Source organism: Pituophis catenifer, unplaced genomic scaffold (assembly GCF_029215685.1).
Source record: "Pituophis catenifer annectens isolate HBS135680 unplaced genomic scaffold, rPitCat1.0.hap2 SCAF_6, whole genome shotgun sequence".
NCBI lineage: Eukaryota > Metazoa > Chordata > Lepidosauria > Squamata > Colubridae > Pituophis > Pituophis catenifer.
In genome coordinates, this window is record NW_027256886.1 from 40,891,916 (window position 1) to 40,964,004 (window position 72,089).

The following is a 72,089-nucleotide window of genomic DNA, read 5'->3' on the forward strand; positions in this document are numbered from 1 at the left end:
GTAATGTACCCACATTGTGCTTGTGTCTCTGTTGTTATTGAAATAAAAATCAGCACCGATGTTTAAAATCTTTTTACTTAAAGAAAAGTAGGCATAACTTTCAAAAGTCAGGAGGGGTAAAAAGAAAAAAAGGAAGATTTTATTTATTTATTTATTTATTTATTTATTTATTTATTTATTTATTTATTTATCATATTTCTATGCCACCCACTCTCCGAGGACTCTGGGCGGCTTACAACAATCGACAGTATACTAAATAGCTTATTGCCCCCAACAATCTGGGTCCTCAATTTGTAATATAATTGTGCACAATATGAGTACTTATGAAAAATTGTCACTCAATCAATATGCAATAGGGTCTCACACACATCACAACTGTATTTCTTAAAGGCTAAAGCATTAAGCATATTTACCATAATGAAACAATTGTTGGAAAAATGAACCTTGAAAGCTTTTTATTTGAATACTTATAAGCTTTCTGCATTTGAAAAGATAACCGTCTCTTCTGTTGGAACAGCATTAACTACCTGTTAATGTTTATGTTCTTGGAATAAGCAGGTCTTTATGACCTGGCTCCAGGAAGCAGATGGAACAGGTCACTCAGAATCATTGTTACAAATAAACTGCCTTTATGAAAGTGTGGACAAAAATGAATAAAATATATTAGTAAGACGAAACCTCACACATTTTTATCACAACTCCTTGATTGCCTTTTATTTTTCCTTGTTAAAGTTTTACGTTAACTTTAATATGATATGTTACTCATATATACTGATAAAACAATGTTTCTTTTAGTTGTCTAACCATGTTTAAGGTGGACAATACTATGATTTCTTTATATCTTGCCACGTTGATGAAGATATATCTGAGTGGCATCAGCTTAGAGAAGATTTCAATAGGCACCACATGTATCCATTATATTTTCATATAGAATTGTGAACAGTCAGAGGTTAGAGCTGAAAAGAGAAGCAATCATCCAATCTTAGCAATAGAAAGATTAGATTTCAAACCGTATCACACATTCCTTACTGCCTTTGAAGGCTGTCCAGGAGTCTGTTACATATTTCCATAAAATATGATAGTGTGGTTAATAAATAAGGCCAGACTTAAAAAGCATATATCCTGACATGGGCCACAAAGGGTGCTGAATCCAAGCCTCTGCACAAAGCCGGAATCCAATCAAAAGGACCCCCTCCCCCCCCCCCCCGGTATTTAGCTTCTGCTTGAATGCAGTCAGTAAAGTGCCCATCACTTTCCTAAATAATGGATTCCACTGTTAAACTATTCTTAGGAATGTTTTTTTTAAATATTTAACAAGCCAATTAACATTTATTATCATAATTTTTTTTTTTTTGCTTTAATTTATATGCCGCCCTTCTCCGGAGACTCAGGGCGGCTTACAATGCGTTAAGCAATAGCCTTCATACTTTTGTATATTTATACAAAGTCAGCTTATTGCCCCCACAATCTGGGTTAGGCAATTCTTACATGTTCTCTACTTTGAGATAATAGAAATATCCTGCTTGGTAGTCGTATAGACTGGTCTGCAGTTAATTGTATTGTTGGAAGAAACATCCTTCTAGGTTCTGCTCCAAGTGGGGAAAAAGACACTGGAAACACGGAGACTGCTTGGAAAGATGGTTTAATGGTGGACAGGATCACATGGCTTGAGTTCCTGAACAGAAAAGGGGCAGATACCGTAAATCCTTGGGTTTTTATGCTCTCTCCGGCTCTGCATTTCTTGGGGCCCCGAAAGAGTATCCTGATTGGTTGTCAGACTCCCAGGGGGTGGGGGCCTTGCTGGCTGATGGTCACATGTGCTTCCCAGGTCACATGTGGTGAGTTTCTGCTGCTATTGTGTAGAGGGCTAATCCTATCTTTGGCAATTCCTACTATGGCTCTGCTTGAAGGAGGCAGATCTTTGTTATGTAGAATAGACTGGCCCAGGCCTTAATGGCCCATTGACAAAGGGTGGGGGGCAGGAAGGTGGGAGCTGCTTTGTCTGTAAAATATGCTTCTCATATTTCTCATCCAGGGAAATATAATATTCTGCCTTTTTCATATTTCCTAAAATATTTCACTCTTCCAGGAAAGGGGTGGGTGCTAACTTCCTACAGTATCTTGTTTTTCTTCCTTTTTTGAAAATAGTTACTTTACCCATTTCCCAATACTAGTATTTCCCAATACTACGTTTATTTATTATTTATAAAACCTTTTATTCCATTTCAAAACAAATCCAACTGAAAATTAGTCTAAACTAATGGATTATTTCAGATAATCTATGTATTGCAAGACTATTTAAAATAATCAATTTAAACAAGATCAGCAAATTTCTTCTCCCCTCTTGAATATAATGAATTCTGGGTCGATACAGATAGTCCTCAACTTATGATCACAATTGAGCCCAAAACTTCTGTTGCTAAGCAAGACATTTGTTAAGTGAATTTTGCCCCACTTTACAACCTTTCTTGCCATAGATCACTGCAGTTGTTAAGTTAGTCACAAGGTTGTGTAGGAAGTTAGCACCCACCCCTTTCCTGGAAGAATGAAATATTTTAGGAAATATGAAAAAGGCAGAATATTATATTTCCCTGGGATAAGGATGTTTTGAAGCAGCTCCCATCTTCCTGCCCCCACCCTTTGTCAATGGGCCATTAAGGCTTGGGCCAGTCTATTCTACATAACAAAGATCTACCTCCTTCAGGCAGAGCCATAGTAGGAATTGCCAAAGATCCAATGAAGATAGGATTAGCCTTCTACACAATAGCAGCAGAAACTCACCACATGTGACCTGGGAAACACATGTGAACATCAGACAGCAAGGCTAGCTAAGACCCCTGGGAGTCTGACAACCAATCAGGATACTCTTTTGGGGCCTCAAGAAATGCAGAGCCAGAGAGAGCCATGTGATCCTGTCCACCATTAAACCATCTTTCCAAGCAGTCTCCATGTTTCCAGTGTCTGTTTTCCCCACTTGGAGCAGAACCTAGAAGGATGTTTCTTCCAACAGTTGTTAAGTGAATCTGGCTTTCCCATTGACTTTGTTCGTCAGAAAGTCACAAATGGTGAACACTTGATCCTGGGACACTGCAACCGTCATAAATGAGTCAGTTGCCAAGCATTTAAATTTTGATCGTGTGTCCATGGGGATGCTGCAATGGTTGTAAGTGTGAAAAACATTTTTCAGTACTGTTGTAATTTTCAGTCATTTTTTTCTGTGTTGCTGTAACTTCAAACAGTCACTAGACAAACTGTTGTAAATTGAGGACTACCTGTAGATTTCTCCTGACTATGTCTTTATTAAGCTTAAACTACAATAAATCTTCTTCAGCCTACTATTCACAGTTGTCTACGAGACCATATGCCTTCTTTGGAAAGCAAGCTAAAACTAAATTAGTTTTGTCTTCCCTTTACCCCATCCCAGATACGCATTTGCTATCCAATTTATTTGGCCTTTTAATATAAATGAATATGAATAAGTAATTGTCATTGTCTTTAATGTCCTTCACTAAATTCATGTCATTCTAAATTTTATCTTGCCTGGCATCAACTCTATAATTCTGGCCTACCTCTGTATATTGGGATTTTTTTGGGGTGGGGGGTGGGGAGTGATCTAGCCCTTTTGCTTCCTCCAAAATACACGAATATAATGTCTTTGCTAAGTTTTTCATGCAGCCTCTTTCATTTGTCTTTCTGTCTTCTTCCCCATGTCTCTTGTTGATATTATACATAACTGGACTTTTTACATGAACCATTACTGTCTTGAGTGAATTTTCACATTAATTTCTGGTCACCAATCCTACGCAATAACATTCTGGATTTGCCAAAACTTTCTTTCTTGAGTTCTAAAATACACATATGAGTATTTTCAGCTTTGGTTTGCATAAAATCAAGAATGTCAACATTAAATGCACATTTTCCTCCCAAAGTTCATACTTATTTTATTTGTGTATGAAATCTTCCCTATTGGTAAGGACAAGGAGAACAAATCCCTTTCTGTCTACCTTTTTTTTTTTTTTAATGAAAGCTAGCTTTAAGGCATCAAAAAAAATTGGACAACCTATGCTTAATATGTGGATGACATTTCACAAATACTGTAAGCATAACCTGTCAAAGAGGTATGATGAAATATTGTAATGATATCTGAAGAGTGGATGATATGAATTAGTAATTGCCAGTACTAAACAGTGATGTTGGTATATAATGTTTACCATTGTTAATATTAATTGCTAATTGTTAATTGATCATTAATCAACCATTAATGGTTAGTTGTATTGGGAAAGCCAAAGATTTCATGCAAAATGTGCCTTCAAATTTGTTGGAAATAGATATGGATATAGATAACCATACAATATATTTGAGACAAGTTCAAAATAGTTAGGCAAACAATGGAATGACATAGCATTGCCAACCCTCATGAAGATTTGGGAATTCCTTTACATCTTAACATCTTACACTGCTGTGATTTAAAACCTATAAGTATCTGACTTATTACATATAATTATTCTTTGAGATGCTAGAGGGATTATCATTGAAAAGAGACTATAGTTCATCTTTAATAATGCAATAAATCTCAAGTTTTTATAGGGAGATGTTTAATGAAATAAGATCAATAAACAAATAAGGGAACTGAATACTTATCAAATTCGGCTTCTTACATACATTCAGTGGAGAACAATTAAGAAGAAATAAATTTATTATTTACCAACTTTTAGCAACAAAGTCAATCACTGCACACCAATGGAAATATCTGAATAATCCAGATCATTCCTTTCTTTATAAGATAACTTATGTGTGCTTCTTCCTATTTGATTTCATTCACTGGGTTTGTTAATGTTTCCAACAATTCCTCCTTGCATTCTGTGTAGTATTGAGCCACCTTGGAACTGGTCCCTTCCCAAGTTTGATTTGATTTAGTACCTCTTTTGTTTCTTTGTTTACTTAATATTTGTCTATGTTGGTCATTAAATTCTTTAAGGACACAATTTTGGCTGTATGACCACTTCCTTGAGATTAGCCATGGAATATAGTTCCTTGAAAAATGCTGCCAGTTCTTCTATTTCTTATCTTGTATGTTACAGTTCAGTCACTTCCTATGTAGCTGATATGTCTGTGTTTCTTCTCTTTTTTTAGTCTGATATCCTAGGAATGTATCTGTTATTTGCATGTCCAATATTCTTTTCTTTAGCAAATTTTATTTTCTTTTATAATTTTTCCATTTCCAATAAAAAAGAATGTTGAACATGCAAATAAGCAAATACATATGTAGGATATCATTCTAGATAACAAGCAATTGTTGCTTCACTTTTCATCTGTCATCTTATTTTCTCAGTTGTCTTTTGGGATTAGTTCTGTTCATTTGTTCTAATTTTCTTATTTTGGCATGTCACTGTCTTTCCATTTATTATATTCTACCTTTTGTTTTGCTTCTAAATTAATAAAAATATTCTTTATACTTTCTGTATGTGTTTCTCAAATGATGGCATCAGAGATTTATTTACAAGTATTTTATTTATTTACTTATTTATTTATTTACAAGTATCTGTATCAGAAGAGTAGTTTTTCTCTGGAATGCCATACTGTATTATTAGAATTGGACTGTGATCTGCATGGAGAGAATTTGTATTTCTTTAATAAATGGCATTAGAGCCTAGGAGACCCAACATCTGTCTAGTTTTGAGTATGGCTGATGTCTGCTGAGAAAAAAGTATAATCTCCTTAAATGTATCATATGACAATTCACTCATCTAATTGGAAAAATCTTTATGTGGAAGCTTTCCAACTTTTCTTCCTTGAAACAAATTGTCCAAATTCAAAGTCTAACACACCATTCATGCCTCCACAAACAAATATTTCATCTTCTTCCATGTCTATTAACTTTTGAAAAACATATTTTGTAAAATTATTCTTTATTTTTATTTGGAGCATGAATGCAAGCCAAGATTGTTACTTTACCTTTAGATTTTTCCAATACCTTAAAAGCTGATGACTTGATATAAATTGTTATTCCATTTTTCTTCCATTTTCTCGATGGATCTATATTTTGTCCTTTGCTTTAACAAATGAAAATGTCCCATTTTATGTCTTTTTCCCCCTTTTTTTGTAGACAGACAATATCATTTTGATTTTTTCAATTTGTTAAACATTTTGACACATTTTTGTTGTGATCAGACATTCAGCCTAATTAATATTGTCTCCATTTTAAAGTCAGTTCAGTGCTGCTGCTGTATCCAGTTTCCAGCAGGATTGGCAGGATTTGGTTTTGTAAATGATAAAATGAATTCCATATGTTTGGAAAAAATAATTTTAAGTTGACTTATATAAGAATGTAGAAGTTGTTGTATATATTGCAATGGAACATAAATATAATTTACAATAATTTACATTCAAATTAATTGTAAAATATTAATAAGCAAAAGATTAGTATGTCATATTCTTATTGGTGCAGTAGCTATGACATTTCTAGTATATATGTGAACAATTATTTCTCTACATCCTTCTTTCACTTTAGTTGGCTTTGTTGGTACAAGGTTTGATGGATTATAGGAGACTATTTTGTAGTAGTGAAGCACAAATAGAGAAATAGTCTTTTCATGGTGTATGAATATTTATAAGGCTACTTGAATATCTCTAGTCTGCAGTACAGCAACCATTTGCAGACCAATCAACATCATGCTTCATCATGTAATTAAATAAAGACTTTGTTCAATTTCATATTTGCATGTTGCTCCATTTCTCATTATTAGGGTCTTTACAACATCATATGTCAAAGGAGTAACCAGAGTGGTTTTTTTGTAGCACAGATAATTCAGAACCTGGTGATATTTGTTTTTGCTATCGAAATAAAGGCTTTTAGTCCAGCCTAGCGTTAGTACAATGAGACCAAAAAGAACCTTGGATTTGTTGCTGGAGCAGAACCTGAAGCAACCTGTCCTGGGTCAGCTTTTGCTTCCATCCAACATGAAAACAAAAAGGGAAAGGCATGGCCTTTGGATTCATTGCGTACTATGATATTCTTTTATTTTGATCATAGTGGTTTCATAAGTGATTTTAACATATAGTTGGATTAATAATATTGATTATGTTAATATAAATGTTGCAAGCAGCTATAAAATAAAGTACAGGTAGTCCTCAACAATAATTCATTTGGTGACTATTCTTACTTACAGCAGTACTGAAAAAGTTATTTATGACAGTTTTTCACACTTTATGACCATTGTAGCAACCCCACAGTTACATGATCAAAATTCAGATGCTTGGCAGCTTTAATTAAGTTATTAACTTAACTTCAGTGAGTCAAATGGAGCAAAACTCACTTAATAAATGTCTCAATTTTCTAACTCAATTTTGTCTCTCGGGTTTCTTAGGATTTTGCACAAACCGAAAAATATCCACCATCCTAAGAAACCCCAAAGACAAAATTGAGTTAGAAAATCAAGGAGTATATGAAATCCCATGCCCCACCTGCTTCACCTCATACATCGGACAAACCAACAGAAGAATAAATGCATGCATTGAAGAACACAAAAACTCAGTCAGAAAAGAGGAACCAACTTCTTCCCTAGTCCAACACTTTAAAGCCACAGGACATGAAATTGATTTTAAAAAAAACAGAACTATCGCCAAAACTGAACACTTTAACAACAGAATAATCAGAGAAGCAATCGAGATAGAAAAACGTCCCCACAGCATGAATAAAAGAGACGATACCTCCCGCCTATCAGCCATTTGGAAACCCACCCTTATTGACAAATGAATCCCAAACACAAAGAATAACACCAGACCCACACTCATGAAAACCACACAGAACGTCACCTCCACACAGCCACACAAAAAGCAAGCCCAAACCCACACCGATGATGAGGCACGACCACAAACCAGAAGCCAGACCAAAACTGCATCATTAACCACTTTAAAACCCTCCAATCCATACATGAAGCAAACTGACACACTCCATGAAGTTGTGGCACGACCACGAACGTGGAGCCAAACAACAGCAATGCAGTTCACGAGTTCAAATCCCCCTGCAACTCAGACCAACCTGAGCAAAGCCAAACCCCCACCCTATCAGAACACACCCCCAGGCAATCAGAACACAGCCATGCTCCCACCCAATCAATTCATACCTCCACTGGCAGTTAAAAAGAAGAAAAAAACCATGATCACACATTGCTCCTAGAAGCACAAGGCCGAAGACACCAGCCTGAAGATGACGAATGAGAACATCGCCAAGGTACTTCCAATTTTACGCGAGAGAAAACCCGAATAACCAAAGACCTACACACACACACACACACACACACACACACACACACACACACACACACAAATTTCAAAGCAAGAGGCAGCTGCTATAGAAATTTAGGACTCTACCTGAATGTTGATATGATGAAGTTATTTTTAAATGTATCAGAAAGTTATCCTTAAGCCCTTTGCTTACCCAGTTAATACTTTGATGGCATGAAAACATTGCCATCTGTTTCCACCTGTGAGAGCATGCAGACTTATTTTAATCAAATGACATGCTGTGATAGTATTTGGCTTGTCCAATCATCCCGATATGCAACAGCTTAGTGGAAACTGTGCACTGATCATCATAATCCCACACTGGAATTTATGGCAATGAATATATAAAAAGCCTTATAATGTTTGCCATTGGAGCAGCAATGGAAAATCTTTGACAAGGCACCATTGGGGCTTTCATTTGACAGCAGGAAAAAAGATTTGTTCCTTTTTTCCAGACAATGTGAACCACCGTAGAAACTCAGAAAGCACATATGTTTTCTATGCTAAATCAGTGGGCTACATGTCAGGAAGAATTGCTTTTATTCATAAAGAGCATTATTCCAAGAATCCAGAAAGCTGGCATATCTTGCTCACCTGAATCACAAATTCAAATTTTAGGAGGCTTGATACAAATGTTCAGTACAAAATTAATTGTGTAGTAGAAAATTTAATCTCAGGTTTAAGACTATATATTATAGCAAGAAAGCAAGAGTGTGTTCATAAGTCATTATAATTCCTTTGTTATGTTTTGTAGCAAAGATATACTTGCTCTCCGCCCAAGCAGGGAGGAATTTTTTGAGATTTTCATTTCCTTCCTTCCTTCCTTCCTTCCTTCCTTCCTTCCTTCCTTCCTTCCTTCCTTCCTTCCTTCCTTCCTCCCTCCCTCCCTCCCTCCCTCCCTCCCTCCCCATAATTAATATTATTAGTACCAGGATAGAAAGAAACAATCCAAGTTCCTATTTATCTTCAAAGTTAGTTTTAAGTGTATACAACATAGATTAGGAGGCTTACTTTAAAACATTTTTGAAAGAAACCACATTTGTGTTAAAAGGGGAGCTGGACTCTATTTTGTACAGGATGTTTGCCTAATCCAAAGAAGATAATTGGCTTGAAATGTACTGTATATGTAAGAGATTAAGACATCTATATTTTTTAAAGAGAGCTATCCATCTTTCCTCATATTCTTTTTAATTAGCAAATATTTCCCAGAGCAAGCAATATCTTGTAGACAAATTCAAGGAAGGTAGCAGAGAATGAGGATGAAATAAATTCTTCCATAGAAGTTCTCAGAAGTGTAATAATATATTTCTACTGCCAATTTTTCTGCAACCTGGCATGCTGGTAGCAATCAACCTGAACTTGTGGTTAATTTATTGTGGGATGAAAAAAAGGTAGACACATTTTTTTTACAGTTTTTGTGTGTATCTGGAACAGTTAAACAATATTTTGTTTTAACAAATTACAGGACACTTAAACCAATGAAAGCATATTGTTTCATCAAAATATGGACAGTTCAAAACATTTCATTGGATGGAATGCTTTATTTTGAAATAGAAGCTAAACACATTTTCCATTTTCTATATACCCCTATTGGCCACTGTGCTAAATTTAGTCATAACCTTTACATAAATAATGATATTTAATAGTATTAATAATCTGCTTCTCCATAATAGGGTAATAAAACTCTTAAAGTAAGTATAGGCAAAGCAAGTCTGTTACAATTCTAGGAGCTGTGCTATATTAAATGAATTTTGGAACTATGTTCACATTTCTGTGCATGTTTGTCACCCAAACAAACCTTGTACATAAAATGTGTTTGTATCTGACAGCTCTATAAGGCAAGACCAAGAAAAGCCTCAAGTACTTTTATTCAAATAGCTGTCAGTCCTGGAGGCAATCTTTCTCTTTGGATCTTCAGGCTGCCATATTTAGTCCATAGGCCTACTGTGGGAAATTGGGAGGGGGGTTGCATGGACTGGGTAGAGATAGATAGCCATAACAATATTCTTTTCTCTGGGAGTCAAGGGTGTTCAGCCTGCACCTGGAGTGGCGTGACTAGGAAACATCTCCAGTTGGGACGATGGCTTGATTGGACCATGTGATGGATATGTGGGTGTAGGAGAAGGAACTTTGACTTTCCTTTGGGGAAAACCCGGAGGCCTTCAGGTTCGGGTTTTCCCAGATGTGCCAATATGACATCTCTAATAAAATGGAACTTTGAGGAATAGCCTGCCTCGGAGTCTTGCTTGGTTGGGGGTGTTACTTGGAACCCAACAATAGCTATATTAAAAGAATCTTGCAAGTCCATATGTGCTTTACCTCCTCCCTCTTTTATCTTGTTAACAGACAGATGAACAGAGTGGAAGGGACTTTGTAGGTCATTAGTCCATCCCCCCGCCCAAGCAGGAGACCCTATACTATTTTTGATATATGGAAGTCAATCTCTTCTTGAAAGCCTCCAGTGATGAAGCTCCCACAACTTCTGAAGGCAAGCTGTTCCATTGGTTGATTGTTCTCACTGTCAGAAAATTTCTCTTTATTTCTAGGTTGAATCTCTCCTTGATCAGTTTCCATCCATTATTCCTTCTCTGTTCTTCAGGTGACTTGGAAAATAGCTTGACCCCTTCCTCTCTGTGGCAGTGGATATTGGAATACTGCTATCATGTCTTCACAATACAAATATTGGAATACTGCTATCATGTCTTCACTGGTCCTTGTCTTCACTAGACTAGCCATGCCCAGTTCCTGTAACCAGTCTTCATATATTTTAGTCTCCAGTCCCCTAATCATCCTGGTTGCTCTTCTCCACATTTTTTCTAGACTCTCATGCTGATTCTTATCTCTTAAAAATAAATAACCACCATAAACAAGGTTGCTAGGGCATTGTCAACTAATAGAGTTTGAAGTGATTATTGACTTCAACGTAAACCAGTGCCATGAATTTGTATCTTGCATCTTTCTATCCACACATCCTGGTAACTTTTATACCCCACTCAAGCCATGCTCAATTTCCATTATGAAAATAGAAGATAGGAAGGCTGATTGTATACATAAGTGACCTGATAACTTTATAATGAAGGGCAATTACTTGTTTTCTATTTTAAATGGAGATAATTATCCTTTATTATTAGCATTCATTTGAAAAGTTCTAGTTATACAAACAATTGAGCTAGTGAGTAAACATTATGGAAAGAGAGGAGGTAGGTGGGATAAGATGGGGTGGGTGAAGTGAATGGAATGAAATGGAATGGAATGAACAGTTAATTAGGATTGATTAGTTTTGTAAATTGATTATATATCTGTCTGGGGTTAGCAACAGATTCCAGTAGAAACGAATAGCAGTACTTTGGTTGAACATAATAACCATGTTCAGAATGACTTGCCCTATTACCTTTTTGGGATCTTTTTGGTTTCTTTAGTATATTCTTGGATTTATCTCAACTAGTGCAGGAAGCTGATTCACAGTATTCTAATACAAGCAGAGTTATACATTTTTTTTTTTAAAAAAAAGATTTTTAGAAACATTAAGTCCATTTTCATTTATTCACTCATTCATTACACTTATCCAATTCTACCTCCCCAGGAAGTCTACCATTCAGGTCAAGCCTTGCTTAGCTTCAGCTCCGTAATAGCATCAGTCTGTGGTTATATATTTTTGGGAATATGAGTACTACGAATACAATCACAAATTACTGCATTGTGAATTTCAAAGAAAAAAAATGCTGATGTATATGGATTTTTTTCCTATGATATTAAGTCATTCATGGACTATGAACATGCTTGTGAAGAATGCACAGAAGAGGCTGTACTTCCTGAGAATGCTGAGGAAGATAAATCTATCTCAGCATATGATATGATTATGCTGATTTATTACTTCTGTCCTACTATCGCTGAGGGTGTCCTGACATATGGCATTCTTGTATGGTATGGGAGCAGCTCTGTAGTGGACAAAAATGCTCTACAGAGAAGCATTAAAACTGCCCAGAATATCATCGGGCTCCAGCTACCAGCCCTGGATGACATCTTCGAATCACGCTGTTTGAGGAAGTTGCATAACATTCTCAAAGACTCTTCCCATCCTGCTTACAATCTTTTTGGACTGTTGCCTTCTGGCAGAAGATACAGAACAATTAAAACTCGGACCACACATTTTCTGAATAGTTTTTATCCCAGAGCTATAATTGCACTCAACAATGAACTAAAGGGCCACCATCAGTGAGCTGTTGGACAGCATTACTTGGTCTGTTGTGTGGATGTTTTGGTGGTTTAGGGGTGGGGAATTTGTGGCGGGTGGGAGTGTGTTCGGGGATTGTTATGTGTGTTGGACCTGGTCTTTGGGTGTTAAATGAATTTCGTTGTATGGGTATACTGTGTATTATTATTATTATTTATTGGTTAATCTTTAGTGAGATTCACAGCCTTTGAGGCTGGTTAATAGCTCAGCAGCTCGAGTCCTAACCAAGGACCTAGGAACTGTTAAGGTATTGTCGGAGGATGTAAGCTGTTCCGAGTAAGGTGGTTTTTTGTAGAGTCAAAATGTTCAAGTCCGGCAAATTTAGAATTTCTAAATAGCGGGGTAGCCCTTTGGGTATTGCTCCGAGGGCTCCAATTACAATCGGGACAACACATGATTTCTTTTTCCACAGTCGCTCAACTTCAATTTGTAAGTCCCGGTACTTTGTGATTTTTTCTTGCTGCTTATCTTTAATTCGTGAATCACCAGGTATTGCAATGTCAATGAACCATACTTTTTTCTTTTCAACTATTGTTATGTCAGGTGTGTTGTGGACCAAGTGCCTGTCAGTCTGAATCCTAAAGTCCCACAAGATTTTGAGTTTCTCATTCTCTAAAACTTTCTCAACCTGATGTTCCCAGTGGTTTTTGCTGTACTCAAATCCAAACTTCTGGCACAATTTCCAGTGAATGATTTTAGCAACACGGTCATGGCGTTGTAGGTAGTCAGTTTGTGAAATTTTGCTGCACCCACTGATCAGGTGGTCAACTGTCTTTTTCATTGCAGAGGCGGCATTTGCTGTTGGTGGTAACATGTTGAATTTTTGCCTTCATACAGTTTGTGGCTAGGGCTTGTTCTTGAGCTGCCAAAATAAAGCTTTCTGTTTCTTTTTTCAGTATTCCTGATCTTAACCAGTTCCAAGTTAGTTTCTGGTCAGCTTTGCCTTCAATACTTTTCAAGTATTGGCCATGCAGAGCTTTGTGTTTCCAATTTTCAGCTCGCTGCTCAATTACTTCTTTCTTATATTCTGCTTTTGTTTTAGTTGTCTTTAAAAGGCCTCCTTTATTTACTTCCTTAATCATTGGTTCTTCACTTTTCTGGATGTAACCATTCAAGCTGCATTTTTCTTCTTCCACAGTCTGCTTTACTTGTAGGAGTCCTCGACCACCCTCTGCTCTTGGTAAATATAATCGGTCAACATCACTTTTAGGGTGCAAGGCAAGATTCATTGTCATAAGCTTCCTTGTTTTTCTGTCCAAATTGTCTAACTCCATCTGGGTCCAGTCAATTATTCCTGCAGAGTATCTAATCACAGGTATAGCCCAGGTATTTATGGCTTTTATGATGTTTCCTCCACTCAATTTGGACATTAATATCTTACGAATTCATCGAATGTACTTGGTTGAAGTTAATTCCTTGACTTTATTATGCATTAAGTCAGAGGCTTCTAAAATTCCCAAATACTTGTAGCCTTCTTCTGATTTTACTGCCTTTATCATTTCTTCATTCTCTAGTTCTATTCCATCCTCTTCTATGATCTTGCCTGCTTTGGTTGCTATTGTTGCACATTTGTCAATTCCAAACTGCATACCAATGTCTTGGCTGAATTCTTTTGTGTTTTCAATTAATAAATTCAGTTCAGCTTTTGTTTTACCAAACAGCTTCAAATCATCCATGTACATCAAGTGCGAAATTTTCAGTCCTTTCTTTGCAAGTTCGTATCCACAGTTCATCTTCTTCAAAATGATTGTCAGTGGTAGCATTGAGAGTATAAAAAGTAGGGGTGAAAGGGAATCGCCCTGGAAAATGCCTCGTTTAATTTCAACTTCACCCAGTTCTTCTTCATTAGCCATAAGTTTTGTTTTCCAGAGGTTCATTGAAGATTCCATGAATTTTTGTATGTTGCTGCTGATGCCTAATATTTCCAGGCATTTCTTGATCCAGCTATGGGGAACTGAATCAAATGCTTTCTTATAGTCTATCCAAGCCATGAACAGGTTGGTTTGTCTTTTCTTTGAGTTCTTTAGGATTAGCTTGTCGATCAGCAATTGATCTTTTGTTCCTCTTGAGTTTTTGCAGCATCCTTTCTGTTCTACAGGAAGCAAGTTATTTCTTTCCAGGTATCCATAGATTTGGTTTGCAATGATACCAGTAAGAAGCTTGTATGTTGTTGGCAAGCAGGTGATTGGCCTATAGTTTCCAGGGTCCTTTCCTTTTTCTTTATCTTTTTGGATCAAAAATGTCCTTCCAGTTGTCATCCATCCATCATTTTCAGGTGTTTTTAGGATCTGGTTCATCTGGGTTGCCAATCTTTTGTGCAGACTTGTAAGTGCCTTTAACCAGAAGCCATGCAGCTCATCCGGTCCAGGTGCACTCCAGTTCTTCACTTTTCTTGACTGTCTTTGCACCATTGCTTTTGTTATTTTCACGTCTTCCATTTTATGCATTTTAATAGAGTCCTCAACCTGTTTGATCCATTTTGCATTTCTGTTGTGCTTCTTGTTGTTTTCCCACAAATTCTTCCAGAATTTCAGAGCTTTCTCTTTATCAGGCTTTTCATTTGTTGTTACTCCATTTCCATTTTCTAAATTCTTATAAAACTGGTGCTGATTTGCTCTGAACTGTGAGTTTTCCTTGAACTGAGTTACTCGGTTTTCATACCTTTTAATCTTTTCAGCGATGGCAACAACCCTCTGCTTCAGCTCTTCAATTACTATTGCAATCTCCTTATTCCTTAGATCGTATCTTGCTTCCAGGCTGCTTTTGACCTGCTTGTTCTTTAGCTGACCTTGCCTTAGGTTCTTCAAGTTGCTCAAATCTCCACGTACTTTTTTGATCTTCAATTCTAACCAAATTTTCCACTTAGGCTTCCCCTTCTTGCCTCTTTGGTTCTTTTGTATTTTCAACCCCAGTTCTTTGGTGGTTATGACAGCTGCTGCATACATCAGTTGGTTAGTTTCGGCTAATGTAGTGGTTCGAATAGTTTGCACAGCCTCATTGACCTTTTTTAGTACATTTCTCAATTCTTTCCGGTTCACTTGGTTCAGCTTTGGCAAACGTGTTCTTTCATCATCTTCCATTTGGAGCTTTATTTTTCCAGCTAATTGAGCACTATCTGTTGGTGTTTGTTCTTTAGTGCTTCCTTGTTCTTTATCTTCATCCATTTTAGTATCCTCTTCTTCCCTTTCTTCCTCAATTTGCTTTTGAGTCTGGAAATCATTCTTGATGTTACTCCTCTTTGTTGTTGTACTCAGATCATTAATTGCTTTCTCTTCTATTGCTATTAATTCTTCTGTAGTGAAAAATTTGTGGTTTAGGATTACACGTCGTTGGTCCATTAACCTTTGTTCACTGGTGTCACAGTCCGTATGGTTCATCTTCCAAATCTGATACATTCTTTTTTGAAATCCATGTTTTGCTGGTTCAGACTGATAGTAAGCTTTCATAATAGAGGTGTTTTCTTCCCTGGTCCAGATTTTTCGCTTTTTGGGTTTTTCTTCCAGTAGCTTGTCAGCTCCATGCCCTGGTTGCCTAGCAGAGGGAGTTGAGTCCTGTAACTCATTTTGCGTAGAATGCCCAGGAGCCATAGCATCCAACGGAACCCTTGTTAATCCGGGCGACGGTTCAGCCGGCATAAATTTCATTTTTTCTGTATTCACCATATTTGAATGGGTTGTGGAGCAGATTTTGTCTGGCCCTTCACCTAAGGTCTGTCTGATATGGTTGCACCTGTTCAGCATAGCCCTTAGGATCACTAGAGCACGCAAGTCTCTCCACCACGACAAGGTAGAGCTCCTCGGATGGGTTATTATTATTATTATTATTATTATTATTATTATTATTATTATTATTGTCTCATAAATGTCCAATGTAAAGAAATAACAGGGATGCTCAAAATCCCTTAATGAGATATGACAGTGAGCAAAATGCTGGGCTCAGAAGGTTCCAATAAGATTTGATGATGAATGAACATACTTTTCATAATATACTAACCTCAACATAGAATAGCATGATGGTCATATATGTATGTACATATATATACTACTCCATCCAACAGTTTTCCCTATATATTCATAGCACTCTAGACAAAATAGTGACCTCATAACAGCACTTAATGTGAAACCTGTTCAATCTCTGCTTAGAGGATTAAAGTGGAAAAAGGGAATGAGGGGAAATATGGAAAGGTTTTACCTGATTTTTTGGGTCTCGGATGGTATTATTTTCCTGAGTATTTACATTTTGATTTTCTTAAATTTATTGTAAAGGTAATTACTAAAGACTCTCAGGAGTTGATATAAAATTTTAAGTTGCTTTTAGGTAAGATGAATGTTTTTATTCTTGTCTGTGTAAGCTGCCCTTTCTCAGAGCTAAAATAGAATAAAACAAAAGAAAAGAAATGGATGATATTTATTAAATGAATTTCCAGAGTGGTTGTATAGATACCAGCACATACATAATTTGAAAATCATTTCCCAGGAATAGTATCTATGTATGAAATGGTTTTATGCAATTCTTTTTATTTTGAGCTATGATATGGACAAAGAAAACATTATGAACTGCTTGTGAGACAAGTGAATTTATATTGCTTGAGCAAACTCATGGGTAAAATGTATTTTGATTATACAATGTATAACATGCTTTCTTTTTTTCAGAAATGTTTGGGTACAAACTGGATAGTTGGAAAAACACAGAATAACCTCACCTATTATAAAGGCATTGAAGATTTCCAATTCTTCTTATTTATTGGCATTAAAAGCCAAATCTTTATCCAATTGAGCTAGGGACCATATGGACATATCCAAGATGATTTCCTGATAACTATACATAAGTGTTTTGCCACTGTCTTCATTACAGATGTTGTTGTTGCTGTTGTTATTTTTAAATTTTTGTCTTCTACAAATGGAAATTTTGATCTATAGCCAGTACCCTACTATCCAAGTCAGGCTCTGCTTAGTTTTTGCATGATCAGCCAAGATCAATTATCATTGAGCAGCATGTGCCAGCATTGTATTTCAAACTCTGCAGGATATTGGGCATGGCATCACAACCAAAGCCTCAAACCTTTCATATATGTATCATAAGTGTGTGTCTGTGTGTGGGGGGTTATAATGATTCTGTATCTACCATCTTGAAGATTTGGAACTTTCCTTGTGGACATTAATGCTTCCATTTGCTATGATTTATTAGCATTAATCTTTGTTATATTGCAAAATAGTTCGTTTCTTTGGTCACAAGATTCTGCTTTAAACAGACAAGTTTCTACTTGTTTCTATCATTTTAAAGTTAAAAGACAAGTTGCTGAAGGCAGTCCTGGGTGAATATAATATCCATGGCATATTCTTAAAACTTATTTGTTAGGTTCAGGATTCAATTCACTTACAGTATTTCCCAGATTTTAAAACACTTAGTAACAATGGGTCCAATTACTTGCAAATTTAGGATTATTCCAATACTTGGTAATAAATTCCTTTTCTCTGGCAGGATGTCAGGTTGGAGAATTGCCAAGATGTGCTGCTTCCTTCACTGTCTTTTGAATCTCAGTTTTATACTTTTTGACCTATGTAAGGTGTTGATTGAATTTAGTATGCCAGATGGTTATTGCAGCTCATGTACTATCATACTGATAGCTTCTGCAGTAAAGGTTTCTCTAAGTTACAGAGTTCACTGATAGTGAACTTATATTGGGCAACCATTTCTCATGCTGGCTTCCTTTCTCCTGTAAAAATGAACAGTAGGACCAAGAACACCAAGCAAGATTAAATTTCTCAGTTAAGATTTCAATTAATTGGTTGCTTACGGTTTTGATTCAGAACTATTTGAGGACAAAGGTGTTAAGTCAGTCAGAATTCAGAAAGCTTCAACATTTCATATGCCCTAGTCAGTCCCTTGCTCTGTGTTTGAAAGAGATCTGTACTAAGTCATATTTATATGTATGAGCTTTTTGTGAATGTATGAGTACCATGGCAATCTATACTATTTCACTATGAGCAGCTCGTATGTGAATGGAAGAATGAATGAAAACTTGGAAATAGATTGAAACAGGAACAGCTGAGGTTGGGGACATGATGCAATGGACATTGTTTCACCAGGATTGGTAAATGCTTTCTTAAATTACTTTAAGCCCATGCTTATGTAAGTTTGTGTTTAGTGATAATATCAAGCCGCGTTGTCTTTCTTGACTTCTTTTTCTTTTTTCTTTTAAATAATTTTTATTAAACAGTTTGCCTTTAAAAACAACACAAAAAACAATCACACACATATAAAAACAAAACATGTCAAGACATAACGTATTGAACATTATATAACATTAATGGTAATTTTACAGCATTTCGTATCAGTTTACGTACTTTGCTTTTGTAGTTCTCTATTCTATCATTTCTATTTACTACTCAATAGTAGAATAATCGCATTACTCCAACATATTCATTGTTCTTATCTACACATTTATATTCATTTATATTTACCTTTCTTTATTTAATGTTGTTCAGTTACTTTAATTTAATGAAGTTAAGATGAAGTTCATTAAGTTAAACATTTTTTGTTCTGATTTCTATTTTTGAGCCACATTTTAATCCATATTTCATTATAGTCCAAATCTTCTCTCTCTTTCAACTCCATAGTCATTTTATTCATCTCTGCGCATTCTAGAATTTTCTTAATTACAGTTTCATCTGACGGTACATTTTTTTGTTTCTAATTTTTTGCGAATGTGATTCTTGCTGTGGTAAGTATGTACAATATAATGTATTGAAGGTTTTTGTTCATTTTCGGGTCCAGTATTCCTAATAAAAACAATTCAGGTTTCAAATCTATTTTTTGCTTTGTAATTTCTTCCAACCATTTTTGAATTTGACACCAATACTTCCTTGTGACTTTCTTGACCTCTTTTTCAATTGCCTTTCATTTTTCCATGCTTTAAGAAATTTCCAAGCAATCCAATGATTCATACTTTCAGATTGTGGAAAGGCTATGAAAAAGTAATGAACTGGAATATCAACAGCATTGTCGGGATATTGAGTCAAATGCAATGTTCCTGGAAAACCTGCAGACAAAGCAAAGTAAGTAAATGAGAGGAAAGATGTCCTGCCTGAATACATAATTTGCTTGTGACAAATGTCTGACCAAGAATGACCAAGATATCACAACTGTATAGAGGAATTTAAACAAAGAACTACTTCAGAATGCTGTGAGAAAAGCAATAATAAAACAAAGTGACAATCTCTTCATAATAATGGTTATTTCTCATGGACAGTCCAAACCAGTAACATCACTGATTACATTAGATACATTAATGATAAAGGTTACATTAATATAAACTTGTAAGCTACTGACATGAAAAAATTGGAATCATATTTTCTGAGAAAGTATTGTTAGCATTTTGTGTGTTGCAACATTACTGCAACAGTCTGATATAATGACACCCCCCCCAATTAAGTATCTTCAATTCTAAGAAACAAAATAAGGATGAACATTGCAGATTCAGGACAAGTATACTGTTGCAACTTCTGAAATAATTGAATAGCCAAGAGACTTTATAATATAATATGTCCTTCAAACCTCTATCTCATAAAACAATTTGAGTTAGGCTATTGTGTTCCACATTACTGAAACTGACCTCTGACTGACCTGCTGTGGAGCACACTGGAGCCAATTATGGGCTGTAGAGTTTTGTGACATGAACTTTGCAACCTAGTCACTGTACCATTGCCCTGACAATGTCATAAAACATTTTCTTCATTATTCACACTCAGTACATATATCTCTCCTTCTAACTTAATTATGAAATATTTTGTACAGTCAATGAAAACTATATGATTGTGTTGGAAATACAATGATAAAACTGTGGACCAAAATGGTTACATTAATATAAACTGGTACAGCTATCAATATGAAAAAAATGGAATCATATTTTCTGAGAAAGTATTGTTAGCATTTTGTGTGTTAATTTTTGTCTGTGTGCTATAAGCCCTCTATCTTGTATTCCGTAAAATAAATTTCCTACTTGTTTCAGCTGCAACACAGTTTTTCTTGTAATCACCTAAGTTACCTTAGCCCTTTGATCCTGTTTTGAGGTCAGGATTGCCTTGGGAGAAAAAAATCCGGTATACTTGAAACTATTAAATACTATCTTTCTCTTGCATAGAGGCTTGTCAAATCTGCTGTAATAATATTGCTTTCTCAATGTATTTCGCTAGACAGGCCAACTGTTACCTGCGTTGTATTCTTGCATCTTAACTTTATATTATGTAATGACTAAGCTTTGAATATATTTGATGAAAACATAACAAATTTGTAAAAAAAAATTAATTGGGTATTCACTTTCCACTCACAGTTAGTACTATTGAAAACCTAGTAAATCATAATCAGATGCTAGCAAACAGATTGTGTAGACCTGTTCGAAGTTTAGCTATTTTTTTCTCACAATTTTGCAGTACTGGTTAATACTTCTACTGCAGTAGAAAAGTGTCAAAACGCGACATATTTTGTCACATTGACTTTGATAAAATACATTAAGTAATTTTTTCTTCTCATCACACGTTTAAGTCCTTAGTTCAGACGTTGTTCGGTATTAGGACAGAGTGTTGGACATGGATTGGGAAATATGAATTGGTGAAACTAGAAACTTCAAATGTTCACTTCTGCTATTCACTTCATTCACTGTAGCTATACTTCACATTTATTTCAGGAAACTTCAAGATACATTTACTTTGGCTTGTAAATTCAACAGAGAATGTGTTTATTGCCAAAATTCATTCAATGGGTTACGTGCTTGAGTTATGATTTGATGCATGGTTCATGGCTCAGATGCATTTTTATGTTTAATTCTAGTTGCCAACTAGATTCCAGGTGTAATTCAAGGTGTTTATTGTCACCTATATCAATACCTCATGACCTGGATACATCTCCTATTGTTTTACCTCTTCCAGAAGATTGACGAGTTGACTTACTCATGCAATTGTAAGGAGCCTTGATAGTACAGTGGTTTAGTGCACCCTGTCATTAATACAGCTGCCTGCAATTTCTGCTGGTTCGAATCTCTCCAAGGCTCAAGGTTGACTCAGCCTTCCATCCTTTCTAAGGTAGGTGAAATGAGGACCCAGTTTGTGGGGGCAATAAGCTGACTTTGTATAAAATATACAAAAGAATGAAGGCTATTGCTTAATGCATTGTAAGCCGCCCTGAGTCTCCGGAGAAGGGCGGCATATAAATCAAATTAAAAAAAAAAATTGGTTGAGGATAGCAAATTTTATGTTTATATAGTTTTTTGCCAAATCAACAATAGCAATAGCACTTGAGTGCAACAGTGGGAAATTATATTAAAAATTGTATGCATATTTATATGACAGAAAATATGTCTGTTTATTTTATTATTTTATTTTATTTTATTATTTTATTTTATTTTATTTTATTTTATTTTATTTTATTTTATTTTATTTTATTTTATTTTATTTTATTTTATTTTATTTTATTTTATTTTATTTTATTTTATTTTATTTTATTTTAATTTTATTTTATTTTATTTTATTTTATTTTATTTTATTTTATTTTATTTTATTTTTTTGAGTAAATATGAATAGCCCAGCTAATGGGCTAAATCTAACCAATGCTGGATAATTTGACAAACTAAACAGCACCAGATCTGATTAGTATTTGCACCATACAAAAACCACCAGGTCTGAAAGCTAAATTAGGCAGTTGACAAACTTCTTGAAAGAAGGCAGTAACAAACCAGTTCTTATATCTCATCTAAGAAAAATGCATAGAGGTCTTAGTGGAGTCACTAAACAAATTAATAAGACTATGCAGTCAAGTATGTTGCTTCTTTTGGTCTAAATATGGTATTGCAATAGTTAAAGTGCAGTATTGTAGACAAACTGCCCACTGCCAGGAGTTCGATCCTGATGGGAATCAAGATTGATTCAGCCTTCCATCCATCCTTCAGAGGTTGGTAAAGAAAAAGTTTTCTTCAATAGATTTCAAATAGTTCATATACTATCATTATTGATTCCATAAAATTATTCATGCTTTCGTATAGTTTGGAGCACATAATATATTCTAACATTTATATATAGCTATTAGTGGGGTTTTTTTCCCCATAAAGCGTATGTATTGCAAAAGCAGTTCAGAAATATCAAGGCTGTTCAGTTTTAGCTGAACACGTTTTTGACTCTTTTCGCATACAATGCAACTCCTTAAAATATGAATCCTATTTTGTATTGTCTTGTTTTAGGATTAGTGGTTTTATTACTGAGTTATTTATTTTTTATTGCATATTGCTCTTGACTCCCTCAAAAATAAAAAGTAGAATTATCACAATCATACTAATTATGAAATAACCTTCCCTGACATTCTCATACAAACCACAATTCTATAATTAGTTTTAGGGCTTTGGCTTTGCTAAAGGAAGCCAAAGATCAAAGAACAACAGCAGCTGATCTGGGGCTAATGTATCAAGACCGCAGCACTGGAAATTTTCTGTGGACAAGTCTCATGATCTTCATGTGGGGCCAAATGGATGAATTAAAACTAGAAGGTAAGTTAATCAGGATGAACCATGATGAATAGGCATTTTGGTATGGGGCTATAAATTCAGAATAGAGACAAAGAATACTCAGTTTGATATCTTATTATATGAAATGTCAAAGTATTCTTAAAAAAATAATAATTCCAGGATGAAGAATTTGTAACACAGTTTCCTAGGTTTGGTGACTTCCAACACATCCTAGGCATGTTTACCCAATAGTACCTCTAAAATCTGATTTGATTTATTCATTGTGATAGTTTATTCAAAGTCCTAATAAGCTACTGATGACTGTGTCATGAAGAGAAAGTCTGTTTTGTAAGGAAATGGATTTACATTGTTTGAATTTTCTACCTGGAGACAAATTGGAATCAGAAAAAATTAACTTGAAAAAAAACGAGGGGGAAATAAATTGCAATTTAATGTGTTTCTGAACTTTATGTTGCGCAAAAAAAAAAAAGATGACTGGAACATAAACGGTGTTGACAGAAAAGTCAATGAAAAGGACACTAGACAGCAGATAGCACAATGGGCAATGTAACAAATGCTGACAGTGGTAGGCAGCCTGTCACCCGACCAGACCAAAAAAAGAGAAAGAGATTGGGAATCAATGTGAGAAAATTTATCCAAAGGTCTCAGAGAAATTCAACAAAAAAGATGTTGGGGAAAAGCTCTGGAGTTGGTGGTTTGATGCCAGCTGCAATCTTTCAATGATACTTTCTCATTTTCTGCATTCAGCATGCAGCATTGTTTCAGATCAGAGAATGTCAATCATAAATGAATGGAGGACTGTCACCTGTGAGAAACAAGTGGGCCACACCAGCAATTAGCAAAGGCAGGGCTGAGAGATGCTGTTTTACCATATTTCAATATGTAGGGAGGCACAGGTTTCCTGTTCCTGATCCTACAGCTGGATAATAGCCAGTAGAAGACTATTTACTCTTGTTTAGAAGCCAGCCTTCTATTCATAGAATGGCCCTAATCAATGTAGAGTCTACATGTGCTTCCAAGTATAGAGGTAATTGCTCTTTATTTTAGCAAAGGATGGTTTAGGTCAGCCTTGGTTTAAGGACAGAAGGATTAGCATTTACAAGGAAATTGAGGAGATAATGTATTTCATAGAAATAATTAAGTGTGACTCCATTATCTAACTATTTTAATCTTTATTTACCTCCCCCATCGCAAAAGACTATACCTTCATAAGATATAAATATTTATATTAGGAGTGAACTGTAGAATCCTTCAATTATACCTGTCAAGAACTTTTGTATTCTAATCTTTCAACACATGTCAGTTGTGAAAAAAACCCCAAGTATTATGGTTTGTTCATTTGCTTTTATTAATGATTTGCATGTCTTACTTCTATTTTTTTTTATTAACCACTATTTTTATCTCTTGATTGAAAAGGAATTTGAACAAATGTTATAGTGCCTAAGGCATTTGTATAGAAAGAAAATCACAGGTGCATATAATGGATCACTTTTCTCAATCTGATTTAATGAGTAACCTGGACAATTGTAGATATAGGTTTGCTGTGGTGGTGCAGTGGTTAGAATGCAGGCTAATTCTGCTGACTGCCAGCAGTTTGATCCTGACTGGCTCAAGGTTGACTGGCTCCAGTCTTCCAAGGCTAGTAAAATGAGGACCCAGATCATTGAGGACAATATGCTGATTCTGTAAACAGCTTAGAGATGGCTGTAAAGCATTGTGAAGCAGTAAATAAGTGTAAGTGCTATAGCTATTTGCAGCTGTTAGCTCTAGTTAAGGTAGCAGATTTCCTGCCAACATCATAGGATTTTTCTTTGGATATATTCACAGACATTTAATTAATATAGTATATAAATCCAAATGCAGATACAAAAAAAATTAATCAGGATAACTAAAAAATAAACAAAGACATTTGATGAATAGCCTGTAGTCTGTCATGCAAATTTTGCTTACCAAGGAAACCAAAACTGAAGACGGTTCAAATAATCATACTATTAACCCAAAGATAGCAGATTGCAGCAAGTCAGTGAGAGCTTATATCTAGGTATATGGATATCTAGATACAGTATATTTGCAAGACACAAAAGGTTACATAAATATTATATATGCTTATTATTCTTGCTTATTATGTATAGTAGAAACCCTGTATTTTACTTCAGAGTCTACATATGCTGTGGAAAATTTCCATGATTTATCTTTTGAAAAAATAAGTTATTACTTATTATATATATCAGAGAAATAGCTATGCTACATTGTGGCAGGGTGAAAAAAGGTACAGTACATGACTTAATTATCCATTTGACATGCAATACCAAATTATAATTTGTCATTGATCTGCAATTCTACCCAAATAAATCATAGTTTGCTGACTCAGATATATTGGCAAAATTTGATTTGTGTTAAAAGGAAGTAATTATCTGAATCATAAAGTTTTCATCATGATCTTTTCTCTTGATTTACCATCCTTTATTTACCTGATTATCCTAAAATATCACTAGATGATATTTCCAGTGGTGGTTTCTATTCCACTTTTTGATTTACAGTGAATTTCTTCTGCTGAAATGTAGTATTCATCCAATTCTTTCCTAGAATTGTAGTGGTAAGTGTAAAAATACAACCAATAACACTATTATGCAATTTAGTAGACAATTATTTATTTACTTTTATTCCTCTTTCATTATTTTTTATAAACAACACAAGGTGGCAACCATATCCAATACATCTCCCTCCTCCTATTTTCCTCACAACAACTGTGTGAGGTGTCTACTAATAATCGCTATTCTGGTTTTTCAGGGGGTTGGATTATAGATTAAATCTTGGCAGTTTCTTTGGAATATTAGCATACATTGATCCTGGTGTAAGAACAGTGAATAATTTTCCCCTAAATTATTTGTTTTCAAGAAGGTGTTTTTGTTATTAACCAAAAAAAGAAAAGGTTCTAATCAATAATGAAATCCTTCAAAATCTGTAATTCCCTGGGTTAAAAATTAACCGGGAATTAACAGGGATAGCTCACCAGCAAATTATTCTAAAATATATGTAACCAGAAGCAATCTGTGGTATATTCCCACTCTTCAAATTTCTGAGTTTGGGACTGGAATGATCAGCTGTAAACCAACCCAGAATTTCAATATTAAATATTCATAGCATGAAAATGTAGCAGCTGATAAATATTGGACTAAATAGACAGTTTCAGTGTGCAAAAGGCAGCCTAGTCTGGCCAATGAGTTTTAAAAAGCTATCAGCTGTATAGCCAATATCTGTCTCATTTCTTAGTGCATAATATTGGTTTTAACAGTAGCATATATGTGATTTTCTCTGCCCTTAGTACAAGTAATTGGATGCTTTTCAAAATTAAATTTTTATTCCCTACAGAAATGTTGAACAAAATCTCTAGTCTGGTGGCTCTGATTCAAATTATAATTAAGTTCCCAGCTATTAAAATGCTGGTTACTTACTTGGGGATGATGGAGTCTACAGAGAATAAAAAGACAGGGGGATCATTATGGTATAAGATAAGGCAATGAGATTGGAAAGCTATACAAAATGGATTAAAAGTGAATAATGCAACAGTATGAGATTATCTTGAGATGCTGTCTTTGTCTAGACAGATATTACAGCTGTAAAAACCGCAAAAGGGTATGGATAAATTACAAAGGTAAGTTTGTAGAAAACTATATTTTTCTGTTTTTCAGATATTATATTAGGTGATACCATATGCAATTTTCTTCATTGCATCACCCCATCAGTCAAAGAATTCTCCCTGGTGGTCCAGGAACACAAACTTCTCCATGATTCATCCACCTGTGTGACAGAGCCCCCACTCTCTTGGCATTCCATAAAAGTGTAACATCCCTTGCATCTTTTAAATTTTCCATACTTTTTTTATGCTGTTAATATTTTATTGTATACCTTCCAGAGTCCCCTTGGGAGGGAGATGGCAATTCTTAAATATTATATAAAGATAGATGATAGATAGATAGATAGATAGATAGATAGATAGATAGATAGATAGATAGATAGATATCAGCATATTTCAACTAGGTATGGATAGAAAATTCATCTATGATTCTTCTTCTTCATCATCATATTTATCCTAGCCATTGTCTAGCCACTGCAAGATGTTTACAACCAATATGGTCCTGAACTTTCTTTGAGATGATTATCATACATGAAAAATATAGATAGGTGAATTAGATGATGATATCAGTCAGAAGAACAGAGACTAAAATGGCACAGGAGCATTTCTTGATTGTGGAGTCTGAAGTTTCTCCACTTTACGTTAAAAGACTATCTCTGTTCAAATGTACTCCTCCATTGTATTTGATTGCAAGAGAGATTCAATGAGGACAGGAATGCATGGGAGAGACTTCTGCATTGTGTAGAATCATCTCTAGATGAGGTTTACTATATCTTTTCAATACTTATTTTCCATTATCATAAAAAATAATATTTATTTAATTTGTCAAGAAGTACAAGGAAACAATATCATTATAGTCATATGAATGTATAAATGTATGAATGGTAATCTATTGTACAGATATTTTCATTGCTGTCTTGCTGCATATGAAAAGGAGGAAGTAGGGAATTAAAGCAAAATTTGAGATATATTTATAACAATCCTTAAAATACTATGTAGCCTATTTGATAAACACACTGAAATTTTTCCACAGCTCCCAAATTAATCTATTTGTTTTGTTTTTACTCCTGGCTAGGGAAATGTGGGAATTGTAATATAATACATTTGTAAGAAACCATGCTGGAGACAGAATTATACCCCCAAATGTTTTTTTTTTAATAGTTAAAGAAATGTGGCTCTCTGGTTAATTGAATAAGAGGGTAGAGCTTTATGCACTGCCACTGATAGTAAGTTCCATATATAGAATTACTTTATATCTGCCTTTATGTCTAGATTTATCTCTATAACCAAGTACACAACCGAGAACAGCTCTGGGCTCTGACATAATCAAATTATCTGAGAACCTTTTGATATGGAATATTCATCTTGATTTCTCATTGTTTAAAATATGAGGCTGTTTCTGCATTATACTAAAAAAGGAGACAGAACCATGTTTCCAAGAGATAAATAGTGAGTTGAAATAATCTTTTCATGCTTTCTGTGCTGTAACAATCTTGAGGTATGAATATGTATAAACGGAAATAAATTGTAGCCAAGAAGAGACTGCTGTGTTATCTTAAAATGTGATTCAGCAGAGGGTTCTGTATCCTTTAATCCATGCCTGTCTGTCTTTCTTTTGTTATTTTTTTTAAATCTAGGAATGCACCCATGCAAGTTTATTTTCAGATGTACATTTACAAACATCATTTTGCTGTATGTACTGGGGGGGAAATTGCATAGGGGCCCTGGCTGGAAGCCCTGTTTTAAGTAGAACAGCCATATTCAAATTAAGATTCTGATTTAGTTATAAGTGGCAACATCATCAACATTAGCATAACTTATCATTTATAGAAATACCTCTATGATTTTCCAGGTGCTGAGCATGACCTTGTGCACAGGTGTACCCTCTGAAGAAGGAGGGAGAGAGAGGAGGGAGGGAGAGACAGTGAGAGAGAGAGAGAGAGACAGACAGACAGAAAGAGAGAGAGAAAGAGAGAAAGAGAGAGAGAAACAAAATTGGAGGTAGGAATTTGCATAAGGAATAAAGATATGGATATAGTATATACTGGAAGAAACATATGAAAGTTATTTAACAGCTAATGTCAAGAAAATAATTCTAGAAGTCAAAAGTATTTTCTAACCAAGAAGATGTGGTAGTCCTCAACCAGTGACTGGTGCCTTTGGTGAATCTTGCAATCAGCTCCCCCATTTAATGTGGCAGCCTAGGCAATTGCTTTGGTTGTTTATATGGAAAGACCATGTAAGTGTTGAGAAAAGGTTTTAATAATCAGTAAAGTTCAAAGAGTATGCCTAGCAAAGAGAAAATACCAGTAGCCTTCTTTTTTTAGTTGTGTGGTATATAGATACCTTTTATATATTCAGGATGATGGGGCTTTGAACATCCCAATGAAGCTAAGAACCTTGCCTTCATGAATGTGCAACTCGGAAGTGTCTGTTCCAAGCCAGACACATGCAAATTCAAAGGACTTTACTTACAAGTCTTCAGTTTGTGCATTTATAAATCAAGACAGACAGGGTGTTTGTGCAAGTGTATGCACAACATTCCTATTATAACTACTTGCAAAAAATTCCAAACAATGCAAGTCCAAAGGGAGAAGCAGAGATACAGTCAAGTCACAATGAAGAAGTCCAGGAATCCAAATGTGAGTTGTCAACTGGTCTGGATTCAAAGTTTCCATAGGCAATTAGATCAAGAGATACAGAGTTCGAGTAAGTGGAGTAGTTGTTTCCAACAGCAGATGCAACAACAGTCAAAGACAGAAACACCTTTGTTGGACAAGAAGCTGTGCCAAACTCCTTTTTGCTGCTCAGCTCTTGGTGGAACATGTTCTAAGGCTGGTGGCAGATTCTGGATCTGGGCCCTCATCATTTGAGGCTGCCAGCTGCTCTGCATAATCCAGGTGTCTGAATGCTAATCTCCTCCTGAGGCCACTGTTCATCTGACACCTCCAGATTATCCCCCACCTGCTTTTCCTGGCATTAACCCAAGCAGTATATTCTGAAACCAAACCTTGTAAGAAGGGCTATCAGATCAGATCAGACGGAATCTAATGAACCACTTAATCAGAAGACCATCAGATCTTCAATTATTTATTTATTTATTTATTTTATTTATTTGTCAACAAGTACAAGGAAAAAGTTACAGTATAGACATAGACATGACACATGAAAAAAAATTGGCACAATTAAAAGGAAATAAATAAGCAAAACATAGCCATAAACACATAAAATGAATACATATAAATGAGAACAGTAGGACAGGAATGATAGGCACGCTGGTGCGCTTATGCACGCCCCCTTAGGAACCTCTTAAAAACATGAAAGGTTCACGGTGGACAGTTTAAGGTCTACCTTAACTATGGACAAGTACATCATAGAAGAAATGTAGAGTCTATTAATATGAACAAAAGGGTGTCAGTCAGAAAAAGGGAGGGAGGGAGATCTCAATTCAAGCACAAGGCAAGCCAATCAACATTACCATTCCTAACTTCGTACTGCAACAACAGATGTGCACAGAAAATAAAAACAAAGACATCATTCTGAATATGGAATGCTAAAGTTGGAAGCCAAACAACATTTGGAAAAGGGAAAAATTTAACAGGTATATGCAACGAAGCAGGAGACAGGCTATTGGTTGGTTATTACAATTCTGCCCAGAAAACGTAATGTGTATAGGAAATACCTTCAGAAACCTGAAAGATGATGGTGGACATCATTGATTAGACTGCCCCAAATCCAAATTGACTAGATGGAGAAGTCAGTCACCAAAACCAAAGCTTGGTGCTGGTTGAAGTTTAGATCCTCAATGTCTCCTTGCAAAATTACAAATTCAAACAAACAAAACAAAACCAGACAAACAAAACATAATCTCAGCAGTATTCTATATGATTATGTAGCAAAAGTAAAGGATAGTTTAAATGGATTACATTTTATAAATGAAGTGTCTGAACTGAAATTTGTGTTTGTCATTAAGAGAAAGTGAATAAACATTTCTCATCAAGCAAAACACAAAAGAAGGTGAAAGGGCTCTTCTCTGAAAGCGAAAGAATGAGAAGTGGAAGAAAAATTATCCAACTAAACACTAAGAGAAAATATAACAAAACAGGAATTTAAAAGACCGATTACTGAAGGCTTTCACAATAGGATACAAAAAGAAAAGAATGGATCAAAATGATGGTGATTAGTAAAAACTGATTTTTAAGAAGGTATGAAAATTGCATGGTAATAGAGAAATAGAGATTTAGAAAGATAAATAATCTAATAGAAAGATAAATATTTACCAATATTATTGTGAGTTTCTAGATTCCCTACAAGGGTTATTGATGAGCAAGGCAAAATGACCACTTAGAGACAGGAGCACCTGGATTTGGGGGGAAGGATAGAAAGGCTTCAGTATACCATTGTTCTGCCCCAGCTACAGAACCCAAGAAATGTAGCACACACAAAACTCCGAACAACTCCGTTTACTACAAACACAGTCTTTTTCAAATGCAGGCTATTACTAAAAATGTCCTTAACAGCCTGCCAGAAATTCCAAAGATTCAATAAAGGCTTACAATAGTTGGCAATTAGCCCAGAAACCAGGTTTGCAAAGAAAATTCACTCTCAAATGCTCAACAAACGACCGGACGAACCCACATTGTTTCCTGCAACGTTTGCCAGCTGTGTGCAAACTTAAATAGGCTCAGGGAGTGGCCAATTAACCCCAAGCCTTACTTTTGAGGAGATCTCCTCCTGAGTATCCACTCCTGCCTTTTGGCAGCTCTGTGTCCTCGTGCATTGAGAAGAGGCTCCTTCACTTCACTCTCTTCACTTAAAGGAGCCTCTGGAGGATCCGAAGGCCCTGGCTGAATCTCTGCCTCTGGCATCTTTTTCAGCCTCCTCGCTGTCCAGCTCAAGTCCCGGTTGCACAGGCTGCTGGCGCGACACCACACCAGCCTCTTCGTTGTCAGGATCAGCCACAATCCGCGCAGGCCACTGGCAGGGCACAATAACCATATGAAAAAAGGGACCCTTGAAAGACAAAAGCTGAATATGCCAAAACCATTACTTGCAGCTTTAGGAGGAATATCCAACATTATAATACAATTACAAAGTTAATTAAATAACTAAATGCAATTTAAGGTATAAATCTGATTGCCATAATTACCTACTAGCATGTCCATCTCCTAAGAATCTATATAGGATATCATCAAATAAAATCTCAGAAACATAATATGGGGAAGAAAGGAAGGAAGGAAGGAAGGAAGGAAGGAAGGAAGGAAGGAGGGAGGGAGGGAGGGAGGGAGGGAAGGAAGGAAGGAAGGAAGGAAGGAAGGAAGGAAGGAAGGAAGGAAGGAAAAACAAGGATTAGATTAAGATATAAGCAAACTAATAGTTCTTTAAGCAGAACATTATAGTATCCAATGCAGTTTAACAAATTTATCTGTTTATTAGTTTAGTAGGATCACAAAATAAGTGAGAGTCACCTTTGGAAATTATTGAGAAAATATTGACGGGCCTCAGCTAGAGCTATTCAAGCAAGAAAATAATGACAGAAAATAAAAGGTAGTTCCCAACCTTAAGGAGAACACTGAATGATGCCAACAGAGATAGTAAGAGATGTTGATTATGTAGATCTAGGTGGAAATTCAATAAATTTTGCTTTCTACAAATTGAGTGTATTTAATCAGACATGTCTATAAAACAGGCTGAAATATTAGCAAGGCAAGGGGGATGGCAGAAATGAAGACAGAGATAGATATTGCTTATGTAACAACAGCAATACCTATCAAAAGAAAATCAGATTATGAACAGTGGGGAAAAAAGGCCAAAAATTGAAATAGGAATAAAATAAAGAAAATATAGTGTGAAAAACCTCCAGATAATTTGATTCAGCAATTTGAAAAATAGTTTGACTCAAATCCGATCATACTATTCAATGTGATACAATTTTGAAGGAGAGAGGTAAGATCTCATCAGGCCAGAGTAACCTGATTTGTGTCTGAATTTGGGATTCAGCAGACTGATGCGCATCATAAATCAAAGCACAGTTGCCTTTCTCAAAAAACAGAATAAAAGGCTAAACCGAATGTGATGTATTGTGACTTGGGTGTTCTAGGGTGAGTCCTAACAGGTAGTCCTTGATGCACAACCATTCGTTCAGCAACTATTCAAAGTTACAACGGTGCTGAAAAAAAGTGACTTACAACCAGTCCTTGCATACATGACTGTCACAGTTCCCCCCCATGATCAGCTGATCAAAATTTGGATATTTTGGCCATTTGCATGTATTTATGATGGCTGCAGTGTCCTGATTACCATTTGTGACCATCCCAGCTGGCTTCCAACAAGCAAAATCAATTAGGAAAGTTGGTTTTGCTTAATAGCCATGTGATTCGCTTAACAACTGCAATGATTTGCTTAACAACTGTAGCAAAAAAGGTGCAACTCACTTAGCTGCCTTGCTTAGCAATAGAAATTCTGGTCACAACTGTGGTCATAAATCAAGGTCTACCTGTATTTCTTATTTATGTGTGCGCACATGCACACACACACACACACACACACACACACACACACACACACACACACTTATTTATTGATTTACAGTTTGGTTAAAAGAATTATTGAATTACCAAAGGAAAATATTAGTTTATTAAGCAACCATTTATTAAGAAAAGACATACATATTCATATCCACAATACAATCTATAGTATCTAATTTACCCAACTTTGAATTTTCAATGTATTAGACAGTTAGTAACAGGAACAGTTACTAAATGGCCAGATTCCCATTTCAAATATTAAGCCAAATCCAGATGGAATTCTTGAAAAACAAACAAACAAAAAAAAAACTACCTAATGCTAATAAAGAGATGTTTCATAGAATCTAGTAATGAGTAGATTGGGGCAACTCTCCAAAATATCACTAGAAAGCACTGACCTAAATCAAAGATACCGGTAAGTTACCAGAAATTTTATGTTAATTTAATTTACCTGTAGCCCTTAGACCTAATTTCAACACAAATAAGAACACAGAACTCAAAAAGAGAGCTGTTTGCCCCTTCCCTGCATCCTGTTGGCTTGGAGAAACTAAAAAAGGAGTGGAACACAAGAATAGAGCGGTTGTCAGAAAGAGAATGTAAAATTACTCATTTTAAATTCCCTCCATCCATCCATCCATCCATCCATCCATCCATCCATCTATCATCTATCTATCTATCTATCTATCTATCTATCTATCTATCTATCTATCTATCTATCTCTTTCTTTCTCTCTGCTCTCTCCCCAAGGTTGACTGGAGGGAACTTTTGCCTTGTTTGCTTTGGCATATGTGTGAGTGAAAAAAAAAGTCAAAGAGGAAGGGCATATAATAATCTTCTTCTTTGGAAATTTAGCTCATTAACAGAAAGAATAGAATAGAATAGAATAGAATAGAATAGAATAGAATAGAATAGAATAGAATAGAATAGAATAGAATAGAATAGAATAGAATAGGAACTATAAAAGGACTATAAAACTATAAGGAGCCTGAGTGGCGTAGGAGGCTAATGCCTCCTACTAAGGCAGCATTTAATATCCAGCTGCCTGCAATTACTGCAAGTTCAATTCTCACCAGGCTCAAGGTCGACTCAGCCTTCCATCCTTTCTAAGGTGGATAAAATGAGGACCCGGTTTGTGGGGGCAATAAGCTGACTTTGTATAAAATATACAAAAGTATGAAGGCTATTGCTAAATGCATTGTAAGCCACCCTGAGTCTCCGGAGAAGGATGGCATATAAAAATAAATAAATAAATAAATAAATAAATAAATAAATAAATAAATAAATAAATAAATAAATAAATAATAATAAAACTAGAACTAGAACTAGAACTAGAACTAGAACTAGAACTAGAACTCTTTATTGGACACACAAGGAATTTGTTTCTGGTGCACATGTACACTGTATATACACAAGCATACAATGTACATACAGCAGAATGGGTCTTCCATTGCACTGTGTAGCTTAGGATAACATTTCTCCCCCTAAGTAATCATACAATTTTCTAAAATCGCTGAGGGTTCAGTCTGATAAATCCAGAAAGTTAAGGTGAGGTTAAGTTATCGATACCAATATTAAGCCAGTCCGGAGAGATTCTTTTTTCTCCACAATTTCCATTTGCAGATTTGCTTTGTTTTTATTCCCACATTTTCTCTACTTCTGTAATTTGAGACTGCAGTTTCAGCTTTTCAAAAATGACTTTCCCCCCACTGGCTTCCTCAAAAGAGTTCCACTCACTGCTCTTTTACAGAGTTTATCAGCAAGGACACTGTCATTTCATAATGGGTTCCTGTTGCTACTCAAATGAAAATGTCATGGCAGCGTGTGAGACTTAGATTGAATTGATCTTTGCAGCTTCTGTCATGGTGACATTATGTGAGTCATTTGATCTAACCGTTGACTGTGCTCCAAGTAGATGGATGGGAAGTAGGCTGCATTACGACTTGGCCTTAAAGCAGTTGGCTAATCAGAATTGGTCATATAGTAATTGCGTGGACTCATACTGACCTATAATTACTCTGTATGGCAAAACCTTTTCCAATCTTATTTCTAACACTTTTGCAATATCTCTGCAATTATACTTATCTTCTCCAGGAGGCACAATTATATAGTTATTTGTGTGCTGTAAAAACTTTTAAGTGAAATGTAAAGTTGAATCCAATATTTTTGGCCCAACCATGTGTAATATTTCTGTGGTTTGCAGTTTGAAGAGAGCACAGAAGATTGCAAAAAAAGTGCAGTTTTTAGACAGAAGCCTTGAAATGACAGGGAAATGAAATGCAGGGTGTCTGGAATTCAAATATGTGAATATGATTATCAAAATGGCACAAGATCGGAGGGGCTCTTAAGCAAACTAATTTCTAATAGATATGTAATTCCCCTTTACCCAGGATGATTATGAGCCATCCACCATATCTGGAGGGAAAAGAAGCATTGTGTCATCCTCAAGACAACCCCAGCCAGCAGCTACTTACAGTTTCCATCTATTCACTGGCACAGTGTCAAAAATAATATTTCTTTCTTGTGCCAAGTTTTGTGCACAGGGTTGTTTTGTGTTTCCATTTTGTGTGTGTGTGTGTGTGTGCGTGCATTTCAGTCAAGGCTAATGTTAGCAGTGGCCCACCAGAGTGCAGCCTGCTAATTTCAGGAATTGATCCTGGTCCAGTCCTTTTGGTGCAGTGTTGGGCAGGTTTTCTGGTTGAAAGTTATGTCTAGCATCCAGGCAGAAAATGCATATACTCATATCTTTCTCTCATAATGATATTCTGCTTTAAAGAAGGGGAAGTTTAACTGCTGCTTCCTCTCATTAGGAAAGTAGCAGTGAGGAAAAGCAATCCTTTACCACCTCTCTCTCTCTTTTTTTTACTGACTGCATTACAGATCAATGGTTTCTTGCTGTTATTTGTAATATGGCACCAGTGATCTGAAGCAAGTTTGCTCAAATGGAAGGCAAAGCTACAAAGCTTTCCTATCTAACAGTCGCTAAAATTGGAATAGCTAGTAGACAGACTATGGCCCATGTTATTCATGGGCTATTATGCACAGAACAGCCGCACTGGAGGCTGCTCAAATTGAGCTATAAATTGACTGATTCTGTTCTAAAGTAACATCTGAAGGAGAACCTTGTGTATTTCTTTTTACTGGTGATATGGTAGCCTTTTTTTTTTTTTTTGTATTATCAAGAGAACAAGGAGGTTTATTGTCTTGTTACTACATACTGATATTTCTATAAAATCATCCTTAGCTCCATAAAATGATATACAGTATATAGACAAGGCTTAACTAATCATTCAGGACAGTGAAAGAAACCTCTGTGTTCTTGGTGGCAGTTTTTGTTCTCCAAAATGTTTCCAGAGGATGAACATGGTGATCTTTTCACATGTTTTCTGAGAGGTGCCTCTAGTGCAGTGATACTTTGATGCATGTTAGAGATTGTGCAGATAAGGTTTAGAAAAGGCTCTGCAATCCATTTCATGGCAATTTATGATTCCAACTGCACATTAATTGGGATTCAAGTATCACAAAGTTGCCCAGATTTGGTTAAGATCTGAAAGTATTTGCTATATAAATAAATACTACTAGTACAACTGATAAACTGTATCCTAAGCAGGCTTTGTTGTTGTTAAAGAATGGCATTATTGGGCTTTCTAGGGATGACATATTTCTACTTACAACAAATTAATTACCTATACACCTGAGCATCAAGTAAAACTGCTTTTCCCCACTTCTGCCAGTAAAAATAACACAACAATTTGCTATCCTTTCAAAATATCTAGAATTTCTTGCCTCTGGCAGTTACTTCAAATAACCTTTTAATGGGATTAAACTGGATTCCATCATATATTTCTACTAAGATCAGTAACATAATTCCTGTAAACTGTTTTGGTTGATTATTCCTGCATACAAGTAGTTCTCAATTTATGACTATTTGCTTAATGATGGTTTAAATTAACAATGGCTTGAAAAAGGTGCTTTATGGCCTATAAAGCACTTCTGATTATCACAAAAGTCACACACAATCCTGTGAGTTCTTTTATGATTGTATAAGAATCATGATCTGGCTGCTTGGTAACCTGTTCACACTTATAGCCAATTGCCAAGGGCCTTGCAATCTTGTTATTGCCTTTTGCAATCTTCCCTGCTGGCTTTCCCAGAAAGTCAGTGGGGAAGCTGGCAGGGAAGATTGCAAGATTCTTGCCACCTGCTGAGAGGACTTCATCTCGATTCTGGGGGCTGGCTGAAAGAACTGCTTGCCAAAGACAATCCCAGTAGGAATATCAATCTGAACAGGCATGGAGTTGAAATCCTTTGGCAGGCAGCTTCATCAGACAGCCCCCAAGACCAAAACGAAGCCAAAACCGGAGCAGGATTTTAAGTCCCTGGATGGAAAGGCAGCACGGTAAGTTGAGGAACACAAAGGTGCTATAGGGTGGGGGAGGCTCTGGGAGGTTCAGTTCACATTATGAGTGTCTCTTTGCTCAGGGGCTGAAAATCCTGCTTATATTTTGGAGGAAGGATTTTCAGCTACTGAGCAAAGAGACAATCACACATAGCCTGTGCTGGGCCTTTCAGGGTCTTCCTACTCAACTGAGACATCTTGCACTCCTTACCTGGGACTTCATCTGCTTAATGGATCACTAAATTACTTAATAATTGCAATTGGAAGTGCTGGGATTGTGGTTGTTGAAATAAGCAGTCATGTGATGTCTTGTCTCACAACCGCTTCTCTCTGTGACTGAGAGTTCCATCCCAATTGAGATTGTAAGTTGAGGACTATCTGTATTGCAATAACAATAGTGTGGTGTCTTTACTTAGAGTAGGTCACATTCCTGTAAACTGATTACTTTAGTTGTTTCTCACTATATATGGAACTTTTGTTTCACATTTCATATAAATCAAGCTAATTTGCACTTCTCAAACTTCATATGAAAACAAAAATGCAGTTAGCACTCATTGTTTGCACTTTTCTGAATTTTATGTTGTTTTCTTCTGAACGATAGGATAAATTGTGAATAAGGTACATAAGAAATGTATTTACAAAAATATGTATATTAGGCAAAACACATAGAAAATGTGTATAATGTTCATGCTTTTAGATATAAATTGATCTTTATGTTATATTACAATTGAGGTGTGATAGGGTATGATATGACAAACTAACTTTAAAAAACTCAAACATAGAGGAAAAATACAAAATTCTTCATCTCTATCTTCACCTAAAGCTAATGTCACTGAAGTAAGAGATTATAAGTAAAACTTCTTGCTGCTATCAAAACCCTTTCTAATAATAAAGAATATATATGCCTTTGATTCAGTTGAATTCTGAACCCTAGCATGAATCTGGCTGCCTTTGAACACATTGTATGATTCCATGAGGAGTTAGCATAGTGCCCTAGCTGACATTCTCTCCACATTTTAGTAGGTACTAGACAGAGCAAATTGTAGAAATTTGAAACTTCATTGCAACACAGGTCATAGGCTCCATCACGGTAAGAGCAGCCAAACATTAAAATGCAGGTCTACTTCTCAAAAAAGAGATATTAAAACTAAATTCAAAATGGAATCTCCACAGAACTTGAACAAAAAAGGCTGTCTTAGGGCTGAGCCTACAGGGTTATTCTTTTGCTCTCAAAAATATAAATAAATGTTGCTTTTATGTTTTAGAGAATCTAATTCTTCTTCTTTAGGGAGAGAAGTACTTATTTGGACACACAGAGAGAGAAACTGCTTTTACTTTTGAAATGCTATTTTCCTTGCTTTCTCTCCTGCAAATATTGCTATCAGTTTATTAGTGTTCAGCTGCAATTCTTACCAGACCAATCAATCATTCCTGGCTCACCATAGACTTCAAGCAGCTTTTTATTAGTTTCCGTTCCAAAAACATTTGAAATATTGTACAAATGTTACTGGGGCAGTAGGAAAACTTTGAGTGGACTGGCTGGATTTGGAAATGTCAAAGTGTGATGGTCAAATGCTGAATATATATTGGAGTGTTTTATTCAAAATATATTTGACTATCAACAGATAGCCATACAGCATGAGCTGTACATGTTGTACATGCCCATTTATCCTCTAAAAAACATCAACGCAGCCCTGCCTCCCTCTCTCTCTCCAGAGTTAGTAGGCAACAAATGGGAGAAGGGAATGCCTGACTTATTGTTCCTGATCTCTAGTAGAATCTCCTCTATTTATACTAGGCCAGGGATGTCAAACTCATGTCATCATGGCATTGTCACATGACATATCGAGACTTTCCCCCCTTCGCTAAACCAGACATGGGCATGGCCAGCGCATGATGCATCCAGCCAGCAGGCCACGAGTTGACAGCCCTGTACTAGGCAGTTGTGCATACAGGAGGTATAGAGGGGCAGCATAGCATCCTTCATAGACTCTCCTCGTAGACCTCACAGTCCTACTGGATGGGTGGGGAAGACCTAGCTTGGACAATGGTATTGCAGCAGGACAGCTGGGAAGTGGCTGAGCAGTGGCTGGATGATAGCAGCCATAGGATTCTGGGGTCCAGTGCACTTTGGGCGAAGACTGGATTATGGCTACCCAAACCAGCAGACAAAGGGGACAATGTGCTTCTCCTGTGTCCTTCAGCAATAGGTCCTGGAGCAAAGTGCTTTTCTGTCTCTATTCTCAGTTTCCACAGCAATTTTCAAGACCTGCCCTGTTCTCCCTGGTCTCATTCAGGCAGGCAGGGCAGATACATTTTCTAGGTTGGCAGAGGCAGAGTAATTGTAAGAGATTGAGCAGCAGCAGCAAATGGGACTGCTGTGGTAGACAGAGTTAATGAAAGAAAGGATGTAAGGAAAGAAAGAAGACACCTTCCTCAGGGGACCACTTGCAATTCCCTTTAACTTACCCAACCCTTTAGGATAGGAAGAAGAAAAAAAGGAAGATAGATGGATTTCATGTTTAATTTCTAATAATAGTAAATGGTTCGTTTGAGGCTATCTAATCACTGGGATTTGAAAAAGGGATGCTACATAATAGATTGTTATCAAATGTAATGTAATTCTGTGGAAAAAAAGGTATTTAAAGAAATCAAGTTTCAATACTCCTACACTTATCATTTTGCAATATGGAGGCTTGCTTACCAAAGAGAAGTTCTATGATGTCTCCTTCTTTTAAAAAATAAATAAATAAAAACAACTATAGAATGGTAGTTTTTTAATCATCTCCTTTTTAACCTTTTTTACCATCTCCTTTGGTTTCCCATAAGAGATGAAACTTTGAATTTCCAAATCCCACAGCTCACTCTGGTTTCCGGTCAAATTGGACATATTATAGTTCAGCTTGAATTGAAGCTGATATTTTCCAATTCAGTGACCTGGACCCAAAGTGAATGTTACGCCTGATATAAATCTAAAGTACATTGTGGTAAGTTTCTACCCATTTGTGTTTGGTATTAGAGTTCCTGTAAACATAGCAGTACAGGAGAGAAAGGTTAAGGATACAGCAGTGTTTGTTGCAAATTTAGTAATTACCAATATTTTCCCTTCCCCTTAAAGATACTATTTGCATTTTTGAAAACCTACAAGTTAACGCAGAAATGCATTGATGTCAATTCTAGTTGTCCTTTATTTCTTAATAGTATGGTTTAGAATCCTGCAGGTAAACCAATGCAAAAATTATTTAGCCTATTGGAAAGGTTTTCTCCAACATCCGTCATAACTAGGGTGAATAACTTTAATAGAAACAAGCTTTCTAAACTATTTAAAACATTCTCAAGTCAATACTTCATACAAATTACCTTTGCATTGCATAGATTTATATATTTCCAATTAAATGAATTCAAGTTGTCATTCGCAGTGCCAATGAATCACTCAGATTCATTTTTAGCATGTGTTATTGTGTGCAGACTCAGTGCATTTTTAAACTTAATTTTGTAACCTGAACTAATTTTAAAAAGGACTGAATTCCCACATGGAATCTCCACATGGAGATATAATTTTCCAGACACTAAGCCATAAAGACTTATGAATGTGTATTTCCCCAAAGACAATGAACATAAGTATGTACAAGGTAAATATGTTCAAAAATCAGAATAATGCAGACTATATATTTTTATAATTTCGAGCTCCATTCATCCAGTATCTTAGGTAACTTAGCTGGCTGTCAATATTTATTCTCGAGCAAAATCTTTAAAATAAGTTTTTAAAGTTTAGGCACTCCAATACTCTGTATGTGTACTTAAGAGCCTTGGTGGCACAGCAGACTAAAGCACTGTTAAGATAACACTAGTTGCCTGCAATTATTGCAAGTTCAAATCTCACCAGTCTCAAGGTTGACTCAACCTTCCATCTTTTCGAAGGTAGGTAAAATGAGGACCCGGTTTGTGGGGGCAATAAGCTGACTTTGTATATAAAAGAACACCGCTTGGGGGGAGCCGAAAGCCCTACTAAGCAGGTATATACAAAAGTATGAAGGCTATTGCTTAATGCATTGTAAGCTGCCCTGAATCTCAGGAAAAGGGCGGCATATAAATCGAACCAATAAATAAATAATTAATAAATAAGAACATTGGTAGCTGCCTCATCCCAAGTCTGACTGTCTGTATTTCAATCTAGTTTACCCTGACTGGCAGCAGTTTTCTGGAGCGCTTTTAAAGCACATGCAATCTGATTGTTTGCCTGCAGATGCTAGGATTGCAATTTGGAATCAATGAACTATGAATGTGCTTTATTTTTGAGCAGTTTTGGGAAGAATTTTCAGAGATCCTGTACCTATAGACTTCGTCTGTCTGTCTGTCTGTCTGTCTGTCTATCTAGATCTATCTATCTATCTAGATCTACCTACCTATCTAATATCTATCTATCTATCTATCTATCTATCTATCTATCTATCTATCTATCTATCTATCTAATTCATTTGATGTACAGTATATTCTCACTTTATTTTCTATCTCTCAGCAAATAATAGCATTTAGCTACTTAGATTGGGCTGGTCTGGGGTGAGAAGAGGATTTGGCTGAGAAGAGGATTTGAATACAAACAAAGAGAGAGAAAGAATGTGGTGTAGTAGTTCAGTGTAGTAGTCTAAGAATGGGGAAGGCAGGGAAAAGCCATCTGGATGATCTGGGGACAATCACACTCTCTTAGCTGTAGTTGGGATGTGTGTGTTACCCAATAAATCCACCATCCTGTATTGATCCAATGTGGCATGTTATGGTCTGTAATCTTCAGTGATGAGACATTCATTCTGCATTGGATTGATTCAGGCTGAATCAACAACAACAAATAGTTTCAATACTTTGGATGTGGCCAAAGTTAATACTTATCTGTTCTTCAACAGGGCAAAGCCTTGGTTTATAAAAACCAAACTCTAAAAACTACTTAGAATGCAATGCAAGTAGTTAAAGTATTGTTTCATTTGCAGTTAACCTATAAATATAAATGCCAAAAGTAAAACAATAAAATGTTGTGTCAGAAAACATATAAACTGTTATTCCTTTGTTTTGTGAAACACTTTTCATTGTCAGAAGAAGAAGAATTCAAATAAAAAAAATATAGAGGGGGTGGATGACTTGTTTGCATGAAAACACAAAGCTAAGCAGGGAGTCTGTGAGTCTGTGTGGGAGAACAGCAGATTTATTTGTTTACATCTCACTTAGCCCTTACTATTTATCTTTTCTTATACAGCACATATCACATGTCTTTGCCATTCATTATTCAACTGGTGGTCCTCTCCCACCAATTCTATTGCCAAGTGAGCTTGTCACATGGAACACATTTGCTGAAAAATGAAATAGTCCAGAAATATTTGTTTGCTTATTATTTGCTCTAAAGTTTTTCTTTTTCTAAAAGTAGCAATTTATGTCCTTCAGAAACAAAGTATTTCTGATACTTTTCACAATACATTGTCTTCACATGCCATGCATGCCTTGATAGATTAACTGTCATAATGGTAATATAATAAATAAAGTTACAACTTGTTCCAAAAAATAGATACACTGAGATGTCGCTTTTGGCTGAAATGAAACATTACTGGAGCTGAAATATGGCACATTTAGAATATGGAGCAATATGCAATGAACACGAAATACCAGGGAATTATATCACTTCAGCAATTCGCCACATGTCATGATAGTCAGAATGGAAAAGACTATGAAGCTATTTTTCTACTCCCCTATAATGCATTTATTTATTTATCAAAATATAAGCTGCCTCCTGTCTTGGATCCAATTTAATGGCAGACGTTTGGGCTAATATTGGATATTTCTTCATGATTCAGCTTCTGTTATAATCCAGATACATGCTACTAGTTATTTATAAAAATAATAAAAGGTGAGATAAAAATAAATAAAATAAAACTCATTGTCATAACCTTTAACTGGGTTACCTTTATAATGATAAAAGAACTAAATGTGTGTCCAGCTATGTAAATCATTCCATGGAATTCAGAGATTTACCTTGTAAATCATCAACATCTTGGCGGATCTTTGTGTTACTGTTATGGTTACCATGTGCAAACTTCTAGCAAAATATGTTAAGAGTCCAGAAAATCAAAGAAAATTTATTTTTGGAACATGGAACATCCGCATCCTGCTGAAAGAAGAAAAGATGGCAAGGCCTGAAAGATGAACAGAACTCATAGCAACCAATTGCTGCATTGACATCCAGTGAGATCAGGTTTCAGATGATGGTTTATTGTAGGAAGTATGTAAGAAAATATATATATTCTTTTGGAAAGGGAAACCAGAGACTGATAACAGGACCTATGGAAAAGGTTTTGCAATCAAAGCTCCTCTGCTGGAGAATATCTGTACTCCATCTACTGGAATAAATGAACATGTTCCGCTTTCCTTTCAGCAAATCCTGGTACATTGTCAGCATCTGTGTACCAATGTACCAGTTTTCATGAGTCTAAGACAAGAAGACTGCTTGTGGGAACACGAGCCGCAGTGGGAACACTAGCTGCTGTGGCGCAGTGGATAGAGTGCAGTACTGCAGGCTACTTCTGCTGACCACCGGTTGCCAGCAGTCTGGCAGATCAAATCTCACTAGGCTCAAGGTTGACTCAGCTTTTCATCCTTCTGAGATCAATAAAATGAGGATCCAGATTGTTGGGGGCAATATGCTGGCTCTCTAAACTGCTTAGAGAGGGCTGTAAAGCACTATGAAGCAGTATATAAGTCTAAGTAATATTGCTATTGCTAACATAGAGATTCCAGGCTGATTCCTATTTTGACTCTTCCCCAAGCTCTGCCACTTTTTCTCCTACAGGTGGGGACAGAACAGAGACAATTGGGTGGGGGGGAGGCTTGGGAGACATGGAGTGGGAAAAGAGCAATGACCTGCTGCTTTTGAACAAGTGAGCCAGACATAACTTGTGCATCACCAACAAGAATTTTTGAACTTGCAAAAAAGTGCAAAACAGCCTGGATGTATCCCAGGTCCAAACACTGGTATCCCCTTCTCTATATTATAGTACACTAGCATGATCTTAAAGACACTACCATCACATGGACCACACAAGTTGCTGAGTGCTGGGCAGATCACAAGCTGGTTCAGTCAGTTCTCAAACTACACATAGATCCTTTAAATTGTAACCAAGTAAGGACTGTTAGAAAACCTTTCAACATCAGCAAACTGTGAGACCCAAGTCAAGTCCAACATTTTCATGATGTATTTAATGAAAAACCTTCTGGCAATTTACTGCTTGTGGGAACCTGTTCTGAACAGTAAATGCAGTTCGAAGTTGTCATCACACAAAGTGCAGCAAGTTATATGGATTGAAAACCAGGTGCATCAAGACTGATTTGATAAAACCATGAGACCATTTCAATAATCCTTCAGACCAAGAACTAGCCTTATGTAGGCTAGCAGAATGACCCATTGTCTGTCTCAAACAAAATCATGTTTAAACACTGCACTCCAATGCACAGGCAAAACCACAAGAAATTCAGAACAAGTGGTGGCAAAGAAAGGTTGAGCAGGTGGAATGCTATACAAATATGCATATCACTAAAGAGTTCTTTGGTGCCTGGTTCTTCTAAATCAGGATACTCCCCCTTGTGCCATCTAATGGAATACACCTATTAGAAACAAGGAAAAACTGTTGGGCTGAATACTTTTCCAACCTACTTAATAGGCTGTCCACAGTTGATCTTTATGTCCTCAGCCTTGGATGACCTAGACTTGCCACCCTCTATTGATAAGATAACAAAAAGCAATTTTGCACATGAACACAACGCAATAGGACAGGATGGCATTCCTGCTGAGATTTATAAAGCACTAGATCCAAAACCTTACAGATGTTCCAAAACATTCTGGAACATCTGGTTCATAAAGGAGATGCCTGACAACTTCCTCAATGCCCTCATCATGGCTTTTTATAAAAACAAGGGAAACAAATCATACTGGAAACTACAGTATTTCAGTACTGTCCACCACAGACATGATTTTTGCTCAGATTCTCCTCAATGGACTTTTCACCCCTGGAAAGGAACCTCCTGGACATACAGTGTTGCTTTTGGTTTAACAAGATCAGTCAAGTGGAGTGTCAACACTATTTTTGCATCTCTACAAAGCAGAAAGTCGCCGGAACTATGGTTGTCTCTTATCTTTTATATAGATGTGAGTCCTGGATTCTGTACCAATGATGCATCAAACAACAGGAGAAATTTCACATGCCACCCTCTACTTCATCCTTGGCATTTGTTGGTAAGGCCATGTATCCAACCTGGAAATCTTAGATTGAGTGGAATCTGCCAGCATTATCAGAGCTCAGATGCGATAGATGGGAAGCATAATTAGACTGGCCAGACCATATGCCTTGCCAGTTGCTCTATGGTGAACTGGAGAGTGTGAGATCATCCACACCAGTCTTTACAGATACTGTGAAGGAAACCCTACACTGTTCTGACATCCAGCCAAAGAAGCTGCAGCCCATTGGAAATCCATGTGATATGAAGCCTACTTCATAACTTTGAAAATTGGTGCTACAAAAACAGATGGAAAACCATGAGCAGATCACAGAATAACATCCACAGTTATTGTAACAATGGACTTCCCATGTCCCCATTATGCTAGACTTTGTGTTTCCAGACTGGAAATGCAGAGCCACATCCAGGTTCAAAGACCATATGACAGCATATTTTCTTTGAATTCAAAAGATTACCTACATACACATACAGTATGTGTATACCAGCAAATTATGTTAAGATATAAGTACATATTTCTAAGGAGAACAAAGTGGATAATTTCTCCTTGCCAATAAATTGAGAAGCTTTTACATTCAGAGAAAATTATTTTGAAATAAACAGTAGCAATCTTATCCTTCATATTTTTCGTATTCTTATCCATATAAAGGTTTCTCCACTTAAGACATGAGTTGTGAAAAAGCCAACACACCTCTCTGCAAATGTTTGTACACTTGAATGGTTATTATAATTATAATTAGATTTATCGCACATTTTCAGATAGAGTGAAAGCAGCAATTGTACTTCTGGTTAATAGTGGTTTACTTTTTTTAATCACCAGCCGTTCTCTTTAATTTAGTCAACAGTTACTGATAAAAAATACTATTTGCTTATTCTAAAGGACTTTATAGACTTCTAAAGAGATCTGGATATGAAATATATTAGTGTAACTCATGGAATTCACATTAGAGATTGGAATTCCAAAGTAATGGGTCTTGTCTGCAGAAAATACTATTATTATCAGGACTTGGTTTAGATCACAACACAGGCACAGTTTGCGGCCCAATTTAATACTCATAGTAGGACTATCATATATAAGTATATACACATATTGACTTAAACAAGAGGAAATCTAATCTAAAACTGCACTAGTTTCCATTGTGATTTATCAATGGATGAATAACATAATTATAAAAGATGGACTATTATAATTATCAAAGTATGCATCAAGATTCCTTTTTCCTGAATGTTGGGCATACTCACACTAGTAGGTAGGCTTTTAGTTACAGCAGGAAACCTATTTGTCTCCTATAGTTGAATTTCATTTCTCCATAATTGTTTTTTTTTTTTAATTTGATTTATATGCCGCTCTTCTCTGGAGACTCAGGGCGGCTTACAATGCGTTAAGCAATAGCCTTCATACTTTTGTATATTTATACAAAGTCAACTTATTGCCCCCACAAACTGGGTCCTCAATTTACCTACCTTAGAAAGGATGGAAGGCTGAGTCAACCTTGAGCCTTGTGAGATTCGAATTTTCAGTAATTGCAGACAGCTGGTGTTAATCACAATGCTAGCAGTCTGCTGAACCACCAGGCCCTGTCTGCCATGGATGCAAATTTCTGAACAAAACTTACCCAAAGTTGTTAAAGAAAAGCAAAACCAGAAAAGCAGCTTGATTCCAGGTCCAATTCAAGGTGCTGGTTTTGACCATTACAGCTCAGATGACATGGAACCAGATAATTTGAGGGTGCATCCCTCCCTGCTTACATCTACCTGTGCCATCAGGTCCAGGAGGAGAAGAATGTTGCCAGTCCATTCTACAAAGGAATTCTCTTTACAGGATCAAGGAAATTAGTCTTTTCTGCTGGCCTTTGGAACATCATTCCTTCCGAAATCCCTTAAAATGTTTTTTTTTCCCCAGCAAGCTTGGGGATTCTTGCCAACAGGAAGCCCATGTGTTAATGTGTTCCCCTTTGTCACCTTGTTTTTTAATTTATATTTGCTTTAATTGTTTTTTGTATAATGTTTGAACACTCGGTTTTATTGTATGCTGAGATGAGTAACAATAAAATAAAATAATAAAATGAAAATACTGAACAGGCATTTTCCCCTAAGCACCTTGTGACTATTCCAAAAAGCAGGAATATTGTCTGATTGTGTGTGGAATCTTAATCATTGGTAGTGATCAGTGTAGAATCATGTACAGTCTTTTTCATTATTATTATTATAAGAGGGTACTCTGGAGATATTGCTCATATTTTATCCCATGGATGCTCTGTGCTATTAACATTTATCTTTGGTACCATTCGTTGCTGACATTTTACAATCCAGGCTCTATCATATTGATTTTGATCACCGGAAAATGGAAAAGAGTAGGGAAGTAGGGAAAAGAATGAGGAATATTAAACCAACTGTAGTTCTCCTCAACATAGTACTGCTTGACAGGCAGATGTAATTTGTTGGATCTCGGACTTATAACACAAGCTTAAAGGTAAAGGTAAGGATTCCCTTCACATATATGTGCTAGTCGTTCCCAACTCTAGGGGATGGTGCTCATCTCCGGTTCGAAGTCGAAGAGCCAGCGCTGTCCAAAGACGTCTCTGTGGTCATGTGGCTGGCATAACTAAACGCCAAAGGTGCATGGAATGCTGTTACCTTCCCACCGAAGGCGGTCCCTATTTTTCTACTTGCATTTTTTATGTGCTTTTGAACTGCTAGGTTGGCAGAACCTGAGACAAGTAATGGGAACTCACCCATTATGCAGCACTAGGGATTCGAACCGTTGAACTGCGTCACAAGCTTATAAAATACAAGTTTATAAAATGTCTATAGCACATATATGAGAAGCCTGCCAGATCATTCCTAAAGTCCCCAACTCCATACCCATTCTACCTAAGTCCATGGTGTCTAGGTATATATGTTTTCCAGATGAAAAAATACCACTGAGAAGAAATCAGGCTGATAATACTTAAGCAAATACCTATTCATTATACTGAATGAGTTCAAATAGGAAAGCCTCCTTCTCTAGGACTAGTTTTTAAATAAATGATTACAGTTTCTCCTTGTAATCAGGATAATCATGCCACTTGCCAAGAGAAATTGGACTTATTGGCTGCAAATTCAATCTCAACACTAGAGCAACAGTGAAAGAAAGATTTAAAAGTATAGTAAGTCTAGAGTGAGCCATAAATCAGTATACAAACACATACCTACAAAGAACAGCAAAAATAAAACTATATAACTGAGCAAAGCAGCTCTTGAAAGAAGTAAAACACTTCTGACACTTTTGTCTATACTTTCCCTGCTATGTCAAAATAATTCTTTAACATTCTGAATAAATGTGATCCAGTAGAATGAATTATTGGGAATTAATACATATAAAAGGATTCATCATGAAAAAAACAATAAATAAGAATTTTGATTATTTGCTTAGTAAAAGTTCTGTTCCTTCTCAATATTTGGTTTAGAAGTAAGTCTTTTTATATGTAGACTTGTTAAGAACGATTGATTTTATTTTTTATGATAAAAGATTGAGAAAATTTGTGAAGAATGTAAGTGTCATGAGACCAGAAATGGGATAGAATAGATTTTGGTAGTACAATATTAATAGAGGGATATTGGGAATAGAGAAGGAAGAAATAAAAGTAAAAGAAATTAAATGAAAGTAGAATGGCTGCAAAATAGAGAATAAGAGTCCTGTAAAAATACTAAACAGTATATATAATCACCTACGAAATTAGATGGTAGAAAATATGATACAGAAGATACTTGGAATACAATGAAAAGAACTATGTTACACGGTAGTGTATGAAGTTATGCTACTAAGAAATATGTTTGGTAGAATGATGAAGTGAAATAGACTAGTGTTATGGGTATTTATGCAATACATCTCTAGTTATCAGCCAGACTCCAGATCCTACATGATCATAGCTATTTCTTGATTTCTTGTTTTTAATTTTACAATGGTTCTTAAAATTTAGTCTATTATTTCAGAAATTTTCAAATAATTATGCATGGCAGAGTCCTCAGCTTGAGAAACACACAAACAAAAAAGTTCAGTTCCTTCCATGTTTTTGGTGGATTTACAGCTGATATAAAGTTCCAAAAAAACACTTTTGATAAATCCTTGGATTAGGGAATATGAGTGATGTGAAAAAGTAAAACTTATTTCAAGAAGCGTTTTGACTGATACAGTTCCTTAATATGGTTGGAGCAGTTCTATTTCTCAGCATAATTAAAAACATCAAAACATTTTGTGCTCTAACTATATTAAAGAATAATGATGAATCAATAATATTTTCATACCAAGAGCAGACGACTGCTAAAACATGATTGCTTTACAATTTTAAAGTCTTATTTTTTCTGCTTAATTTACTGAAATATAATTATAAATGCAACAGAATTAACGAGGCAGTAGCCTTCTAAATATTGCTGAAGTGCAATTTTTGGCCTTCCTTCTTGGTTTCAGCATATAAACTAGGATTGATATTAGCTGGAAATTTAGCAACAAGTAAACCATAGGTTACAAATCAAAATAGTTTTCTGCAGGGGATTATACAGATTCATATTTGGAAGAAATATAATCACATTCCCTTGCATAATTTTTTTCATGAAATTTATAAAAGTTATAATTGAAGAACTGAAGTGGAAATATGGAGATGGCTTTAGAAACAGATTGATCTGTCCATGTCCGTAGGACAGACCGTTGGAAATTGTTTATTCCTTGGATGAAGTGTACTGAGAAATATAAATCAGGGCAAGAAATATGCAAGGCCTGGCATTTGAAATACGGAACCTTTTCTGTATTTGTTTTTTTGGATACAAGAACATGGTTACCAACTACAAGATTTAATTGCTATGTTAATTTTTGCTTGGTTCTTCAAAAGTAGTTTCTGATAAGTTGACATATTAATACACTGACTTTAATCATTTATGCAACTATCTTATGCTTGCAGTGTTGGTATAACTCCATGATTGGTGATTATAAAAATTCTAAAAATATCTAATAGAAATAGAAATAAGTATTTTATCAGTACCAAACCATGGCTTCTCTCGACACAGGAGCTCAGCATAATTATGGCTAACAAAAGAGAAAAAAAGTAAAATTAAATTAAAACTTCTAAATTAAAGGAACAATATCAAAATGAAAAAAACCATACAGTTAGGGAACATTTCTAAAATCTACAATATTGATGCTGAACTGGTCTATTGCTAGTGAGCTGCAGTTTTATATTATTCTTGGCTGATAAAGCACCTCATATATTATAGACTGCATGTGGAAGTGATTGAAAATCATATAATTATGGTCAAACTCCATAAAATTTAGAAATTTTCTACATTAGCTGCCCAAATTGTATAAAGAAATCTACAGGGAAATATCAAGATTGATTGTACTGCTGACCAGTGGTGCTGAAGGACTATCAATATTATTGGGCTGATAGAAATAGGCACATACATTAAGGGACTTATAAATATTCCCACTCCTGCATGAACCACAGGATATACGACTTTTGTACGATGTAGCAAAGCGCGATTCTTTTAAATAGAGAACCATTCCAAGAAATTGTGTAACTGGGATTAATTAGATGGATAAGACCATTTTGGAATCTTTTTTTTTTAATAACATCTGCTTCATTTACAAGAAAAGGACAGCCACTACTCCATAAAGTGAATTGCAGCTCAAGTTCATTTAGTTTCAGTCATTTTACAAATCTCTGCCTTTGGGCAGATTCTCACTTTCCACTACTCCCATTGCCAGTGTGTTTTCTGAGTACAGAAACAACATTATCCTCCTCTGATTCCCAGCCCTTCAGGAAAGCACCCCAACCCCCAGGTTTTCTAGCTTCCATTAAAAACTGCAGGTTTTCAACCTGAGCCATCTTAAACCCTTCAGAGGAAATGGTGTCAGTGATTTGATTATTCTAGTGACTGTGTCAGCTGCACTGCCTGACCTGCTCTCTCCCCTCCCAAAATAGTCACTGATTTGGGTTTTATCCTGGCCTATCAGGATACTATGTTCTCACTGCTCAGCAGTAGCCATTTCCTTTATTTTTAATTTTTCTTAAAAAATAGAATCAGACAAGCCACTTGATCAGCTTCAAATGGGGTTCCCCAAGCTCACTGACAATCTTATCCCTGGGGGAATAGCAATAGCACTTAGACTTATATACTACTTCACAGTGTTTTACAGCCCTCTCTAAGCAGTTTACAGAGTCAGCATATTGCCCCAACAATCTGCGTTCTCATTTTACTGATCTTCAGAAGGATAGAAGGCTAAGTCAACCTTGAGCCACTCAGAATCAAACTCCTGAAGTGAGCAGTGACTTAACCTGCAGAACTGCATTCTAACCCCTGTGCCACCATGGCTCCTTGATATAATAAATGTAAAGTAAAGGTTCCCCCACACATGTGTGCTAGTCGTTTCCGGCTCCAGGGGCTCATCTCCATTTCTAAGCCAGTGCTGTCCAAAGACGTCTCAGTGGTCATGTGGCCGGCATGTGGCCGGCATGACTAAATGCCGAAGGTGCATGTAGCACTGTAGTCCTTATGTTTCTACTTGCATTTAAAAAAAATTTTTTTTTATTTTTTACAAACATATCAAATCAATGTGTGAACAGTGTGGCACCTGGGTGTCCAACATTCTAATACAAATAAAACTAGTAAAATTAATCATAATTATTAAATTCAATCAACTTATATTTTTCTAATAATGATACACAATTATAATAATTTGCAATTTGTCATCCATGTTTTCTCTTATTGTTACTTTTGTTTCATTATATAAAAGAGTATATACTAACATTCCCCCTTCTCTTATTTCTCTTATCTCTATCACTTATTCTAACTTTTAATCATGTCACTTGCTGTCGAGCCCGGCGTGCTCGACACACTGACGGGACGGGAAGGAGAAACGGTGAAGGATATAACCCACAGAACCCCTCTAGCGGGGCAATGAAACCTTATAGCGGTGGAGGTGGCACAGGGTGTAGGCGACGCAGAATCAGGTGGTGGGGCATCGGGATTAGGTCCACAATCCAGGATAACCGCTGCGCTCGGTGAGGAGGACGCTGGATTGCCGGAGGCGGAGCCCCGGAATAAGCCTTCACAGCTGACAGACAACGCCCGGCCATTACAGGAGGGGCAGGGCACCGAGATATAAAGCGCTACGAGGTGGATGCTCGTGGCGCCAACTTTGAAAGGCTTTGTAGCTCAGCGTTGTCTCGTATCTGATGAAAGCATTAAACCAGCATTCAACCTCTGTTTGATGTGTCCGGCTGTGTTCTCTTGCTGTCTCTGTGCTGTGCGGGATAAGGAACTGAGACTTGCATTTTTTACGTACTTTCGAACTGCTAGATTGGCAGAAGCTGGGACAAGTAATGAGAGTTCAGTCCATTACATGGCTCTAGGGATTAGAACCATTGAACTGCCGACCTTCTGATCGACAAGCTCAGCATCTTAGCCACTGAGCCACCACGTCTCTTTTTTGGTATGATACTGTATTCCATCACACAGAAATCCCTTTTTCTAGGTTCTACTAGATCAGGGATGTCAAACCAGTGGCCCATGGACTGGAAGCGTCATGCGCAGGCCACACCCACCCCAGCTCTGCAAATGGGAAAAACATCACGTGATGGCAATGTGATGTGGTGAGTTTGACACCCATGTACTAGATGTTCTTCCTTAATAGTTGGGACTCACAATATGGTCTGGTGTGCCAGATAAATGTAATAATATTAATATAATGTTGCACTTGATCTAGAAATGACCATTAAAAGCTTTCCCTGTCCCACCATCCTCTAGAAACTCATTGCTTCATTCAACTGATACATCATTCAGGTGGCACTTTTATGTTTCTGTCCAAGCTCAGTAAAGCTTGCTGTCCTTGCATTTGATGTAACTCATACAGTACTGCAAAGTTTGCCTTCTTATTTTTCACATTTTAGAATGTTTATGTTGCAATAAAGGCAACTGCTATTTTGCTTTTATGAGGCTGAATTATTTGTTTTTCCTTGCTACAATCATTCCATGGACTCACCAAAAATCACATAAAGAAGAATCTATTCCCTGATGTTTTGATTATTGAAGCATCAGAATAACAATGGTATCATAAAGGGGGCTATGGATGGAAGGGAGATGTATGGTGTCAGAAGTAGCAATGTGAGAAGGGAACATGAAGACATCCAATATCTGGGGAAGCAAACGAAAGCTACTGAGATTAGAACTGAGTGAACAATCCTAAGCAGAAAATCAGACAATGGTGGACTGGTCAACACAAAGCTTTCAAATGAATGTTGGAAATATAAAAGTAAAGAAGGGATCTTTTATCACTTATGGTGGACATGTGACAAAGCAAATAAATATTGGAATAGGATTCATATCTTAATACAGAAAATTGTCAAAGTGAATATAAAGATAAAATCAGAACTTTTGGGTTTAATGGAAAAAGACTTGGGGAAAAAAACTGGAAGTTTGATGTTATATATGTAGCAAGATTATTTTATGTACAAAAATGGAAGGACACTTTAATTCCTACAATGGATGAACTTTGTGGTATATTTTAACTAAGATCCACAAAACTTCAACAGAGTTTAAAACAGGGGTGTCAAACTCGCTTCGTCACTTGATGTATCGGGATTTTTCCCCCTTCGCTAAACTGAGCATGGGCGTGGCCAGCGTGTGATGCAGCATGGCCCGCAGGCCACGAGTTTGACAGTCCTCATTTAAAACAACCATCTCACTTAAGTAACTTTGGGCATTTTACAACATCATAATAAAATCATATAAATACATGAATAAAAACATAAATTAAAAACAAAATTAAAAACACGTTAAAACTTCATGTGCTGCTTCTACTTTAACCCTTTAGCATATTTGCTGCCCAGGGCTCCCTTCTTCAAATGGGAAAGGAAAAGTAGGCTGTCTGCAGTTCAACACCAGTCTGATTGTAATTACCAAAAATAGGCCAGAAGGAATCTGGTGGCAGCTATTCTAACTAACAACCATTGTTAAAAGCTGTAACCTCTCACAATCCACAGCTTATTTCATCAGATGAATAGAATAGATGCATTGACGTAGGATTTAAACTGGGATAAGATGGGGAGGGCAAGAGTGTGATATCTAGTTAGTTTTGCAGATGCAGGTTACATATGAAGTAGATTACAAGTATCTTATCAATTAACATTTGTAATATGTTAAAAAACATAAATGTGTTAAAAAAAAGATGCAGCTAAAGTTTATCTGTTTTTTGCTACCATAGACTGATATGACTCTCCATCTACAGTTTATACAAAAATAGGCCTTAAAATATGCCACAGGTTTGAGTCAAGAACCATACAAACACTAATATGAATCTGAAGTTTTCTTTTTAAAAGTCCCCCCCAGAAAACAAGGGAAAATTTCAATCCAACCCAAGTGTATGATGTAGTTGCTCTCTATTTTGCAATATCACTTCTATCCAGTCAGCTTTTTAATTAATGTGAAGCACAATCTCCACTCCCAAATGCTCTATCCAGTGGATTTTTGATGTATTATGTCTTTTGGTCCTTTCTTTTTAAAAGACACTTTTAATATTTTAAGCAACTTAGTAATACGCCCAGAGAATTCTGGTTATTGGCAGATTAGAAATAGACTGAATGCTTATCACTGTGTATACCAAGATGTTCATTTTCTAGATTCTTACTCCAGAGAGTAAGCCTCTAGTTCAGCCAATGGTGAACTACAATATAAAGCAGTGAGAAGGATTAGTATTTCATTCAGGGGAGCATGAAGAACATGGCATCAGACCTTGTTGCCCACGACCACTGTTTCAGTGAACAGGAAGAAGCAATACTTTGGGGTTACTGGAGGGGAAACACCAACTGTGTGACAGTCATAATGAGAGAGATCCAAAAGAAGGAACTAACCACAAACTACTTTTTCTGCTGCAGCTAATTTGCTACCTCAGCTTGTCAGTTAATTTTTTTTCTTTAGGTATTCATTTAGAAAAGCTTAGCTTTCGAAAGCTTTGCTGAGATTTTATTAATTGCTTTGAATAGAAGCTATGGAAAGACCAGACTGATGGTTTCCCTCACATCTTGCACCCCTCTGTAGTGTTGCTAAAAGGGGAGTCTTTAAAGTATGTTTTAAAAGGCAGCATTTGATGGCTGTAGCTTTTAACACAAAGCTAAAATTAGATTCTCTGATTATAACACTGCCTCTTGCACTGTAGTGTTTTCTGTAGCCCTAATAGATGAAGGGAGAAGTTATAAATCCTGGGCTTAAGTTCCTTCAGAACTGGCTTCCATGGAAACTCTTTTGGCAAGTTTTTAAAAATGTTTTTGACATGTGAGTTTAAGCAAGAAAGTTTGATATGTGTCATTCTATCTCTAAAAGTAGTTAAATGAAGTTTTGTCTTGTTAAATTCTACTGTTAGAAGAAGACAGCAAGAATTTTGTTAAGCTTAACAGTGTTAAGAACTTTATTAAGCATCAGTGTTATCATGCCAATGAGGGTTTGGATAACTAGAATGATTCAGCATAATGAAGGATGTAAGATTTTGGTGCTTTCGTCATTTGGTTGCCTCCAACTATCAAGTGGTCCCATAGAGGGAGTAATATTAGGAGCCAAAGATCTTGACACTTATGTCCACTTCACCTCAATCATTTCATCAGTTATCAGCCAAATCTTAGCTGGGACTTTAAGGTCATGGATAGTAGGTCCAACATAGGAGGAGGGTAGCCTCAGCTCTCATCTGGACTTTCTTTGATAGGTCCAAATACACTTACCTCAAAACAGGCTAGCATGCTTGGTGCATTGCCAGAGGGAAAGAGATATTGTCTATTGGCTTTGCCAGCAGTGCAAATTTCATTTATGTGCTATCTGGATGAGCCAGTGAGTTATGTTGGTTTGGTTTGTTCTGCTATATGTATGTACTTGGCTTCTATTATTAAAATTAATAATGTTTTTCTATGTGTAGTGAGTTTCTTTTATTTTCTTTATGGCTGTATCAACACACATCTCTCCAGTCCTTGAATCAAAAGAAAAGTACTTCAGCATAATTTGTGCTCCCCCACTGGCTGTGCAACAATGAGACTGGCAATTGGTGCTGTACGTGTTCTTTTAATGCAAGACAATTTAGAGGTAGTGATCATTGATTTAATTTGGATCAAGGCTTTAATTATGTTTGAAGTTGCCTAAGTGATAGTTTTCTGTGCCAATGTTCTGTTGTTTGGCTATTTCTGAACAGAAATTTCTTCTTCAAGAACACTAAAATGATATTCAAAAGTAGTCCAGCTGAGAAGTTGGTCAAATGGAGAGACATTTGTGAAATGGGATAGAACTCTTCTGAAAGGTAGACAATTTCCCTCCTCCTCCATCCCACACCTCTTAATGTCACCTGTGACTATCTTTTGGGATAAAAGATAAAAGAGGAAAATGGGCGAAAGAAGAAATTTCTTGCCAATTTTACTCTGCTTCCTATCTACCCAGTATTCCCTTCCTAGCTCTTTAATATTTATGGGAAGCTGCTTGATGAAGTCATCTGTAGATTCTGGGTTCATATCATCATTATGCTGATGGTCCCCAACTTTATATTACTATCCTGGGTCCTAACCCAATATCTAGCCACTGTATATATACAGGAGGTTGTAGGAGACAATAGACTGAACTCAAGTGTGATTAAGTTTCTGTTTGAAGTTTTGGGTTCTCAGTCACTGCCAGCATTGTATCCGGATGGCCAGGCATTTTCATGAAGGAGCAGAGGCACAATATGGGATAATTCTAGACTCATGGCTCCCACTGGTACAGTAGGTGGAGGCCATAGCTAGTGTCAACTTTGCCTAGTACTTTTGCCTAATACCTTTGCTATCTTTCCTAATGCAGGAGGGTATAGGTGCAATAATAAATGTTCTCAGAAGACCTAGCTGGACTACTGCAATGTGCTTTACATGGATCTGTCCTTAAAGACTATCCAGAAACTATGACTGGTCCAAAATATGGTAACCTATGTACTTCCTAGTTTACAGTAATGGGATTATATAATACTGATTTTATGAGCCCTAGTTGCTGACTAGTTTCTGAATAAAATTTAAAGTGCTGTTGCTTATATATAAAGACTTTTATGATTTTGACACTTAGTTACCTGCCTGTTCTGACTAGAGTTTTCCCGATCTATTAGATCACATGGCTAATTGTACTCCCACACTTTTATAATCACTCACATCCTTTTTACTTCTCAGTTGGATTACTGTAATATGCTGTAAGTAGAGCTGCCCTTGAGGAACATCTAGAAGCTGATATGGAATGCGGTAGCCCAAGCAGTGGTGGGTGGGCCTCAATATACTTAGGTAAATTTTCTGCTTTGAAAGTTTCATTAATTGTTAGCAGAACTCCAGATGATATTTATTGTGCTGGTTTCATGACTGCACATGCAGAGCCATACATGCTTCTGGTTATCTGTGAGATCTTCTCCTCTGGCATTCATCTAACCATTCAAGTAGATCTTACAGAGTCAGTTATATCCCTGGAACTGTCATTTGATGGGGTCTTGTGCTTTTACTATTGCCATTCTCATTCTTGGAAGTCCCTGTAGTAGAGTTTCATCCCTCCTGTGGATGCTTTATAAATGGGTTTGCAGTGATCACGGTTTACTGTTTTTGTATGAATATTGTTTTTATATCACTTGGGTTATGGAGGTTCTAAACCATTTATTATGAGCCGCCTACTACATCTAGGAATGGGCAGCACCCAAGCATAATGAATTGTAAATGTATTGATTTTAGATAGTACTGTGGATCATTTAATTTTTATTGCATTATAAACCTTGTAGGCTGCTGGGAGTCATTGGATTGTGGCAGGAGTACAAGATTAATAAACAAACAAACGAACAAATGCTGCTGCCAGTGAATAGACATGATCAAGAGAATTATTGGAAGTAGCCAATAATGTGTGTAAAATGATGCTGGAATACACAAATGGTTACCACCTTCTCAAAGGAATAAAACTGGTAAGAAGTATGATCACACTAAATTTCACCGTGGCAGAATCAGCAGCAGAAAACATATTTGGGATAAGCTATAGACAAGTTGACAAAATCCAGTTGTCTTCTTCAATTTGCACCAGTACTTTTCCAAAATGGGTTTAGTGCCTCTTCAAAAGAGTGATACGCCTATGTTTAAGAACAAGTCTACTGCTCTTCCAGAATAGTGATAAACTTGTGAACATAAGAAGTTCTTATAATATCCAATATGACTTTATTCATATAGAGTACTTAGTATCCTGGCTCTCTGGCAGTCTAAGTAAAATGTCTATGAAAAGCAATGTCAATGTTGCCCTATTAAGCTCAGGTATAGGTGCACTTTGTTGATGCAGCCCATGGTACATTTTACTGCAAGGACAAGTTTAACACAGTTGGTTTCATATTTGTAGTTCTGTCCTTTTAGCACAAAGTCTAAAAAAAAAAAAGAATCATTAAGTCTAAGTCAAGATGTGAGCTGAACTCATTTGGAATGAGCTGCCCCTAGAGCTTCGTCTTAGCTCCAACCTGCGTACTTTTCGCCGCGCCCTTAAGACCCTTCTGTTTCAGCAAGCTGGACTGGCCTAATATGAATTTTAAATGGGTGTATGTGTGTTTTAATTTGAGGGCCAAATTTTATATATTTGATTTTAATTGGTTTTAAATTTTATAAATTTATGTGTTTTAGTATGGCTGTACACCGCCCTGAGTCCCCTGGGAGAAGGGCGGTATAGAAATCTAATAAACTTTCAAACTTTCAAACTTTCATGATTATTCTGTGAGCGATAGAAGTTGTAACTTACATATGGAATTTAAATTGGCCCATCTAGTGGGACCAATAAGAAGGGCCTTCTCCATCATTGTTCCTTCCCTATGAAACATTATCCCCTGGAGATAATATTCACCCCCAGTTTAATACTCTTTCAAAAGGCTTGGGGACTCTAAATTGATCCCATCAAGTGATTTTTTTTATTTATTGAGGGGTTTGGGGTTATTTGGGGTTTTACTCTGTAAGTCTCCTAGAGTCACTGTGAGTGAACTGGGAGGCCATATCAATTTTACAAACAATCAGGCAATCAGGCAGACAGAGAATCTTTGTATTTTCCAGGACGGGGCATCTTTCTTAGGGGGAACCTCTGTCACTAATGCTCATTCTAAAAGAAGAAACTGCTTTGTTTGCTTGTTTGTTTTTGGCAACCAGCCAGAAAATAAGTCTTTAGATGAACTTTTAAATATTGATGTGGAAGGTGACAGTCTGGATTAGTGACTTTGTAAGGTTAGGTTTGGCACAGGCCTATAGATTTAGAAGAGGAGGGTTAAAAGAATTTTTAAAAATGATCCCTTCATAGACTGACTGGAATTAATTTAACATTTTCTTCCAGAGTGTTCTCCAACATGAAATTGATTGAAAGTGTGTGTGAGAGAGAAAAAAACATATACCATCTGGTTCAAAAGTTAACATACAAAGGACAGAGGACTCTATTACCTTCTCCAGAAAGTCCCTCATCCCTTGAGCCTTTGTTCTGCAGGTGTACTGGAAAGGCTTCATGGTATTATGAGCATCATCCACACTGACTGGGCAGATAGCAGTTGGTGTGGTTTGTCCCTGCAGTGAATCCATAGTCAGAAACATATTCTTACTACCAGACTTTAGCAATGAATTGTTCCATGGGCAGAGCTGCTGTTTCACTCTTATTTTCTATCCAGATTATTATCCTGGAAAAAATAAGCAAAACAGGGTTTTGACAACATAGTCAAAACCATTATAATGCACGGTGTTGTGTAATTGTTTGCTTACTTTTAATGGAAGATGCTGCAAGCTCTTCAGCATATAGCAGCACTGACATGTTAGGAAATAAATAGGCAAATATGTAAATACATGACTGGGTAAAATTAATTTACTATTGTTGGAAGAAATTTCCTGAGTTTGTTCCCAGCTGGGACACACCACAGATACTGAGAAGAAATGGATTTAATTTAATTTAATTTAATTTAATTTAATTTAATTTAATTTAATTTAATTTAATTTAATTTAATTTAATTTAATTTAATTTAATTATTTAATTTAATTTAATTTAATTTAATTTAATTTAATTTAATTTAATTTAATTTAATTTAATTTAATTTAATTTAATTTAATTTAATTTAATTTAATTTAATTTAATTTAATTTAATTTAATTTATATGCTGCCCCTCTCTGAAGACTCAGGGCGGCTCACAATACATTTAAAAAATCATTATAAAAAGACATTGAAAAATTAAAAAACATTAAAAACATTAAAAACTCATTCACACCATTCATGGCTGGATCTCGCCAGATCACAAGAGCAAGATCAACAGCCCCAGGCCTGCCGGAAAAGCCAGGTTTTCACCACTTTTCGGAAGGCCAATAGGGTGGGGATGGTCCGGACCTCAGGAGGTAACTGATTCCAGAGAGCTGGGGCAGCCACAGAGAAGGCCCTCCCCCGCAGGCCCGCCAGCTGACACTGTTTAGCTGACAGGACCCGGAGGAGACCAACTCTGTGGGATCTTACCGGTCGCTGGGAGCTATGTGGCAGAACGCAGTCTCGAAGATAACCTGGCCCTGAGCCATGTAGGGTTTAAAGGTAATAACCAACACCTTGAATTGTGACCAGAGACCAATAGGGAGCCAGTGCAGCTCACGGAGAATTGGTGTAATGTGGGTGTACCTAGGTGCACCCATGACAGCTCGCGCGGCTGCGTTCTGGACCAACTGTAGTCTCCAAACACTTTTCAAGTTTAACCCCATGTAGAGCGTGTTGCAATAATCTAACCGTGAGGTGACAAGGGCATGATTGACTGTGAGGAGAGCCTCCCGATCCAAGTAGGGTCACAATTGGTGCACCAGGCGAACCTGTGCAAAGGTCCCCCTAGCCATAGCAATCAGATGTTGCTCTAATCTTAGTTGTGAGTCTAGGAGGACACCCAAATTGCGAGCCCATTCTGAGGGGGACAATTTCTCCCCCCACAGAACCAAGGATGGACAATCGACATAGTCTTTAGGAGGCAATACCCACAGCCTCTCGGTCTTGTCTGGGTTAAGTCTGAGCCTGTTGACTCCCATCCAGACCCTCACAGCCTCCAGGCACCGGCACATCACATCCACCGCATCACTGAATTGACATGGGGTAGAGATATACAGCTGGGTATCATCCGCGTATTGCTGATATCTCACCCCGTGTCGTCGGATGATCTCACCCAGCGGCTTCATGTAGATGTTAAATAGGAGGGGAGAGAGGATGAGGTACCCCACAAATGAGGGGCCTAGGGGTCCCCTCTGTCCTCCTACCAACACCGACTGTGATGACCAGAGAGATAGGAGAAGAACCACCGTAACACAGTGCCTCCCACTCCCAGCTCCCTTAGTCCTCCCAGAAGAATACCATGGTCAATGATATCAAAAGCCGCTGAGAGGTCAAGTAGCACCAAGATGGAGGAATGACCCCCATCTCGGGCTCGCCAGAGATCATCCATCAGCGTGACCAAAGCAGTTTCTGTGCTGTAGCCAGGCCTGAAGCCAGACTGAAAAGGGTCTAGATAATCAGCAGAAGGCAGCTGTCAGAAAGTGGAATTCTTTTAATATAGATTGGGGTTGTGAATCTGAGTCTTTTATGCTTAATTCACCTTTGAAGCTCCTGCAGCTTGATGAGTTTATTTGTGTGCCTTTAACTAAAGTAATTGCCCTGGATCCTATCTTAATGGGTTAATCCTGTCCCAGGATCTTTGTCTTTCCTATCCTGGGAATTTTGTCAGGGAGCAGGAAAATGGGAGTTTGGGTTTACTTTGGAGAGTTTATTTTTAGCCTGATTCCCCTTATCTTAATGGCTCTACTTAAGTGTTTCTGTGGTAAGCTTTTTTACTTTTATAACAGTCATTAGCAGGCTGCTCTGAGTTTTGAAATCATTCCTAAATGCATCACAGGAGCCAAAATTGGGAAAGAACAGAATTCCATAATTAAGGACTTAGTTCCTGAAGTACATATAAATAAGATGAAGCAACATATAAATAGCCAACAGAAAGACTCCCCTTTTTATTAATTAATTTGTATAAACAGGAACATACTAGGACGAGGAACAGGGAATGGTGAATAGCTGGCTGCAGGTTCTTAAATACTAGCACCAACAATTGGCATTGGACTTGCCTTCCTATGATCATAGGAAGCTGATAAAAGTCCCGCAGAAGCAAAAATAATCAGAAAAAGATAGATTAAGAACAAAACCTACTGCAAAGTGCTGGACCAAGATTAATGGTCGAAGTAGGAAAAAGGAAGACACGTCTTAGACTGTTAAGGTACTGCCTAAAAGAGAGACCACCGGGGCCTGAACTAATAAATCTCCAGTGTCAGTAGACAGGACTTGTTTAATTTGGCAGAAGTTCAATAACTGAAGATGACAGACTCTCACAGTCATCATTATAAATGGCCAAAGAAAGAACACATCATCTAACAGAACCTTGAAGTTCTTAGCCACTGTCATTGGAACATCTCAGGGCTTTGAAGTAGGACAGAAGGGGAGAGGAGGAAGGTAAGATACAGATAAAATACCAGAATTTTAGTTTTTCCACTTTCTCTTTTAACCATTTCATCCACAATGAGAAGTCTGAAAAGCATTTTGAAAGGAAGGACTGTCCATCCTTAATTATCTCAGGAAAAAACTAGAGGGGGGGTGTATTTCTCCCATTGTCCCTGGAAACGTGAAAACAAAGGTTTTATGTGCTCTGATAATCATTCAAGAAGTGCAAGGCAAGATGCCCTGTTCCTTAAAGGGCTGTCATAGAAACCTGGAGTTTTGAAAGCTAAAAAGCTAATTGCATAGAAAGTGCAACCCCTTCAACTTTCACTGCCTAGCAAGATTCTAGTAGGGAATTTATCAGAGTGACATATATCAATTCTCTTACTATGAAGCCAGACTGTAAAACTATAAAACAGGACATAGTCTTTTATTAGTGCTGAAAGGGCCAAACAGAAGCAGCATCAAGGGTTCCTGTAGGCAGTCCAGCATCAGTTTCAAGGGGAGATACCTAAGCAGAAATCACCTCCAGTCCATTCTGTTCCTCTAAAGCAGGGGTCTCCAACCATGGCAACTTTAAGACTTGTGGACTTCAACTCCCAGAGTTCTGGGAGTTGAAGTGCACAAGTCTTAGAGTTGCCAAGGTTGGAGACCCCTGCTCTAAAGTCTACAAGACATTCTCAACATCCCAATTGCCAAAGTTGTTCCTATCAGACTGCAGCCTTTGGGGCAGCCTTAAATATCTAACATAGGCAAACAATTTTTTGGGAAGAGGAAAGACAAACTACTTAGGAAATCATGGTTGTATGGATTTGATAAGTTCCCCAAGAGGGGAGAATGAGTAATTTAAAGAGTAAAGGTAATTGTTTGAAGAGTAATTTACAAGTATAACAAGGTATGAAAAGATATAAAGAATGGCGTTTAAGCTAACTAGATATGCCCTACTTACATTTCCTTTCCTTTTACTTTTTGTCTTTAAATTATTTTGTATTCTACTTTTTACTCTTTGTAGAAACAATTTAGAAACAATGCTTGTATCCCCAAAAAGAAATAGTATGTTGGACAAATTTGTAAAATACTTCTAGTTATGAGGCCTCTAAATCCACCACATGAACATAGCTATGTCCTGGTTTTCAGATGCTTAAATATGTTGTGGAATTCTCTGCACCAAGAATAGACACTCACCAGCTGTACCAGTTGTTCCAGCAAGGCTGAGAAGTTTTAAATACTTCAGTCCTCTGTATTTCCCACAGAGAAGCGGTGAAAGATTAGTAGATTTCATTTACTAGACTCCAGCTTGACAACTTCAGCTCCCATCGTCAATATTCCTTGTAGATGGCTATTCTTATACAGGCATTCCAGCTTGAGACTCTCCAATTGCTGTTTTCTGGATTCTTGCATGTTAGAAAACTTGCTTTGGATTCTTAAACTCTCCATGCTTAACCTGGTCTCTATAAATAAGTACAAATATTTAGAACATGTCAGTAAGACATTGATGACAACATTCTCAAGGCAAACAGACACAGGTAAATATTACCATCCTGTGCAATTCAATCTAATAATATAATTTTATATATATAATATCTAACAGGTTGTGGGCTGTCCATGGTGTGTCTGCAGGTGGCTGGTAAGGCCTATACAGGCACGGAATGTTCTACCACATCTTGGGCAGACGTGTGGGTACCACAATTGCAGCATTTGCAGCTCTGGCTTTGCGGAGTGCTCGCTTCTCTTATGCTATGGCTGTCCTTCTGTTTTCAAACATCTGGCAGCCTTGGTGGATCAATGTGTGCCATGTCGATCAACCTTGTGTCAGGGTTTCCCAGGAGGTGGTGTCGATATCCAGGGACTTGAAAGAGGCTTTCAGCATGTCTTTGTATCACTTCCTTTGTGCCCTGGGTGATCACTTTCCTTGAGACAGCTCACCATAGAGGAGCTGTTTGGCGATGCGGTGGTCTGGCATCCTTGCAACATGGCCTGCCCAGCATGTTGGGGCTTTACACCCTGCCCCAACGTTTGTGACGGGAAAGGCCTCTGAAGCTTCTCCGTCATCCAGAACATGAGCCATTATGCCATTGTGGAATTGACGTACCATCAGGATGAATCTATCCGGGCACCCAAACTTCGACATGATGTGCTACAGACCTTCATGACTGACAGTGTCAAAAGCTTTGGTGAGATCCACAAAGGTGGTGTACAATTCATGATTTTGTTCTTGACACTTCCCTTGGAGCTGTCAGGCTGCAAAGATCATGTCCACAGTCACAGTCTTTATGGAAACGGCACAGTGTCTCGTGCAATAAACCCTGTACCAGGTGGTCAGTCAGTCATATAATATCCTGTTTCCCCCAAAATAAGACATCCCCTGATAATAAGCCCAATCGGGCTTTTGAGCGGATGGCAATAAGGCCAAGCGCTTATTTCAGAGTTCATATATATATATATGAATGCATGTATGCATGCATGTATGTATGTGTATATGTATGCTTATGTTTATGTGTATGTGTATATGTATGTGTATGTGTATGTGTATGTGTATGTGTATGTGTATGTGTATGTGTATGTATATGTATATACACACACATACATACATATAATACTACATTTGGGTTCACCAATAAATCAATCTGTGGTAGCACAGACTTAAATTATTCAGATATATAAAAGATTACAGCTGTGAATATGAAAAAGACTATAGCAATAACAGAAACAGTTAAAGGATACTAAATTGCAGTCACAAATTATTCATGCCATCATCCCTTAATTCTTCTTGCTTGACCTTTAAGCCTCATTCTGTTTTTCCAATTTAGAATTCTTGCTGCTGAGTCGACACTGCGTTATACTTGGATGAGCACTGATTTTAAGTAGAGATGCAGAGTGGTGGCATATCAAGTAGTTGAGCAGCATCAGAATACAACTCCATGTTAAAGAACCCTTTGGAAGCTGAGGGTGAGTTCACTCATGACTTCTTTTCATCAACTCACATGAAAAAAAACATCAACAAGGTATGTATCATCTAATGTTTACCCAAAATCAACTTCAGACCAAAGAGTGATTTCTTGAATAGTCAAGGAACAGTTCTAGGTCTGAATCAGGTCTTCATAACTATATCCTCAGTCATTCCTGGAGTACAGATAGCAGAAGTGCAGGGAAAGAGTTCCTTTGGCAATCTATGAGTGGAGCAATACACACAAGTAACTCTAATAAGGGTTTCTACATGGCTGTAATGCAAACAGGATTTTATGTACTACCACTTGCAAACGAAGCAGCAAATCAAGAGATGATGTAACGACGCGGTTAGTTTTTTTCATAGCGTTTATAAGAGCTCCACTGTTTATGCATCATGGTAATATGCCATAGAAATCTTCCTTAGTGGCTATTTTCAGAATGAACAGATCAATGAATGTTTAGGGAAGGAAATTATAACCCAATTCTAAATGACTTAGATACTTCAAATTAGTCACTGCAATTCTGCTTCCTTGTACACAATTGAACCTTTCCCCCTCTTTCTTTATAGTCTAAGAAGAGTCTAAGTATAAACCAGTGTTTCTAATTTCTAATGGAAGAAAGACAACAGAACAGTAAATTTTGGCTCTCCATTGAGCTGGGTAAAAGGGTTATAATTTGTATTATTAATTTATGCCATCATAATTATGGTGTCTATTGACATGGTGCTAGAATACCTTTAGGCTGTATTGGCACAAAAGGATTTAATTGCCATCCTCTCATCATCTGAATAACATTAGTAAAGTTACCTTGTGGAAAGATAGGCTGTTAATTAATTTAATAAAATAAATGAATAAAATAAAATTAGTAAAATAGATAATAAATACTATACCATAGTATAGTATTGTTGTTGGGGTGTATTATTTATTTATCCTGTTTTAATTGGTTTTTAATTAGGATTTTTAATTATTGTATGTTTTTAATTTGTGTTCGCCGCCCTGAGTCCTTTGGGAGAAGGGCGGCATATAAATAAATGAAGATAAAATAAAATAAAATAAAATAAATAAATAAATAAATAAAATACAATGGAAAGCTATTGGATCCTAGGATTTAATTTTTCATGTTCTTACAATATTATTTATCTCAACTTTATATTTCTAATTCTCCTTTTAATGGAACATGATTTTGGCTTGAATGTTAATTCTGCATATCAAAATAAAATGTCGCTTCTTAGTTTTGTGCAGGCATACGTGCCTGAGTGCTTGTATGATGAACACACACAGAGAGATATCCGATAATAACTTCCACATCAAATACAGGTTAGTGCTGATGTTTACATTCCATTTTTCTTTATTAGTCTTAACTATATATTGTGCTTATAATCTGGACAATATATTGATATAATAGATACTTGCACATAGACAGATTTTTCAAACTAGTACCTGATAATAATCAACAAATCTGATACTAAGCGACTTAGCTTGGCTATTCCTCTATGGCAGTAGATACAGAAGCACATTTTGACTAGGTAAGAACTTTACTGCAGACAAAAATGAAGCTATCAAAAAAACTGCTAGTAAGATTTGCAGTTCCAATAATTTATATGTTCCTGAATTTGATTTTCCCTCCCGCCCTTCCTACAATTCAAGAAACTCTGATTCCGTACTTGATGACCTTGAGGAAGAGCAATTGTTGAATATTTTACATATGTGGCCTAGGAATTGCTGACTCCCTGCCTCAAGATTCACAGATATTGGTGTTGGATTGCAATTAATAATTATAACAAATGTCTTTATATATTTACCTACAATACTAAAAATCTTATTTAAGTCCTCTGATTTGAAGAACACATCCTCTCACGTGCTGAAAAATGATTAGCTATACTGCACTGCTTCCATTATATTCCATAATACATGAGAAACATTCATACTTTTCAGCTATAAACATAATGGAACAATAAAGCAAAATATTAATGGAGTCCAGAAACTAAAGCATTGCAGACATGCTTCATGATATATATGGAAAAATATCTCCCTCTATTGTTTGAATGTTGAGATATTTCCTGTTACCAGTCAGAGGAAACATTTCTTGAAAAAAATGTGCTTGTTTAGTTAAACCAGGAGCTGTAATTTGAAAGACAGATTTGTGGCTCACTGTTTGACATGCTTCTTCAAGAACTACCAATTCCACAGTTTCTGAGCAAAGAAAGCAGAGGAAATAACAAAGCCATCAAAAGAATGTTTGCCTAGGTAAATTAGAAATAAGTTCACTTGGTAGTATTTTTAGGCTTAAATTAGGGGTGAGCAAATGTCAAGTTCACACTGGGAATGTAAAGGAATTCTGCCAAGAATTCAAGTGGAAATGAAATTTGGCATTCTATTTCCAATAGATTTCTTAGAGTCATCAGTCCAAAATTTCTAGTTTTTATTTTACTCTGACCAAATATTCACAAAAAAAGTGTATGTGAAAAAAAGATACATTACTGAAGATTCATGTATGCAGCAGTAGTTCCATATAAAAAGAGAGCTTACCTCAGGGAAATTTGCATTTAAAACCCTGCATCAAGAAAATGTACATGTCAAAGAACAAAAGCTCAGTGATTTGAATTTGAAAAGGGGGTTTAGAGCAATTTACATTAATAGTTACATAGATTATAAGAAGATGCATGGAAAAGCTTTGGTAAATTACAAATGGTTGCAAATATAATTTTTTTAATTCACAGAATATTCTATCTTTTTTATTTGTAGAAAGGAATGTCAAACTGGAATAGAGTTTTAGTATTAAGATTAGTGAAGCAGAAAGGTTTTTTTAGGAATCTGTGTATCTTAATTTACATATGGAGATACATGAACACACATTACACACAAAGACCATTTCTGCATAGACATGGAAACCAGAAGCACAAGACATATATGAAAACAGAATAAATAGTAAGTTGGATGTTTTGAGATAAGATAAAATTACGGAGTATGATTCATAGTACACTTCAGAAATGAAATAATAAATAATAATTTTAAGAATTGCAGAATGTTTTTTTTCCTGCATGCATAAGCTATGGATGGAATGGGATTGATTTATGTGTGAGAGAAGTAACCTAGTGGTGGGTTGCTACCGGTTCGCCCCCGTTTAGGTGAACTGGTAGCAGCGGTGGCGGGAGGCTCTGCCCACCTGCCCGGACATCATCAAATATGATCTGTGCATGCGCAAAAGCTTCTGTGCATGTGCAGAATTAATGCATGTGTGAGCGAACCAGTAGCAAAAATAAGTGAAACCCAACCCTGAAAAGACCAGTGAAACAAGATTATATTCTTCAAAATGATGACATAATCAGAATTGAAAGGGGCTATTTAGATCATCATGTCCAGCTCCTGCTCATGCAAAAATCTCAATGGTTACATCTGCAATAACGGACAATCCAGTTTATACAATCAATGGGAAGCTAACATCTGTCAGAGTATAGGAACCACTATCAACGTCCTCATTATCCTTCCCTCCAACATTCCAGTAGAATCTGATTACTGTAAGTTAAATCTATTATTTCACATCTTACACTCTGGAATGATAGAGAACATTGGCTTCTTCGGGACAATAAAATATTCACAGGAATTATTTTGATTCTGTTTCATTTTGCCTTGAGGAGATGGTGAATGTCAAAGCAACACAGAATTAGAAATGAATTATTATTGTCATTAATTTAATAGTTTAATAATTCAGATTTCCTGCCTGCCTGCCAAACCATACTAGTGTAATCATATTCAATTTGCAATCAACTACTACTCTGAGATATTTTTCACAAGCACTATTGCTCAGCCTGGTATCTCTCATTCCATAACTGTACATTTCATTTATATTTTTTAATAGAAGAACTTTGCATTGTCTCTGTTAAATTTCACTCTATTATTTTCAGCCCAATTTTTAAACTTAACTATGTAATTTTGAATTTCATTTCCATTTTCTACAAGATTGCCAAGATTGCTACATGCCAATGCCATGGGTGTCAAACCCACACTGTCACGTTGCTGTCATGTGACATATCGTGACATTTTTCCCCTTCAAGGAGCTGGGGTGTGCATGGCCTGCACATGATGCATATGGCCTGTGGGCCGCCAGTTTGACACGCCTGGTCTATTCCTTCCAATTTTGTATCATCTGCACATTTATTTATTTATTTATTTATTGAATTTATATATATACAAATATATATATATATTTGTATATATATAATTTGAATTTGATAAGCATTTCTAACACATATCCAAATCATTAACAAATGTGTGCTGGGAAACACTGGTTGGCATACACTATTTAAAAGTAATTAATTAATAGCTAGTAATTAGTTAGTAATTAATTAGTAAGTAATTAACTAGTAAGTAATTAATAGCTAAGCAAGTCAGGTAAAGAGTATACAATCTAGGCTTGAACTATGCTCCTGCAAAGAAACTCACTGAGCATGATTTTGATTCAGCCGTGTATCCACTTAATAGTCTCGTCATCCAGATCATAGCATAACCAGTTTGCTAATTAGATTATCATAGCTGTAGTTGTCAAATTCTTTTCTGAAATTAAGATTTATTATGTCTATAGCCTTCTGAGGGTGTATTAAAATAAATTATCCAAATTAAAAAATGTGATGTAGTTTAAAGAGCCATGTTCCACTTCATATATTATGAACGCAATCCATCAGTCGTATTGTGGTTTATAAGGTGTTGACCATTTCTATTTCTATACTTTTAAACCAAACTTTATTATCTGAATATGAATTGCTGTGTGTTTGGGTATGGATGTGTTCATGAATTAAGCAGGCCTGTTACAAAATGTGAACTGTGGTGGTTTTCTAATGTTTTCCTGTCAAGCGTCCAACCAGGGCCACTAGTCATAATACCAAAGAAAACAATTCTATTTCCTCCATTGTTTCCTTTTCATAAGGCACATTAACTTCTATAAGGTGTTATTTTACAAAATAAGTTACGTTCAGCAACAGATTCTACCAATGCTACCAAACTCTACCATCAAAGATATGGCTGGCTGAATGCAAAATTGAACAAGGTTTGTTTGAATGTGAAATTTAACTCCATCTCCTCTTAGTAACTGTTTTGCCTCATTTCTTCATGACTTGTATCTTTTCCTCTGCTTTTTTTAATTACTGCAATTTCTTCTCTCTTAGACCATAACCATTTGCCTACTTTGCCTTCTTTACTTATTAAATTTCCTTTAGTTCTTATAATTTAACTTCCCTACTTCTCATTTTTTCCTGTTCTTAGCCTACTCTACAAAGATGTCATCTAGAATCACTGGGATTTTAATCTAGGTCCAAAATTGTTCTTTCAATTGATTTTCCTACTACTGTGTACTATGCAATCACATATACTATGCCATACAATCCATATACTATAGATGGTACAGATAGATTTCAGCAATTATTAGAGTAACCAGTATCCATAAAGAAAGGCAGAGTGAGCCAATGATGTGAGAATTATTGCTTGAAGCAAGAAATGTTTTTTTCCCTTTAAAGATATTTGGATTATGTCTTTCAATCAGGCAAGAAGTAAATAATGATTGAAGTGCTTTTATCCCATCAGAAACCTTTGCCAAACATAACATTTAAAAGGAGGGCCACAGTTTTGAGAACAAATAAATGTTTTCCCAACTTCTAAGTAACATTGACCTCTGAATTCACTTCCTACCACTCTGGATACATTCCTTTCTGAACAAACACCAAGGTAATTTTCAGTAAGGAAGTGCTATAATAGCTATTTCCATTGAATTTTCTTTTTCTG